Source organism: Peromyscus leucopus, chromosome 16_21 (assembly GCF_004664715.2).
Source record: "Peromyscus leucopus breed LL Stock chromosome 16_21, UCI_PerLeu_2.1, whole genome shotgun sequence".
In the NCBI taxonomy this organism is placed as follows: Eukaryota; Metazoa; Chordata; class Mammalia; order Rodentia; family Cricetidae; genus Peromyscus; species Peromyscus leucopus.
Genome location: NC_051084.1, coordinates 63,884,219 through 63,956,307, shown reverse-complemented (window position 1 = coordinate 63,956,307; position 72,089 = coordinate 63,884,219). Strand labels below are relative to the sequence as shown.

At 37.9% G+C, this 72,089-nt stretch overlaps 2 protein-coding genes across 2 annotated transcripts in view; one reads left to right on the top strand and one right to left on the bottom strand.

The window, feature by feature from the left end:
* Nucleotides 1–11,969, top strand: part of LOC114692392 (cysteine-rich secretory protein 1-like) — a 20,582-nt gene extending 8,613 nt beyond the window's left edge. The window contains exons 4-7 of the mRNA XM_037200011.1: nucleotides 3,107–3,252; nucleotides 4,813–4,907; nucleotides 7,736–7,824; nucleotides 11,264–11,969. Coding sequence (XP_037055906.1) covers nucleotides 3,107–3,252; nucleotides 4,813–4,907; nucleotides 7,736–7,824; nucleotides 11,264–11,391 — 458 coding nt within the window. The 3' untranslated portion in view covers nucleotides 11,392–11,969. The remainder of the gene's footprint in view (nucleotides 1–3,106; nucleotides 3,253–4,812; nucleotides 4,908–7,735; nucleotides 7,825–11,263) is intronic.
* A 30,035-nt stretch (nucleotides 11,970–42,004) lies between these two features.
* On the bottom strand, nucleotides 42,005–71,754 carry Crisp1 (cysteine rich secretory protein 1). Its single transcript, XM_028868122.2, has 8 exons — nucleotides 71,653–71,754; nucleotides 63,225–63,316; nucleotides 59,610–59,744; nucleotides 56,702–56,792; nucleotides 54,769–54,917; nucleotides 50,047–50,144; nucleotides 48,148–48,236; nucleotides 42,005–42,958 (listed from the first exon to the last, which is right to left on the bottom strand). The coding sequence occupies exons 2-8, from the start codon at nucleotides 63,312–63,314 to the stop codon at nucleotides 42,831–42,833; spliced, it is 780 nt and encodes a 259-aa protein (XP_028723955.1). The 5' UTR covers nucleotides 63,315–63,316; nucleotides 71,653–71,754; the 3' UTR covers nucleotides 42,005–42,830.
* Nucleotides 71,755–72,089: the final 335 nt, after the last annotated feature.

Here is a 72,089-nt window from a genome sequence, read left to right as displayed (position 1 = left end):
AAAATGTACCACTGTGATGTTGGGAAGCTGAAGTGGGCGGAGCCAGCAGCCACAGTGCAGTTTCAGTCTTAGAAGGCTGCAGTTTAAAGCAATAGACTCAAGGTAATATAAAAAATAAGCCACGTAAAGATGGCTACCACACAGAGAATCTAGATTATGTTCTCTTTGATATTCTTAACTGAAGAAAAACATTTGATTGCAAAAGCTGGTGAGTTATGCCAAAATGTATATTTTAAAGGTACCTTGACTTCAAAATTTGGATTTAAGGATATGTTGCTTTGGAAAGGAGGCTCTGCTTTTGTTTCCACAGAAAGCCAGAGGCTATGAATTTGTTCCAGATTAAGATACATCAGGTTTGACTAGCCAAGACCCCCTGAAAGGTGTCCTATGACACCAAGACCAGATGATCCAATATCCAGAACCATTCCAAGGCAACTGGCTCAGATTATACACCCTCATGGACTACTCCATGATCCTAAAATTTTCTTTGTGTCCCATAAGATACAGCACCCCCCTCCAGCAGGAAGTAGTAAGAGAAGCTATGCCCAAATTCCCAAATATAACAAGCTGACTTTGGAGATGTGTAAAAGTTAAAACCTTCCTTTAAAAAAAAAATGAAAAGAAAGAAAAGGGGAAGTGCTGTGGGATGGTCTCTATGTGTTCTGATTGGTCAATAAATAAAATAATTATTGGCCAGTGGCCAGGCAGGAAGCATAGTTGGGACTAACAGAGAGAAGAATTGAGAGAACAGGAAGGAGGGGGGAGACACTGCCAGCTGCCGCCAGGACAAGCAGTGGGTGAAGATGCTGGTAAGCCACAAGCCACATGGCAAGGTATAGATTTATAGAAATGGATTAATTTAAGATATAAGAACAGTTAGCAAGAAGTCTGCCATGGCCATACAGTTTGTAAGCAATATAAGTCTCTGTGTTTACGTGGTTGGGTCTAAGTGGCTGTGTGACTGGTGGGTGACAGAGATTTGTCCTGACTGTGGGCCAGGCAGGGAAACTCTAGCTACAGCCCATTTTCTCATATTATGTTAACAAAACATACATAAATAAACACGTATTCTGCTGGTACCTTTTTTAAAAGTTAAATATCTCTGGAGCAGAGATGATGCTGTCTGAAAGGCTCCACTTTGTGCTTATTGGATGGTTTATATTTTATACAAACTGTCTTTCCTGATGCCAGCTTTGTGCCTTGAAACCAGATTACAATTGAAGCAAGGTATAAATCATTTTTTGCTCTGCTTTTAAGATGAGAAACTAATGTCTTGATAAAAATAATTACTAATTTAGGCCTTATAAAGGAAATTTGAAATTAAAATCTCCTTTTTATTTGATCCTATCATGGTTTAATTTGTGTGTATGTGTGTTTCTTTGTATTTATGCACATGTGCATGTATATAAAAATGCTTCTACATGCCAGAAGAAGGCACTAGACACTCTGGACATCACAGGATACATGTGGTTGTCACAGTGCTGTTGTCACAGGTAGTGGTATGCTACACTGTATGGATGTTAGGAGTTGGACTCAAGTCTGATGAAATAGCAAGATATACTCTTACATGCTCAGTCATTTCTCCAGCACTCTGAAATTAGAATTTCTATCTTTAACCTAGTATCTTAATGATGTGGCTTATTGTATTTACAATCTATCTCTTTTATTTTAAAAATATGTTTAATTTGATCAACTAATTCCTCATTTTTCTCAAGAAATGTCAAATATCTTGGCATTTACATTTACTACTTCTTTTATTATTTTTGTTGGGGAGGAGATAGGTCTCAATGTATAGTCCAGGTTATCTTTAAATTTCTCAACTTCCAACCTCAGCTTTGTAAGTACTGGGATTTTGTGTGTAAGCTATCAACATGTGTGCACCCAGCTCTTCCTTCATTTTTTGTGAGATCAACTTTTGTACACTCTGAGTGCCTAAAAGGCATATTGTGTTAAATTAAAAATAAACTATGAAACATAATCTTTACATAAGGAAGTGTAAAAATGATAACAAAATAAATAAATGTCCCATGGGATAAAATATTTTGTGAAACATTAAGAATGATCACATTTGACCCAATTTGAACCTAATAAATTAATCACCTCTTTTCAAGGTTTTACTCCTTAGACATTTCTAATTTAATAACATAATGACTAAAAATTAATTTATAAGGCAACAATATCCAGTTAAAGTTTAAAGTAATTTTTTATTTACAGAACTTGATAAAAAAAAAATACCAAGCTATGTGGGAACATTAAAAGATGCCAGTTCCTCATTCTTTGAAGAAAATCTGGCCCATGAAATTTTAAATTTCTAATTAAGACATGACTTATAAACTTTGAAAATATAATTCCTTCTGTTTATGTTGTGTTATACTTGTAATTTTTTTTTTTTTTTTTTTTTTTTTTTTTTTTTTTTTTTTTTGGTTTTTCGAGACAGGGTTTCTCTGTGTAGCTTTGCACCTTTCCTGGAACTCACTTGGTAGGCCAGGCTGGCCTCAAACTCTCAGAGATCTACCTGGCTCTGCCTACCAAGTGCTGGGATTAAAGGCATGTGCCACCACTGCCCTGCTATACTTGTAATTTTTAAAGAATGACTGTAAAGAAGACTCATAAAGAGCAATGTAAATATGTAAAAGTATTATACAAATATCTCTAGCTACTCAGGAGAGAAATAAAAGGAATCAGTCTTGGTCTTTTTTAAGACTGCAAGTCCACATTTGCTACACATGAGGCACAGGTATGCACACACATGCACACACACATACAAATGTGCACACAGATGTGGAGAATTTAATGTGTGGAAGAATGAGGTCGAGGAGAGAAGCTACTGAAGAAAAGAATTCTCTATCAACTTAGTGCTCATTGTTTTTAGGGCACACATATTGAATACCTATGGCTACTGTGCAGCTAAAGGTTCATCAGGTCTGAATTATGCTTCTTAAGCAATATTCAAAAGGAACTATGAGCAATGACTTTAAAAAGCAGGGATTCTGAGCACACACACAAACATGAGTGTGTGTGTGTGTGTGTGTGTGTGTGTGTGTATGTGTGTTCCTCTTTTTTTTCTTTATTGTTCTCTTTATGAATGGTCTGTCTTTTTCCTTAGATATAAGATGTGGTGAGAATATCTTCAGAGCAAATTACCCAGCTTCATGGTCTCATGTAATCCAAACCTGGTATGATGAAGTCAATGATTTCAAGTTGGGCTCAGACCCAAATCCAATTGATGCATCAGTTGGACATTATACTCAGGTAAGAAAAAGTACTCTCTCTGTAAATGCTAAGCAAGAAAATATTTTTAATTACTTGACTGATTTCAAAGCAGAATGTTGGTGCAAAGATTTTTTATTTTCTTTTTGAGACTGGATCTCATTATGTAGCTAAGATTGGCTTTGAACTTCCTATCTTTCTATCACAATCTCCCAATTTCAGGGAGTATAGAGAGAGTGCACATTAACCATACACAGGGGGAGATCTTGAGTGGTTGGTTGTACAATGGTCTTGTCAATCATTGGCTATTTGAGCTTTCATCTTTCAATGGTTTATCTAATCTTTGTAAGGGAACATACTTGATTTTCTTCTAACCCTAATTTCTTGACTCAAGTCACTAAACAAGGTTAATGGCCTATATTGTAAGGCACCTCCACAGATTTTTTTAGCAGGGCTGCATATCAGGTCTGTATGGCTCCTAAATGAAAAGCTAAATGGCACTTCCTGGACTTTTATTATTAGAAACCTTGACATCTATCTTCCTGCTGGATCTAAAGGCCAGTCCCTGGGCCCTTTCCTATCCAATAAAAATTACTCTTTTAGCAAGAAGTATAATATTGCAATTCTGCCCTGTCCACTGTCAAAGAGGGCCTACAAAACCTAGGAAGAAGGTGATGTGAAGATCCTGTTTGTTTGGTTAGGGAGAAGATCCAGATGTGGTACAGGCATGTAGTAACTCCAAATCCCTGGCCTGATCAGACCCTGCAGGCTGAAAGACATGAGCTGAAACACAGTTTCAGGTGGGAACCAGGAAATCCAAGGCCACAGCTCCATACAGAATCTCCTACCACATATAACATCTAGGAAACATGCTGAGTGGCAGCCTTCCACTCGGCTGGAGTAGCAAGGCTTTGCAAGTCATCCATGATCTCTGCCCACCCAGGAAGGAAGATATTCATTTTCACAGCTTAGCATCAAACTAAACAGTCTCTTCTATGATGCTGGAAGGAAGTTCTGGTTCATCTTCCAAGGCCAGGGCTATATGAACACAGGACACTTATTTTTGCAAAGCATTTCAATGTACCTACCTGCAGAGTAGTCAACAGCAACATCTTGGTCAGTTTGATATCTGACCAGGAATTGAACTGATATTCAGGTTACTCTCTAGCTGTTTATAGTCACATGCCTGTAGAGTTGGAAGCAGTGTCAGAGAAGTTCTACATCACACGAGGGTCCTCCTGGTGTCCATAGATTCTTTGATGCCTTTCATTTTGACACAAAGCTCCTTGGCCTCAGCCAAGCCTTCTGTATCCTCATCATCTTGGAAACTGCCAAAGATGACAAAGAAGAAGAAAGCTTCTCTGAGATGGGGCTGAAGCCACTGCCATGTTTCATAAACTCCACTGGGTACTTCCTGAAAGTTTTGCCAAACTAGCTGACCAACAGCAGCTCCTTAGGGAGCTTCCCACATATGTAATTTGAATCAATCACTTAAATATGCCTATAAGGCATATAGAAACAAAGTATACCAGCAGTGTTTAAAATTTTTTTGTGTGTGTTTTCTGCTCTGACCTGTGCCCTTCTTCATCTCTGGGTGTATAGATTGTTTGGAATTCATCTTACCAAGTTGCATGCGGAGTTGCTGAGTGCCCTGACCAATCATTGAAATTCTTGTATGTTTGCCACTATTGTCCTCTGTAAGTATCTACTTCAAAGTTCATTTTCAACAATGTCAAATGCAATTTGACATTTTAAAATTATCATAGTATAAAAACAAATTAAAGATATATTTTATACCTGGAGAGGGGAATAAAAACTTCTAAATATTCCCTACAGTTGAAACTTATTTAATTAAATCTTTGAAATGTTCATCTCATCACTTCCATGAATCACACTTGGAAGCATTTTTCCTTATCTATAAAATGATTTCTCTTCCCTCCTCCATTGCTGTTTTCTGGACTAATAGTAACATCATGAGGACCCAAGTGTAAGGATTGTGAATTCCTATTGTCAATTCATGCTATGTTTGTAGGCTACAAAGCAAACTTTTAATAGCAGACCAGGAGTGAACATAAGTAAATGACACAGGTTAGGATTGTGTGGCTTCTATTTAAATTGATCCTATCCCTGGTTATATATGTTGTTGAATCTCCTTTTTAAAATTTAATTGTTTAGGGGAGTATTGGCTCATACCTTTAATCCCAGCACTTAGGAGGCAGAGATAGGCATTTCTCTGTGAGTTTGGGGCTAGCCAGGGCAACACAGAGAACCCTTGTCTCAAAAATCCAAAAAAAAAAAGAGTAATTGTTTTATTTTTTGTGAATTTCACATAGGAGTACCGTATTTCCATCATTTCCAGACTTCCCTCTCCTCCTCCAAATCTTCCTACCCCAAATTATCTCTCAGATTCATGATCTCAGCTTTGTTTTTATACACACACATAGTAACACATGGACAAACATAGACACAGATGTAATTAAAATATTTCTAAAGGAAAATTAGGTTTACAGATTATGAATATACATTCATTTTTCATGGGAATTTTTTTTAAGAGCTCAAACAAAACATAGAAGGGAAATGGGTTTCTGGCTTTAAATCAAGATCTAGTGAATGGGTTTTTCATATTTTTGGGGGGGAATTCTGAAGAAAAGGGCTAGTATTATAGCTTTCTTAGCTATTTAAAATATATTAAGGACCTCTCAAAGAGCCTTTGAAGTTTAAGACTTAATAAATTCTTATAGGTTTAAGGTAGCAAGAGAGGGCTGTAAAGCTGACTCAGTGGTTAAGAATTTTTGCTGTTCTTGTTGATGAACCAAATTTATTCCCAACAACCACGTCAAGTAGGTTATAATTATTTTTAACTTTAGGACTAAGGACCTTTTCTAGCCTTTGTGGGTGTATGAGTGTTTACATGCATAAATAAAGCAACAAAAATTAGGTTTAGAAAATTAGCAAGCAGGCTAGTCATTGTTATGGTTTTGGAGAAAGATGACTATTGGTTATTTTCTCCCTTGGCAGCTTACATAGCATCTTCTAATACTATGAAAGCTAATCTGCAGGAAGGAGGCTTCTATGTCAATTCTATCTCAATTCCTCTAACTTCTGTGTCTGAAGTTGGTGATTTTTAAATAATAGGCTCTTATCGTCAAGTTCAGGGAGACAACCAAGGGTGATTTAAAAAAAAGCCTATATTGCCCTGGATAAGGAACTATGGGTAATTAATGGGTGTTGAAAAGGAATCAGTTTTCTTCTGGGAGGAAACTCTTGATAGGATATCAAGTCCCAGGTTGTCAACCCTAAACACTTGTGGAGACCAAAGTCATCAAATCCCCCGGAACTGGAGTTACAGACAGTTGCAAGCCACTTGAAGTGGATGCTAGAAACCAAACCCAAGTCTTCTAAAAGAAGAATATGTGCCCTTAACTGCTGAGACATCTCTCCACCTCTTTATCCTTTTAATACAAGAAACTTATACAAGAGGCTGAGGGTCCTCAAATCAAGCCTTTTAAATGATTAATTTCTAATATGTGTATGGGTTGAATAGAAGGATCTTCAGAGAATTTTCAAGCATGTTTCTGTTGGCATTAGTAACATAGAGAAAAAAGCCATTGAACTCCACCCAGCTGCCTAGTCAAGTAAGCATCTAGAGCCTGGTACCTAGAAGTGTCAGAGGAGTAATGAAGAGGAGCAAGTGACAGATCTTGTACACTGCTTTATGACTTCTTCATTCTTAACATTGCTCGTACACCTAGAGCTGTGTTCTGCATATAGAGGAGAGGTTCTGCTACAAGCCCTTGGGCATTGCACACACACCCCTGCCACCCTTAGTGCAATGGAGAATCTGACTTTTCTAATTTCCTGTGATGATCAGGATGATCAGGAAAGTGATGCTCCTACTGAGGTGTAGGTTGGGCACTTTCAGAATACTGAACACTTCAGATTTTTCATAAAGTGTTTTTCTCATTACTATTCTAATTTTTGATAAGCATAGGAGTCACAAACCCACATACTACCTTCAGAAAACCCCAAACATTCCTAATCATGAGGTCTTTCGCAATTATACACTTAAATACCTGAAACTCACTACATCTTCAATGGGACCTCCTCCACACTATAGGAATCACTGCATATACCTGTATCTAATTCTCTCTATAGGAAGTATCTTTTATACCTAAGTAGCATTCATGACTAAAGTATTTTCCAGGTTTATCAGGAATTAAAGAGAGTGTTTCAATATTAAAATATTTCTAAACCTTTAGATTCTTATTTACTCTATTTCAGTTGCTCAGGTTCTGAGATGATAGTTGAGGGAATGAGTGAATGGATTAATTATCCCATTATTTCACGTCTATATCTGAGTACTCTTTGGAAATGTTGTTTTATATGGCATAGCTAAAGCTTTTAATAGGAACCATGTATATATGTATGTATATAGATAGATAGATAGATAGATGTAAATATAAGCAAACATTAGAGTGTACAGAGAAAAATTAAAAGTATTTGATGTTTTCCATTTCAATTTCAGTGGTAATACTGTAAGAAGGCAATACATCCCTTACTCAATAGGACAACCGTGTGGACTTTGTCCTGATCACTGTGAAGATGGACTATGCAGTAAGTTTATTAACATACAAATATAATAATATAAAATGTCGATTTGTTTTAAGATTTAATAGCATGGCCTTATTTTCAAGAGACAAAAATGTACTTAACATCATTTTTGGAATTACAACTTTTCCTTTGATTAGGATGTATGTACTTTTGACATTGAAAAACATGATACTTCTTGTTGTCTATGGTAACATCTAAAATCAGTGCATGCTTGTAACTATATTGGTATTATTGCTATTGGAGTCTACAGAAATATTCCTGTGGCTATAATTCATTAAAATTTAAAGTGAATTTTCTTATCCTCAATGACAGTAGGATCTTAAGGTTGGATTTTAAGAAGAGAACGCAATACAAATCTAAGTGGTTGAGATAATAGTACACAGGTCAGCCCAGAAGGAAGAAATATACTACAATTCTTTGCCCACCATGGAGCTTGGCATGATAAATTCTCAAGCTCCTCCAGAGTATCATTTGAATTTTGTGTTACATTTATATTTATTTGTGAATGGGTATTTGTGTCTCTCTGTATATGTACCAACACATGCATGTGTGCCATGGTTTCTGTGTGTACTTGTATGTTGACACTAGAGAACACCTTGTTAAATTGGTTCTCTCCTTCCATGATAAAGGTGTGAGAGTTTGACCTCCAGTGGCTGAGTGGCAAGTATCATTACTTTGATCCATCTCAATGACACTAGGTTGTTATTTGAATGTCCTTCCATTTAGTCATCAGTTACATGATTTTATTTTTGCTTTTTAGCAATTTTCTATGTCTTTTTAGAATCTAATCAAATATATACATATTATGAGTTCATTAAAAATGCTAGTGTTTCATCACAGAAAGAGACTGAAATGAATGTCATAGTATCTCATTTTTAGTATTATTATGACTATAAGTACAAAGAACAAATGTAATCCCGACATTCTGGGTCCCAAGGAAGGAGCATCAGGGGTTCAAACACAGGTAGGAAAATTGATCAAACTCCAGGTTAACCCAGGCTATATAAAGGAACTGTAACAGCAATGAGGTATTTATAAAAATGGAAAATAATATCAAAATTAATGTGAAAAATTCTGGTGGCCATTCGCTGGAAATTTTGTGCATTCTCCACTGAATTGCAGAATTCTTTGTTGTATATTTGTTTAGATAAAGTTCAAAGTACTAATGATATTAAGCTCATAAACAAAAAAGGGAAAGCCAAATATTCACAGCTCTGCTAAATGTGTCTTTAAAGGAGTAAGTCCTAGCATTAACAAGCAGCCAACTGAAAGACTTTAAACAGAAATAGAAAGGAAAAGATCTTCATTTTTATTTAGTAGTTTTTAAATTTACTTATTTGTGGTTTGGGTTGTTGTTAGTTTTGAAATAAGGTCTCACTACATAACCAAAGCTCACCTAGAACTCATTATGTAGTCTAGTCTGAACGCAATCCCCTGGACCTTCATGTATCCATCTCCCAGGTATAATGGAAATTATATCCTCCAAAGAGCTCTTAGAAAAAGCAGGATGAAAGAGCCATGCAGGATATATAGATTCAGAACTAGTCATTTTGAGTTATTAATGCAAAAGTTATGAAAATGGGTTGCAGAGAGAGGAGGCAGAACAATACTATTTTGTTAACTGTACTTGTTCAGTGATGATGAATATATACAAGTATATGGAGAGGTGTAAAGGGCAAAAAGGCCCTGTGCACACAGATAAGCACCAGGGAAGTCAGGAAAGTTAAACATATATCTTATCTCTTCAGTGGAGTGAGATGCATATCTGCTCTTTCTGGAATGTCAGGAAATACAAGGTTTTACACCCTGGTGATCCTCTGTTGTCTGATGAGACAGGCTCCACCATATCTCCCAGAATTTGTCTCACTTATCCTAAACCCTTTATCTGTAAATCTTCAGCAGTGATGTTAGGTCATAAAACCCATTTTTATGAGTGATGTCACTTGTGCTTTTCAGCAGACTAAGTGACTTCTGTGTTATCTTAGGGCCTGGCCAATCCTGACACCCGCAGGGGTCATGTTTACTTAGTCATCTTCCTAGACCCTTAATCCTGGACACTATCTTTGAGTCAACAGTATCCATTCTTATGAAAGAAGCCAGATGTACTTTGTAAAGAATCTCAATGTAAACATGTTTTCAATTGCTGTGTACTTGGGACTGAGTTAATTGCTATCAGGAAACGTTTTTGTTTTGTTTTGTTTTGTTTTTTACAAAATTGTGCTGGACTTAAACATGGCTAATATAAAATGGTCTGGACCAGACTCTAGAAGTCCTGGCCCACTACTGTTACCATAAAATCAGGCTGACTTTCATTCTTATCTCTTCATGGATCATGTTTTTTTTTTCCTCCTGCTGGCTGTAAAGCCTGCAGAGAACCACCACACAAAGTGAAAGAGGACTAGCCATGTGCCTGTAGTGGTGCTTCTCTGGAGGTGGAATTAGCAGAGGTCTGTAATTGCATGGGCTAGATTCTAGACTGGGCAACAAATAAGACTCTGTCTCAATAAACAGTACCAAAAGTACAGAGGAATAAACAAGTTATTTTGAACGATTTTGTAATTATGAGTTTCCAATTCTCTGGGACTGCGTTCATGAGCTGTCGATATACATCAAAGACATGACAAAGATTGTAGGGTCATGAATTTCAAGTGACTTTTATCGGGTTTGTGGTCACTGCTGGACATTTGAATATAAATATCTAGTCATCAGAACAAAATTCTCTACTACTTACCTTTCCAAGTCTCTATTTTCAAAAATTAGCTCCTCTGGTATAAAAAACAGAATCAAAGTCTAGGGCAATCATGGTCAACAGAACATTCTGGAATGATGTAATGGTCAGTAGTTTTACATAAGAAAGCTGGCTGCTAGGCACAGTACCTATAGAACATGTTAATGAAACTTGATTTGTTGAGAATATAGATTTTAAATATTAACCATATTCAAGTTTAGAAAGTACTTGCATAATGACTGACATTTTAAATGGTGAGATTCTTTTTTAGTATTTATGTTTATTTTATGTTTATAAATGTTGGTGTACATGTATGTATTTATGCACACCATATTTGAACACAGTGACCATGGAGGACAGGAGAGAGCATTGGTTCCTATGGAACTGAAGTTACAGGTGGTCTTAAGCCATGATGTAGATTCGGAAAATCAAAACCAGGTTCTCTCCAAGAAGAGCAAAGACTCTTAATCAAGGAGCCATCTTTCTAGTCTCTAGATAGTTTAGTTCCTCAAAGAATCACCAAGTTAATTTTCTCAAGCCTTTTGTGAGTGAAGAAATTCATTAATTCATCTCAATAACATCCCATAAAGCTCTAATTTAAAGGACATTCATTCATTTGCTCAATCCCTTTCTCCCAATTTATGTGTTTTATTTTGTCACTGTTAATAGAGGAAATTAATAAACAAATAATGAATATCTTTGTTCTTTTTTCAGCAAATGGTTGTGAACATGAAGACAGATTTTCTAACTGTGCAGAAGTGAAGGCATCAGTAATGTGTGAAGACCCAATTGTTTTAGAAAACTGCAAAGCTACATATTATTGTGAAGGCAAAATTCATTAAATTTCCGAAACAAATGAAGAGGGCCATGTGAAGAAAGAGCACCTCCTCTACTTAGGCTTGTCACATTCCATCAGGAATTTAGAAGTATAGGTACATTCAAATGATTCCAAACAGTAAACATTCCTTTCTTCTGTATTATCTCACTTAGCAGAATTAATTTACATCCAAAGATTTTAAAATACCATAATGAATAATACCTTTGGACCTTGACTTATGAATTGTGTGACACATTTATGGAGTTGAGTCAAGACCAAGGTTATACAGTATCTGTATGACTAAGGTCACTGAAACTCCGTCCTGAAAATAAGAATCAGGTTCCCAGAGCACAATGGAGTAAAGGAACAGCATATACTTCCACTGTAACTGTCAGTCATCTTTCCTAGCTCTACTTAGCTAACTATATCTGAAACCAAATCCCCATTAGCTTTCTTTGATTTCTTCCCACCATTTGCTCTTCTTCACGTGTGCTGGAATTAGTGGTTCAAATTTTAAACTTCAATTTAGATTTTAGTTGTTGAGTTTTTCAAGCACCATAATAAAGTGAAACTTAATGAACATAATTTGTATGTCCAAGTGAGTGTACTGACATTGATTGTTTCAAAAAAGTTAAATAAATCTTACTATTTGGATATTAATTTTCCCTTAGTATTTGTTTGAACTGGTGATTTGGGGTTTGGTTATTACATGTGGTATTACAATATTTATGATACTATTTACTTAATTTTTATTTACATTAAGGTTCATAGCCTTCACAAGAGTTTGTACTAATCAGTATACACTTCAATTAATAAGTAATAGTGTAATCCAGTTTGATAAATATTCCTGACCCTACCCTGGCATATCCCACCTCCAGGCCTAGCTCAGATCATATATTCACTATGCTCACTTAGACTGGTGAGTCCAATAGACCCTAAATCACCTGTATAATCCCAAATGTAAGATATCCTGTGTGCTGGTATAACTCTGAGACACCCTAGAATCTAACATCAGATATACAACCAATGAAAGAATTCCACATATCCTGGTCTTATTGCTAAAACACAGTATGTACAGCCCCAGTGGTGTGACCCCATCCCACCAAATCCACTACAGTTACAGAAATGTTTTACAATGAGAATGAACCTCAGGACACAAAATCTTTAAAAAATTGTAAAATTTTATCACGGAAATTGAAGATTTAAGGAAGACATGAACAAGCATCTCAACTTAAAATAGTGCCTAATAAAATAGTGCCTAAGTGATATCTAGTGCAATATATATATATATTGCCAAATGAAATGGTGAAGACAATCCAGAATTTGAAATCCATATTTAGGAAGAGAAAGAAATATTAAAGGGAACTCTAGTTGAAACGAAGATGGAATTGAAAAGTCACCAAAGCTCAGGGGAAGGAATGGATGGAATAGATGATAGAATATCAGGACTTAAAGAAAAGTCAAAACAACTGAGCCATTCAAGCAAAGAATATAAAACATTAAACAGTCACTTACAGGAAAGAAACATGTTAAAGTGTGGTGTGCCATGAAAACACCACATCTTTTACTTTTGGCATAGAAGAAGGAGAATATTTTTTTCTTCCTCAGCTATTCAGATAGTTTTGCTGGGATTGATAGTCTAGGTTGACGTTCATGGTCTTTTCGAATGTGAACTGCCTTGCTCCAGGATCTTACAGGTTTTTACAGTTTCCACTGAGAAAACAGCTGTCAATCTGGTGGGCTTTCTTTTATGTTTACCTGTGGTTTTTGTCTTGTCGCTCTCAGGATGCTCACTTTGTTCTGTTTATTTGGTGTTTTAAATATAATATTTTGTGAGTGTCTTTTTTCTAGTCTTGTCTCTTTGGAGTTCTGTGTGCTTCTTCTGTCTATTGAGTACATCTGTCCTCAATCTGGGGAAATTTTTCTACGATCTTGTTGGAAATACAGTCTATGACATTGAGTATAATTCTTCCTTCCCTTATGCCCTCTACCCCACCGACCAAGTCCCTCCTATGTGCTATCGACTTGCTTGCTTTCAACAAAAATAAATAAAATCCCTTCAGAATAGGTTCTTTTTTATATAGATTACCTTATACTTAAGACTTAGGAAACTTTATACTGAATGTATGTAGCTGGAAGTTTTCTCCAGTCCTGCCTGGCCCTGCAGTCAGGACAAATCTCTCCCACCTGCGTCTCTCAGCCACCTGGTCCCAAGTAAACACACAGAGGCTTATATTATTTACAAATTGTATAGCCTAATGGCTCAGGCTTCTCACTATCTAGCTCTTCAAACTTAACCAATTTCTATTAATCTATGCATTGCCACATGGCTTCATGTCTTCCCAGTATTTTCACATTTTGCTTCTCCTGGCAGCGGCTTGCAATGGCTCCCCTACTCTCCTTTCTTCTCCTCTTTCTCCAGCTTGAATGTACTGCCTCACCATTGGCAAAGCAGCTTTATTTGTCAACAAATCAGAGCAACACATATTCACAGCATACAGAAAGACATTCCATAGCAAATGTATGGTTAGGTCACCCTGATAAAGACCTAAATCCTCTGTTTTTGTGAAACTTGAGTCAGTGTTTTGTAAGTGCTTTCTACTAGAAAAATGATCAAATGTTGCATCTATATTTTTAAATATGTCTTCTATTAAAGCATCAACAATAACAGTTGGTTAATAATAATGATAATAAAAAGTTATATAAAATTATTTTAAAATGTGCTACTGGAAATAAAGACACAGATTAACACTAAACCAATAATGAGAGGTGATGTCAATATGCCACTTTCTCCAATAGAAAATTCATGTAGAAAAAAGGTAGAAACATCAGAATTAAATGACATCAATATCAAGTAGAACAAATGTATTTCTATACAATATTTATTTTCTCCATCTATGGTGATTAACAGCTTTGCTGGATATAGTAGTCAGTACTGACATCTGTGGTCTGTCCAGGACCATCTAGCTTTCAGAGTTTCCATTGAGAAGTCAGGTGTAATTCTGACAGGTCTGCCTTTATATGTTATTTGGCCTTTTTCCTTTGCAGCTCTTAATATTCTTTCTTTATTTTGTATATTTAATGTTTTGATTATTAAATAGTGAGGAGACATTTTTTTTTGGTCTAGTTTATTTGGTTTCTGTAAGCTTCTTGTACTTTTATAGGCATGAACTTCTTTAGGTTGGGAAAGTTTTCTTCTATGATTTTGTTGAATATATTTTTTGTGCCTTTGAGCTAGAATTCCTCTTGTTTTCTATCTCTATTATTCTTAGTTTTGATCTTTTCATGGTGTCCCAGATTTACTGGATGTTTTGTGGTAAGAATTTGCAGGATTTAACCTTTTGTTTGATGGATGAATCCATTTCCTCTATCATATCTTCAATGCCTGAGATTTTCTCTTCCATCTCCTTCATTCTATTGGTTATGCTTGCATCTGTAATTTTTGTTTGTTTACTCAGATTTTTCTCTTCTAGAGTTCCCTCAATTCATGTTTTCTTTATTGCCTCTATTTCAATCTTCAAGTCTTGAACTGTTTCCTTCACCTGTTTTATAGTTTTTTTTTCCCTTGAGTTTCTTGGCTTTTTTTTAAATGAGGGATTTATTGATTTCTTCCAATTTTTTTTGTTTGTCTTTTCCTCTATTTCTTTAAGTGAAACTTTCATTTTTTCTTTAAGGGCCTCTATCGTTTTCATAGAGTTACTTTTGAGGTGGTTTTCTTCTGCTTTATTTATGTTAGAATGTTCAGGTCTTGCTGTTGTAGAACCACTAGTTTCTGGTGGTGTCATATTGCTCCTTATGCTGTTGAATATATTCTTATACTGCCATCTATCCATTTCTTCCTCTAATCCATACAGGTGGAGCCTGTGCCTCCTGGAGTTCCTCTTCCTTTAATTGGTGCAGGTGGGGCCTGTGGCTCCAGGGTTGCTCTTCTTCCAATTGGTTCAGGTGGGGCCTGTGGCTCTGGTGGTTGCTGGTGCCACAGGTGATGGGTGGCAAGGGGGCAGGGGAGGATGCTGCTACCTGGTCTCTGGGGCTGCAATGGATAAGGAAGGGTGAATGCTCAGAGCTTGCTTTTAAAGGGAGCTTAGTGCATGCATATAGAGACTACACAGCCACATAACACATTCACAAAGATTACATAGTGATGTATGGCCATAGGACCCTGGGCTGGCTAGGCATCTGCCTGAATGCTGACAATGTGTGTACACAGGAAGTGCTCTTAGTGGTTACATGTTGCTGTGGATATTTCTCTGTATGCTGTGAATGTGCTGCTCTGATTGGTTAATAAATAAAGTGCTGATTGGCCAGTAGCCACGCAGGAAGTATATGCAGGACAAAGAGAAAGGAGAATTCTGGGAACAGGGAGGCTGAGTGAGAGGAGTCACCAGCCAGGCACAGAGGAAGCAAGATGTGAAGGCAGAACCGAAAAAAGGTACCAAGCCATGTAGCTAAACATAAATAAGAATTATGGGTTAGTTTAAATGTAAGAGCTAGTCAGTGGTAGGCCTGAGCTAATGGCTGAACAGTTTTAATTAATCTAAGCTTCTGATGATTATTTTATAAGCATCTGTGGGGTCCTTGGTACCAGGCGAGCAAAGGAAAAACTTCAGCTATATTAGGTGATGTCTGAAATGCTAACATTCCTTTTTTTGTTTGTTTCTTATAAAAAAGTGAGTTAGAGGTAGCAAGTAGGGTGGGAAATAAGGGTGCTTGATTCTTGAGACTGCCTCCTGCTGACTTGAGGAACATTGGTCATCTTTGGGGGACTTGAGAAAGCTGGGGTCCTGATCAAGTCCTGGGGTAGCTGGTTGCTTTACTTCTGTCCAGCCTCTGTGGAACTGTCTGGTGCCATTTGGGCCTGGCAAGATGCTGACAGGGCAGAAGATAAAGTTAAGTTTAGGGGAATTTTTTTTTCCTTAGGTACAGGTAATTGAGGGAGGGAGAGTCTCAAGACCATGGAAAGATGGGATAGTACTTATGTGGAGTGAATCTGACCTGTTCATTTATATCCCAGTCAACTCCTTGGAGCTTACAAGAATTTTTAAGTTTACAAAGAGAGATACATTTTAGACACATTAAAAAACAACCAAAGGGAATTTAAAATCCTGAGCCTGTGACTGTAATATAGTGTTATAGTATAATGGGCAGTATAGCCAGATAAATCTTTTCTACCTACAGGTACACAAGTAACCAGTCAGAAGTTTAATATTAATTACAAAATGTTTGCACTATGGCTCAGGCTTCTTGTTAGCTAGCTTTTTCATCTTAAATTAACCTATGTTATTTCTATTAATATTTCTATTAATCTATGTATTGCTGTTTGGCCATGGTGTTATCAGTCTGCTGGCATGCTGCTCTTTCGGCAGTGGGCTGGTGTCTCCATGACTTCACCTTTCTTCTCCCTATATCTTTGCTTGGATTTCCCACCTGGCTATACACTGTCTTGCCATAGACCAGAGCAGCTTCTTTATTAACAAGTGGTGGCAACATAAATTCACAACATAGAAGAGCATCCCACAGCAGGGTAGTACTCTGCCAGAGCTAGATTAACAGCTTATCAGAATTCTATCAGTTAATGTCAAAACTATGGACAGTAACACAGCAAGAAAAAGGAATCTGAAGCATGTTTCATTCTTTTATACATCTCAAAACACTTTCTCCTTATCATCAATTAAGCTTTCCTATTTTCACATAAACAAACCTTAAAGCACCATGGCATCACCTTGACACCCAGAAGACACAGGTGGCCAATTGCTGAGGACCATTAATAGTAAAAAGTTACATTGAAATCTGTTCTGTGAGTCTCCTTTTTGAGTCTGGGGTTGTGGATATCTCTGGGGTGTTGTTGTTTCTTAACACCTGGGCCGCTTTGATAGTCTTTATGCTTCCAGTTTTGTGGCTAATGGTTGGTGATCCTCTAACAACAGCTAATTAGTTGTTTAATTAGAGTTTTTGAATATATCATTGGAGATACATAGAGAGGAAAGTGATAAAGCAGGGTGTGATTGTAGAGACAGGAGAACATAAAGGGGGATCAGGGAGGAAGGCATCCACTTCCATATGGGGTTCCCATTCCAGTTGAGTTAAGTACAATTGTGGGGTGAAGCCTCATTCTTCTAGAATTGATGAAAGGCAGTTGATCTCTTTCAGTGTCCTCTGAAACTTAAGGGAGCAGGGCCATGTTGAAGTTCCTGTGTATGAAGAAAATTTTTCTTAAGGTGGGTGGACTATGGGTTTGAGGTAGGATAAGTAAATCCAATGAGGGGGGCCCTTAAGCTTGGTCACTGTTGGAGTTAATATAATTACCTTGAAGGGGCCCTGCCATTTATGGGGGGAGGCATGAGTATTGGACCTGATCCACGATGTTGATTGGGGGTGGACAGGGGTTGGTACATGGTCAGGGTAGGGTGTGGTCAGTAAAGTTCCATAGGAGAGTATGGAGATAGAGTAAGGGGGTGAGTAAGTGATCAGGGAGAGGTAAGGGTTTGGATGGGAGGCTGGAGGTTAGAACTGGCCTCCCACACATGAGTTCAAATGGCACAATTGAAAGGTGTCACTTGGGGAGAGCCCAGAGCCTGAAAAGGGCCAGAGGTAAGAGCTTTACCCAGTGAAGGTGAAGTTCCTATGACATTTCAACAAGTGCTTTTTAAGGAGCAGTTAATTCATTCTATTTTTCCTGAGGACTGGGGGTGATATGGAATATGAACATACCAAGGGATGTTGAGAGCTTGAGATAAGATTTGGGAAATCTGGGAGCGGAATTTAGGACCATTGTCTGACTGTAGGGAGGCAGGGATTCCAAATTAGGAATAATCTCCTAGAGAACAATGTCAGAGACTTTCCTAGCCCTTTTGTTAGTGATTGGGAATGCTTCTTCCCAGCCTGGGGATGTGTCCACTAGAACCAGGAGATATTTAACTCATCCTCATCTGACTATGGGCATGTGGTAAAGTCAACTTGCCAGTCAGTCTCCAGGAGGGAACCTCTGGCTTGGTGGGTAGGAAAAGGGGCAGCTGCTGTATCTGCAGTTACGGTATGACATTTGACAGATATGACAAGAGGTAGTAGTAGTTCTTAAGAAATGCAAGTCCTCAGGGGTGGGCTGTAGGTGGGTCTTGACACAATGAGACAGAGACTGACTATTAGGATGAAAGAGTTGGTATAGACAGGACAGAATTTGTCAAGTGTCAGGGGGTGATGGTGCTGATGTGGATTTTAGTGTATGGATTCCCTGCAGTGCATGAGGTGAACCTGGGCCCTGGAGGACTGCTGCTTTATCAGCTCAATTATTTCCCTTAGATATGATGGAATTGTTGATCTGATAAGACTGGCAGTGAATGATATCTATAGCTCTGGGGATATGGGAGGCTTTTATCATGGCCATAAGTTGACCTGAGTTAATTATGGATCATCCTTTTGTTGTAAGTAGCTACATCCTTTCCAGATGGCAGTGTGGGACAGGAGGACATAAAAGTATATTTGGAGTTTGTGTAAACATTTAGGGATTTTTCTTGTGCCAATTGGAAATAATGGGCGAGAGCTATTAGTTCAGCCTGCTGATCAGTAGTGTGGGTGGGGAGTACCTGTGTTTCAACCACCCCAGTATCTGACACTATGGCATAGCCTGCTTTATGGGTCCACTCATGTAAAAAGGAGCTGCCATCTGTGTACCAGGTGTAAGTGACCTGAGACAAAATGCCCCCTGTATGTGTAAGGGATGGGGCAGTAGCTCCTTTAAAGTTTCCATGCCAGAATGAGATGGGGAGTGGTCAGTGTTGGGTCAAGGAAGAAGATTTGAGATAATGAAGGGTGGGCAAGATTAGAAAGTAAGTATGACATCTTCTACTAGTTATACCCGGAGAGAAAGAATCTGGGAAGGAGGTATAGTATTTAAGCCTTTATAAGTTAAGAGCTGGGACAGGTTGTGGGAGAAGAAGATAGTGGTGGGTGAACCAAAGGTTAGTCTCTTTGATTCACGAATGAGGAGCTCAGCAGCTGCTACAGCACTTACTCAAGGTGCCCATCCCTAGGTAATAAGGTCTAGTTTCTTGATAGGTATGCTACAGGTTCAAAGGAAGGTCCCAGCTAGTGGTATAGGACTCCAAGAGCATATTCCTCTTTTTATGTTACATAGAGGGAGAAGTTAGGTCTGGGAGATGAAGGGCTGGCACCTGGAGGAGGGCCTGCTGGTGCTTCTGAAAGGGCATAGTAGTGAGATTGATAAGGGGTTCATGTGGGGAGCCAAGGGCTGCCTCATATAAGGGCAAACAAGGAGGGGAAAAAGAGGGTATCCAGGAATGTAATAAGCTACCTATTTCTAGAAATGATAAAATATCCTCTTTATTAGAGGGTAATAATCCAGCAAGGGACTGGATTAAGTGTTTTCTATCTTAAGTAACGGCTTTGTGGATTGGGGTAATGGTTAGTCCCAAGTAGGCGACCTGAGGAGTAGACAGTTGGACCTTTGAGGGTGAGACTCTATAGCCCCAGCTGGACAAGAAATTTCAAAGAGCAGAGCTGTTAGTTTGGATAGTTTGTAGGGATGGGCTACAAAGGAGAATGTTATCCACATACTGTATGAGTTTAGATTTGAGGAAGTACAAAGAGAGTAGGTCAGAAGCTAGGGCCTGGCCAAATAGGTGTGGCACTGTCCCAGTACAGCTGGGGTAGGACAGTCCAAGTGAGCTGTGTGGAGAGGTGGGTGTTATGGTCAGTCCAGGTGAAAACAAAGAAGTTTTGAGAATGAGTGCTGAGAGAGATAGAGAAGAAAGCCTCCTTGAGATCCATAACTGAGAAGTGGGAGGTTCCTAAGGGGACAGTGGAGAGGAGTGTGTAAGGGTTAGGCACACAGAATAGAGAGGGATCACTGCAAAATTAATAGGCCAGAGGTCTTGAACAAGACAGTAGGTCCCATTAAGTTTTTAAACTGCAAATGTAAGGATGTTAAAAGGAGAAGATGTAGGATGAAGTAGTTTTTTTTTTTTTCTTAGAAGGTCAGAGATGATAGGTTTAAGTCTCCTAAGGCTCTGGAGTGAGAGTTGGCACTGGGCTTTGGTAATGTACTGAGTAGGGTCCTGTAATTAGATGATAATGGGAGAAAGGTGTCTAGCAATAGTGGGGCTTGGGGTACCCCAGACTTGGGGGTCCACCTAGGAGGTTGGCAGAGGAAATGACATGTCGGAACTAGTAAGGTGGGTGGCTAGGAGGAGGAGTAGAAGGTTGATGGTGAGTCTGGGGTCAGGCAAATGGAGAGAGCAACAGAAACAGAATCTTCTACTTTGGCTAAAAGATTCCTTCCCAGTAAGGGTACAGGACAGGTTGGCACAACCAGAAATGAATGGGTGAGAGAAACACTCCTGAAAATTCAACTGAGTGGTGGGGTCTGATGAGGTAGATAAGGATGTCCCCCTACCCTGACAATAGGGACATGAGGAGAGGTAGGTCCCCAAAACTCCCTCAGGACTGAGTAAGTGATCCCAGTGTCCAAGATGAAGGAGATGGACCACACTGATACCATGATGACCACCTGGGACTGAGATGACAGTGCTCAGGTCAAGAGAGCCCAGGTCCCCTCAGTTGTCCATGGCACGGCCTAAAAGGTTGGCTGGAGGCTGGTCTGCTTTTGATATCTGCATGCCACCAGGTATGCAGGAACAGTCAACAGACCAATGTCCCTCTTGGTGGCATTTGGACATGGCCTGAGTGGCCTGAGTGGATTATGACAAGTCCAGACCCAATGACCCTCCTGACCACATTTGAAGCAGGGATCTGGTGGTCCTCAAGCCCCAGGGGGCAAGGGAGCCCAGATAGTCCCTAAGGTTGGTCAGATGTACTTGGCAAACATTTGGTATTATTACTTATGGTCTTTCTCATCTCTCCCATGGTATACCTTAAAGGACAGTACTAAGACTTCTGTTTGTGGGGTTAGGAGCCTTCTCTCCAGATGCTTAAGTTTGGCCTTAATGTTGGGAAAGCTTTGGAAAAAGAAATAGGTCATAAGGAATTGTCTGCCCTCTGGGTTTTAGGTATCTAGATTAGTATACTATAAAATGGCCTTTGTGAAGCATTCTAGGAACTGAGATGGATTTTTCTATTTGTCCTACATGATTTCTTGGAGTTTCTCATGGTTAACTGGTTGTAGGGAAGCCTTATGGAGACCCACCAGGAGGCAGGTTTTAAACAGAGTTCTAGTTAGAATGCCCCCTGGGGTATTATAGTCGCATTGGGGATCCTGATCAGGGACTGCCTCGGCCCTGGCTGGGTGTGCTCCAATAGTTTGATGTATTTCACCTGCCTGTACTCTGGCCTGTTGCCATACTCATCTACATTCCTCAGGAAGTAGGTTTTTAGCTAGAATTATATATATAGAAATATATATATATATATATATATATATATATATATATATATATATAATGGAATGTAAGGCTATATGATTGAGTTATATACTGGGATTCTTTAATGAAAGAGGTAGAGTTAGAGGTTTAGTGTGGGCCCCGGCCCCCGACTGTGAGTGGCTGCCGCCTTGCTTGCTGACCTTGACCAGATAGATGTCCTCCCTATTCAGATTCCCTGCCAGTTTCCTTCTCACCAAACAATCACCAGAGAGATCACCGGAGGTTCTTTGTACCTATATCCTGCATTTGGTGTAAACAATTTAGATGCAAGAATGTAGAACATTCAGTAGCAGGTATCGAACTTCTGCCCTCCAGGGATCATCTATTGTGCTGTAAGACTGTATTTTAGGTTTCCTCCCTCTTTCAATAAACGGCATTTGGCATTTGGCATTTCAGCCATGGTGAATGACTTGCTGTCTCTTGTCTCTATTTTTTAATCCGCAGCCCCTCTCTCAGACATGGTGAATGGGTATTGGTAACACGGGCTACATTACCGCTACAGTTTAGGACCCCAATTTTTTTCTTTATTTGAGAAAGTTCAGCTAATATGAAGGGGGCATGTACCTTAAATAGTCCATCCACTCCAGCAACCTCTCAAAAAGGGAGGATGATCTCTGAGTTGGGTTGGGTGGGGGGATGTGTGGGGTCCCCTAGCTGCACGAGAATGAGTAATTGGAGGGGTAAAATTAGGTGTGAGAGTCAGATGGTTGGAACTACTGGAGATGAGGAAGGGGCAAGAGGAGCTAAAGGAACAGTTGTAGGTTGAGGTCAGAATATTGGGGTATTTGTTAGCAGGGTCCAGAGTAGTGGGAAGGTCCCTCTAACTCAGATTGCATAGCTAAGAGGACATGAATGAGTGAACAGAAAGTTCAGAGAGAGAGTTTGGAGCTGAGGTAAGAGAAAGCTTGGAAATAGGGCACCTCCTTCCATCTACCTGTCCACTGGCAGAAGAAGTTGGAAAGGGCCCGTTAAATATTGTAGTCCAAATTACTATTAGGCAGCCATTTTGACTGCTTATCTAATGGGTATTTGGGCCATGTCTTGTGGAACCAAAATAAGACCAAAATGCTCTCACCCCAAAACTAAAGGCCTAAGACTGCTCCTTTTAGTTACAGGCCATAAGTTACTGGAACAGGCCAGAAGTTACTGAGACCAGTCAGTTCAGATTCCAGAAACCAGGAAGTGTAAAAGTACAGAGTCACAAGGTAGTCAGGAGGTAATGCCTGCCAGACTATGGAATGTCCTCTCCCTGGTTTCCAGGGTAACTGACCACAGAAATGCCCCCACCTGAGGGCAGCCAATGAGAAATGGTGGCGGGCAACCACTCCCTTAGAAGTAATTTCTAGAAGTTCATAGAAGCGAGCCAATCAGAATTGTATCCATACTAGCACCCCTAAATGATGTAACCTTGTGACTTTTCCCTTTAAAAACTGAGCTTGCAGACAGGTGGGTGCTTCCTCCAGCCTCCACTGCGTTGGATGTATTGGACGAAGTCCCTGCCTAGGCTTGTATTGCTTTTGGATATCCAGAATTAAACCTTGCTTTTGCATTCCGGCATGCTCGTCTTTGGTGGTCTCTCTGGGGGTCACGATCTGGGCACAACAGTCTGAGTACAAAGGTAAATGAGTTTAGAAGCCCTTAAATCGGGCCAATAAGCATAGAGGTTTGAGGTTTTCTAAGATGCTGTAGATATCACTCTATATAAATAAAACACTTATGGCCAGTGACCAGGCAGGAAGTATAGGTGGGACAAGGAGAGAGGAGAATTGGGAAAACAGGAAGAAGTGGGGAGAGACACTGCAGCCAGGGCCAGGACAAGCAGCATGTAAAGACACCGGTAAGCCACCAGCCACGTGGCAAGATATAGATTTATAAAAATGGGTTAATTTAAGATAAAAGAACAGTTAACAAAAAGCCTGCCACAGCCATCCAGTTTATAAGTAATATAAGATCTGAGTTATTATTTTATATGTGGATTGTGGGACTGTGGGGTTTGGTGGAAGCTGGAGAGAAGCCCTCCAGCAACAAATGGCGCCCAACGGCTCGAGTTTCCACCTTAAACCTGAGAATATTTAATAACCAATTCTAAACAGAGCCAAAACCAGGTTCCTGCTTCATGTCTCATATGGGTAGCTAGACACCACAAAATGCCGTTTTGAACACCGGCGGGTTCCTGGCAGGTGCATTTGACCGGCAGAATGGCAGTAATGAGGTATCTGCCAGAGGCACATTACGCTGTGTGGTAGATTTAGTCTTTACTAGTATTAAAAAAAAAAAAGTGTCTGGGCTACATGCTGCTTTGATAAAAGCTTAGACCCACTATTTCTGAGACTTGATGACTCACAGAACTGGTGGAAAACACCATGTTGGTAAGCTGAAATGGGTGGAGCCAGCAGCCACAGCTCTGTTTCAGTCTTAGAATACTGCAGTTTAAAGCAATAGATTCACAATAAGGAGGCTTGAAAGAGACAAAAAAAGATAAATTAATATAAAAAAGTCACGTAAAGATGAATATTACACAGACAATCTGGATTTTGTTATTTTTGGGATTTTTAACTGCAAAAAAACATTTGATCAAAAAAGATATTGAATTAAACCAATATGTATATTTTAAAGGTACCTTGACTTCAAAATTTGGATTTAAGGATATGTTGCTTTGTAAAAGAGGTTCTGCTTTTGTTTCCACAGAAAGCCAGAGGCTATGGATTTGTTCCAGATTAAGATACATCAGGTTTGACCAGCCAAGACCCCCTGAAAGGTCTCCAATGACACCATGGCCCATATGATCCAACATCTGGAACGGTTTCAGGCAACTAGCTCAGACGATACACCCTCATGGACTACTCCATAATCCTAAAATTTTCATTGTGTCCCCATAAGATACAGGGCCCCCCTCCAGCAGGAAGTAGTAAGAGAAGCTATGCCCAAATTCCCAAATATACCAAGCTGTCTTTAGAGATGAAATTGGCTCACTCCCCCTCTAAACCCAGACATATTGCTTTAAAAAAATGGTTAAGAGATTCTTATGTCCCAAATCAGAAGAGCCCTCTGGTGTGGAACAGAATAAAACCAATATTTTTATTTACAACAGGTTAATTATAAATATAATCTCTTTCTAAAGAAGAAAATGGGATATGATATAGATATATAGGAGGATATAGAGATGATAAGATAAAAGGGTAGATTAATGAACCTACTTTTAAAGAACAACTTGTTTAAAATGTTTTACATTGGTATAGATTTTAGTTTATGTTTAAAATGTTTTACATTGGTATAAATTTTAGTTTATTGATACAAACTTGAAGTTAATTTTGTTATACTGTATATATATATATATATATATATATATATATATATATATATATGTTCTTGTTTGAGGTGTTATGTTTATGTAGCTCATTTAAAATTGTAATGGATAATTAAAAAATAGATTAATAATTAGTCATCTATGATAATCATATTTGTAGCCATGTTAGTTAAGTCTTCTATGTATACATTGATATATTTCAGATAGGTAATCTTCAAACACTTCATAGACCTAGAGAATATGGCATTTAAATAACTTAGAATTCTGTTGACGTGAGACACAATTGCTCCTGGCTGCACCAATTTGATCCTGAGAGAATGTTGGGCTTCTAAGACATTTCCATTTGGAAGTTTGTCTTCTTGGCACAAAATGGCCTACTGGGCAAAGAACTGCCCTTGCCTTGACGGCTGACAGTATGAATACAATGCTGTCCTTTCTGGACAAGCGGGACACAAGGAAAGCAACTACTGTACTCTGCCAAGACAGGGTAAGATGGTCTTTCAGAATTCCTGCTTATGAAAATGGTCTGTCATATACTTTAGGCCTGTAACCAATTTGAATGCACCAACAATGGTGAGAAACTGGTGACTGTCCAGGCTGCCAGCTCTCTTGGTCTACTCTTGCAAGATTCCCGAATGTTGCTTGCATCCATCTACCATTTCTCAGGTACCATTATGTTCCTTCTCAGGTCTTTGATGTGGTTAAAGACTAGATAGTTGAAATTTCCTCAGTTATGATAAATGAAAAGTTAGATATAAAACCTTAAACTCACAAATATAAGATAGATAGGACATCTTCTTTAATATTGTAACTGTAATTCTTGCTCGATAATTGTTTTGTTATATGTAATTTTACTATGTTAAAGTTAAAACCTTCCTTTTTAAAAAAAGAAGAAAAGGGGAAGTGCTGTGGATATCACTCTATATAAATAAAACACTGATGGCCAGTGACCAGGCAGGAAGTATAGGCGAGACAAGGAGAGAGGAGAATTGGGGAAACAGGAAGAAGGGGGAGAGACACTGCAGCCAGGGCCAGGACAAGCAGCATGTAAAGACACCGGTAAGCCACCAGCCATGTGGCAAGATATAGATTTATAAAAATGGGTTAATTTAAGATAAAAGAACAGTTAACAAAAAGCCTGCCACAGCCATCCAGTTTATAAGTAATATAAACGTCTGAGTGATTATTTTATACATGGATTGTGGGACTGCGGGGGCTTGGTGGAAGCTGGAGAGAAGCCCTCCAGCAACACTAAGATATCCCAGAGGAGATGTTGGGCTTTTGTTGCTAGACACATTCCCCTTGAATGAAGCAGAAAAAAAAAATGAGATCCAAGGCCTGGAATTTTTTAGCATCCCAAAAATTTCAGGGAGGATCAGTTGAGAAGGCACAGAGCAGGGGCACGGGCTCTGAGCCCAAGAGACACTTGGGTCTGGTTCTAGAGAGAGCTTGTGGGTAGGATAAAGAGGTAAGAAACCATTGTCAAGAGATGAGGCCTCACTCATAGGGAATGGCCGGAGGTGGCTGTTGTTGAAGGGGGACAGCTGTAGACTTGAAGACAGTGGTTGGTGGTTTCCCTGCCTCCAAGGACACCAGTGGGGTGCCTAAGGATCATTGATCACTCCCACAGATCCAGGAAAGCATTTAAACTGACCAGGAGAAGGGAAAATCACCAATTTTAGCAGGTGTTGTATGGAGGGCCCAGAGGTCAAGTAGTTGAAAAGTGGGCTATCATAAGTGGACCAGTTCCAGTGTCCCTGCATGCCTCAGGGCACCAGGAGGGCCTGCTGAGTTTCACAGCACTGAATGTCATAGTTTAGAGGCAGCAAGAACAAATCACACTATATAATAAACCCACACTGGAGGTTTATTAAAAGGGTGGGGGGGAGAAGGGACGTGGAGACAGGCCTCTGAAGGAGAAGTGACAGGAAATGGGAAGGGGAAATGGGCAGAGATCAGTTTTAAAGGAGGCTTACCACATGCATATAGAGACTATGCATGTGCATAGATTACTTAGTGATGCACAGTTGTAGGACCCTGGGCTGGCTAGGCATCTGCCTGAATGTTGACAATGCATGAGTGAAGGAGGTGCTCTTAGTAGTTATGACTGAAGTCCCTGGGAGTAGGCCAGATGATTCCTGAAATGCTAACACACAGTGTGTACACCTGGGGCCTATAGCCAGGAGCTCAGAGACTTGCCTCTTCTTCCAGTTGGTACAGGTGGGATCTGTGGCTCTGGTGGTTGCTCGTGCCATGGGTGGTGGTTGGTGAAGGACCAACCACTGTCAATTTTCATTGGCGTATAAGGATCTTGTCTGGTGGACCTGGGATCTGAGGACCTGAAAGAATGGGGCGGACTATGGTCTATTACTATAGACAACATTACTTGAGTTTCAGTGTACTTTTATACATGAATGTGGCCTTCTGCCTTCCTTTCTTGCTTTCTTGGATATAATCTATAGTACATGCTAGATAATTGTGTTTGGGGGGCAGGAGGCAAAACAGCTTGATTACACAGCTGCCATGACAGGCTTAGAGGCTGAGGCACAGCTTCTGGCAGGTAACACCTAGACCCAGGAAGAGCCATAAGCTGACCCCACTCAGTGCGGTCTGCATCTCAGAGGAAATACCTGACATTCCCTATACCCCTACACAAATGTCAGCCAATTGGAGTCCTGAACCCTGGAAATCCCCTCACCCCAGCCTCTGCTATGATAAAAACCCCACCTTGCCTGGGCTCAGGGCTCTCTCCTCTCACTGCTGTGTCAGACAGATAGAGATACCAAGCCCCAGAGCTTGAAGATAATAAAGACTCTTTGCTTTTGCATACAGGATTCGCTCTCTGTGGTGGTCTTTTGGGGGTCGCTGTGATCTGGGCATAACATGTTTAACTTAGTCTGTCCTGAGAAAGTTCTGGAAAAGAGCTACCCTGTTAATATTTAGTATGTTCTCTCTGACCTGTATTTATGTTTTTCTCAACCCAAAACCTTTCTTTGGATCATTGTTTTCTTAGTTACATTAATGTATAAAAGTACACTAAAACTCAAGCAGTGTTGTCTACAGTATTAGACCATAGTCCACCCCATTCTTTCAGCCCCTCAGACCCCAGGTTGGGTTCTATAGCTATGTTCTGACATCCAACAAAAATAAATGTTTCTTATAAATTGAAATGTAAATGTTTGTCACAAGAGGCACTAAATCATGTCATGTGGGTCTCCTTTTCCTAGGGGGTCATTGGCTACCAGCCCATGAAGGCAAAGGGAGCAGGATTCAGACAGCTGTGATCATGATGGAAAGAATTTTCTGGAGTCAGCTTCAGAGAGATAGCTCATTTTATTTTTCCAGGGGTAAGATGTAATAAGGGTTCATAGGGTTGTGAGTGGGAAAGGCTTAATTGGTCATGACACAGCACCTATCATATGGGCAGGAGGAAAGAGGAGGACTTACAAGGTGAGTTATACAGAGTTTGCAAGGAGCTCTGTGCAGGGTCATCCTCCAAATAAGGTCAGGTACCTGAGCTTAGGAAAACTCTCCAAATAAGGGTAGTCAGAGAAGAGGAGGCCCCACTGAGAAAAAGGAGTCCTCCATTTTGTCCTGAGCTCAGAGAGCTATTTGGACATGGTGAATTGCAACCTTAATAGCAGGGTTCTCCAACAATGTCCAAGAGCAATCCAGGAGGAAAATGAACTTGAGGCAAAAATGCCCTCTACCTTTTTGCCTGTGAGCCTTTCTCACAGTGCCCCAAGGCACTGTTCATCATGGACCATTCTTTTGACTGTGTTCTGACAGTAACTGTGGCCTCATCAGATGAACTGACCAATGTTCCTTCTATTTCTATTTTGTGTAATAATTTGAGGATTACTGGTATTAACTCTTTTTTGAAAGTCTGGTAGTATTCTGTGCTAAAATCACCTGGCCCTTGCCTTCTTTTTTGGTGGGAGACTTAATTAATGCTTCTAATTCACTAAAGGTCATATCTATGTTTACATTACTTATCTCATCTTGATTTAACTTTGTAAGTGGTATCTATTGAGGAAATGTTCCATTTATTTTATATTTTTCAGTTTGGTGCTGTACAGGTTTTTTGTGTATATCTTTATGATTTTCTGGATTTCCTATGTGTCTGTTGTTATGTCTTCCTTCTCATTTTTTATTGTGTTAATTTGGATATTTTCTGTGCCTTTTACTTATTTTGGATAATGGTTTGTGGATCTCATGAATTTTCTCAAAGACCCAACTCTTGCTTCATTGATTCTTTGTCTAGTCTCCCTTCTTCTTGTTTTATTGATTTCAGCATTTAACTTGACTATTTCTTCCCATTTACTCTTTTAGGTATGATTTCTTCTTTTTTTTTCTAGAATTTTCAGATATGCTATTAAGTAGCTAATATCTCTCCTGTTTTTTTTTTTTTTTTACTTAGTCACTTACTGCTATGAAATTTTGTTTTAGCACCAATTTGATTGTGTCCCATAATTTTGAGTATGATGTATATTCATTTTCACTCAATTCTAGGAAGTCTTTCATTTCTTTCTTTGTTTCTGTATTGCCCATTTTTCAGGCAACAAAGAGTTGTTCAGCTTCCATGAGTTTGTAAGATTTCTGTTGTTGAAATCCAGCTTTAATCTGTGATGGTCTGATAGGACATAGGGAGCTATTTCACTTTTCTTGTATCTGTTGAGACTCACTTTGTGACAGAGTATGTGGTCAGTTTTGGAAAAAGTCCTATGAGGTGCAGTGAAGAATGTGTCTGATTTTGTGTTTGGGTGAAATGTACTATAGATATTTCTTATGTCTACTTATTTTGTAATATCTGTCTACTAGCTTTGGTACTTCCCTGTTTAATTTCTGTCTGGATGACCTGTTTATTGGTCATGGTGGGGTGTCAAAGTCTCCCACTATCAGTTTGTAAGGGTCAACATATGATTTAACTGTAGGAGTGTTTCTTTTACAAATATGGGTGCCCTTGTGTTTGGGACATAGGTGTTAAGAATTGAAATGCCATCTTGGTGGATTTTTCCTATGATGAGTATGTGGTGTCCTTCTGCATTTCTTATGATTACTTTTAGTTTGATGTCTATTTTTTTAGATATTAAAATGGTTATATCAGCTTATTTCTTAGATCCATTTGCTTGGAATACTTTTTATCCGATCCTTTACCCTGAGTTAATCCCTATATTTTGTAATTCAACTTTTCTGTCAGACTTCCTCTTTGGGACCACTAGCTTGAAAATAATGATGTAGAGATATATTATTAAGTATGAAAGCTTAGGCCTAGCTTAGATCAGTTTCCACCTAGCTCTTATAACTTAAATTAACCTGCTCCTATTAATTTATATTCTGCCATGTAGTTCTTTACCTCTCGTCTATTCTATATGTCCATTTCCTTCTGTGTCTTGCTGGCATCTCCTTCTCAGATTTTCACTCTCTCCCCAGAAGTCGCACCTATTTTCTCCTGCCTAACTATTTGGTTTTTATTAAACCAATCACAACAACATATCTTCAAACAGTGTGAACAAATATCCTACAACATTTTCCCCTGTGGTCCCTAAATAAAAAGGAAAGGTCCTAACTCTGACACAGTATATATATATATATATATATATATATATATATATATGTGTGTGTGTGTGTGTGTGTGTGTGTGTGTAATTATTGGGTAAAAATTACATTAGCAATGTCTAGTCCATTAGTATTTGGCAAATTCAGAGAAATTACTCTATCGTCTATCCTATCTTGATGAGTCCAAAGTTTTAGACCTAAACCACTTTCTATCATAACTTGTATTACCAACCTAAAAATATCATTTTAGGCCTTAAAATATTTTCTTAGATAAACAACTTTTAAGCTTTTTTATTTCTCAACCTTATAAACTTTACATCTCCTTTTGTAAGTTTCTTTTCTGAATTTGGTAACAAGGAAAATTGTATAACTGTATCTATTCGTCAACCTTATCAGAGACCCGAGAAGTATGTAATATTACCTGAGTAAATGGGAAGTTCAGAGCAAGCAATTTACAAAGCTATAAAAGTGACGGAAATAACCAGTTGCCTGGAAAGGCACCTTAGGTTCTTCTACAATGTTGAGGCATCCATCCTTAGCCTACAGGCCTACAATATCTGACAGACTTTTCTGTGAAGCAGGAATTTTGAAGGACTGTTCTACCAGGTCTTGGCAAAGTTTTGGTAGCGTGTCCTTTGTGTATCCTGATTGTTCAATTTGGACAGCATACTATCAGCAGTTGAGGCAAGGGCAGTTAGTTGCCCAGTGGTTAACATTGCCACAATGAAAGAAAACTTTACATGAAGGTTCTTCAATGCCTATCATCCTTTTTTGAATTGGTGCTGCCAGAGGGAGATGTGTCTCACTGTCATGAAAAGCCTTATGTTATAGAAACATCTTAAATGCCATATTCTGTTGGTCACTGAAGATTGTCTATCTATCCAAAATATATCTCTGTTTGACCTTGAAAACATACCTAAAATGCCACAAATTTGTTTCAGATGACTAGCCTGTATTTCTTAATTATCCTAAATAGTTTATAATAATAATTTTCAAGGACTGGAACTTTATATTACATTGTTAAATGAGCTGCATAGGTGCAATACCTTAAGCAAGAGTAGAAACATATGTACAGTGTAACAAAAATAACCTTAAATTTGTATCAATTTTACAAAAAAAATACCTTGAATAAGAGTAGAACCATATATACTGTATGTTGTAACGAAAATTCCCTTAAATTTGTTTCAATATACAAAAATTCATACCAACATAAAATATCTGAAATTAATAGTGCTTTTTAGTTTAAAAGTAGATTCAGTAATCTACCCTTTCATCCTATCATTCCTATATCCTCTCTATTTTTCTTTCAGAAAAAGATCCCTGAATCTAACCTCCTATAGGTAGTTTTTTCCATGACCATTACCAGTAACAACTTGCAACCAACCACCCTAAATAATAACAAACACCATAATCCACCAAATAACCAAAAATGACCCACCCCACCTCTTGGGAATGGGAACATTGTATCCTTAAAATTACTTGGTGTTGTCTGGGAACAATGGCATCTTTAAGCTACCCTGAGAAAATTGAGATAATTACCAAGTCCTGGGAGAGCTAGCTGTTGTCCAGTCTCAGTGTGATGGGAAAGTACAGGGCTTATCTGAAGTCCTGGCTGGAGCGATCCTGTAGACTGGACCATTTCAACTCCCAGCTTTGAAGTTGTTTTGGATGCATATTTTTGAGGAAACTGCAACAGAGGCATTCTGAGAGGCTGGATCAGCTGGGCTACTTGTCTTCATTGGTGAATAGTTCTTTCTTCTGAAAAACATACAAATTTTTATAGGTAACATACATATCTACATTAACATGGTATATGCAGTGTGAACAAATCAGCTAAAGATGTTCTCTGTTCTATGTTTGAGCCAGTAAAAGGTTTCTGCCAACCTTATATATCCCTTTGGACTGTAAAGCCAAACTATAATATAAATCTCCATCCATGCCATATGAAAGGATTGTATATAATAATAAGTCATGAGGACTCTGTAGCTAACAAGATTTATCATGTCTCATCCAGTCTCAGATCTGTTTCCATATTGAAAGTTCAGCTTGTATGTTATTTGTCTTGTAGTTTTTCTTTTTTTTTCAGAACAATTTATTTTTGTAGAATTTGGAAATGCAACAGTTTAGTTATCAACCAAAACACAATGTGCTGAACAGAGGCAGATGCACAGCTCACACAAGATACAGGGACAACTGTGACTTTATTTAGTTTGTGCACACATTATCAAGGCCCAGGTAAAAAGTGCTGTGAGGAACTTCTGCCTACTCTGAGGCTAATATCAACCTGAGAGCAGGCTTGCAATGCAGAGAAATTGAGACATAATTTCTAATACTTATTTCAGAATCAATACATAAATATGTTTAAAAACGTGTAGCAAACATGACTGGTTCTGTCTCTACTGTTTGCCAACACAGACCATGAATGTAAATGAATATAAGGGAAATATTGTAAATAAAGATAGAAATAATGTCATTTGCTTTTGTATTTATAGCACATGGTATTCAATAAGAATTCATTACATTTAATATGCTTATTACATTTTTAACAGAAAGATAGTTGTTTTATCATTAATAGCATTAGTTATAGTAGAATAAAAATCCCATGAGCATAACAAACATTCATGTTTCAAACACCAGCTATGTACTCAAGTAACTCAGTCTTTGGCACATCATAGAGAAAAAAAGCACTCTCTGCTTTTTGTATCATGATATAGTGGCTGGTTGCAAGTCCATGTGCAAGGATGGAATCACAGTTCTACAGACAGGCCAGTCCTGAATCAAATGTCCTGTTAGCCAGAATGGCTAATCTCAGGGCAGATAGTAATGTAAAAGTTTATGCTAATGCTGTCTGCCAGCCATTTCATGTTTTGATGCATTCTTCTGGACAAACCATCATTTTACAACCATGTAACTTCTCTGAGCTAGGTAAAAGAAAAAGTGAAAAGAAATGATATTCTAGTTGCTGGATCAGTACTGGTAGAAAGTGCCAGTTCTCACTAGTTACTGTGGTGATAATTCGTGGAAAAAATGTCTAAGATTATCTACAAATCATTCTATTTTGTGTAGTAGAAATGTAAAGGAATATTTTTTTCCTTTCAGCCACAGTAGAGGTACCAGTAGGAAAATATTAACAGTGAAGACAGCAAGTATGACCCCCGCCCCATTCAAAAATGAGTCCTAAACCACCTACCAAAAACATTGAGGAAATGAGTTTCAATTTGATTTTCAACACTAAAGGAGCACATGCAAAAGAGTAGAGAAGTGGATGGCATGTAGTTTTTCTTGTTTTCTTCCTTCATGACTGTAGCCAAGGTTTTTAGGAGGTCTCCCCCAATCAAATCTTTATTAATTTTGAAGAAATTCATAGCTTTCTGTTTCCTGTAAAAACAAAGGCATAACCTCTCCCACAATATAACACATTTTCTGACTTCCATTTTCAAGTTAATACATTGTTAAAATATATAGGCTGGTCTAATTGGGTGTTTTTCCCCAAAAACTAATATCTTTCAGCAGTTGCCATGTTTTGTTCACTAGCATTTAAAATTTTTTAAATTAACAAAGCACTATATAGGATCTAGATGCCTTGTGTATTTCTCAATCTTCTGTAGCTTATTCTTTTTATATTACTTTACTCTTTCTTTAAAGACTTTATTATTTGATTTTGGCATCTTGGGATTATTTCTTCCCTATATTTACATGTTTGTAGTTAACCTTTTCAGTTTTTCTTCTAGCACCTTCCCTAGGCTGGATTTGTAGATAGTTATTGCTTAAATTTGGTTTTGCCATGAAATTGCTCATTTTCTCCATCTATCATGATTGAAAGTTTTCCTGGGTATAGTATTGTATACCACAGGCTGGCATCTATGGTCTCATAATCTGTAGCATACTTTTCCAGGTCCTTCTGGTTTTTAGAATTTCCATTGAGAAGTCAGGTATAATTCTATTAGATCTTCCTTTATATGTTACTTGTCCTTTTTTCCTTACAGCATTTAATTTTTTTTTTCTGTTCCATAATTTAGTGTTTTGATTACTATGTACCATGGGGACTTATTTTCTGGCACAATATATTTGTTGTTCTGTATGTTTCTTATACATTCTTTAGGTTAGGAACAAGATCTTCTATGATCTTGTTGAAAATATATTTTCTACCTAGGAGCTAGGGTTCTTCTCCTTCCTCTATTCCTGTTATTCATAGATTTAACATTTTCATACTGTTGCAGATATCCTGGATGGTTTGTATGAGGAAATTTCTCATTTAAAATTTTCTTGGAGAGATGTATCCATGTTTTCTATCCTATCTTCAGTGTTTGAGATTATTTCTTCCATGTCCTGTATTCAGTTGGTGAAGCGTGCCTCTGTAGTTCTCGTTCAAATTCCTCAATTTTTCATATCTAGCATTCCATTAATTTGAGTTTTCTTCATAGATTCTACTTCTGTCTTCAATCTTGAGCAGTTTTATTCATTTCTTTTTACTGTTTACTTGTGTTTTCCTGGATTTCTTTAAGGGATTTATTCATTTCCCTTTTAAGGACCTCTAGTATCTTCATATAGGCTGTCTTTTAGGTCTTTAGCTATGGTGGGATGGTGGGATATTCAGGGCCTGCTATTAGTAGAGTTCCTGGGCTCCATTTGTGACATATTGTCTTGGCTGTTATTGATAGTTTTTTGTTTGTTTGTTTGTTTGTTTGTTTTTGCTGATGACTAGGCATCGGGAATTGGTGAGATAATAGGTCTATGTGATTATATCTGGTTTTGTCTCTGTTAGGTGAGTGTTTTTGCTTCTTCCATGAACTTTAGGAGTGTGTGGTGGCTGTGTTACCTGGCAGCTATTTACTGTGGACCTACTTCCCTGGCCTGTTCAGTTGATGTGTTCACCAGTGAATGCCTGCTGGTGCTGGAGGCTGGGATAATGGGATAAGTGGGGGAAAGGTGGAAAGAGAAGATCTTTGTGATCTATTGTGGGTAGGTGTAGCCATAAGTTTCTCTGGTCCCACCCAGCCCTGCTGTCCCACATTCCTCCAGTTCTGCCCACCCCCTCAGCCACTTATAAAATAATCATTCAGAGGCTTAATATTAATTAGCAATTGCATGGCTTATGACAGGCTTCTTGCTAGTTAGCTCTTATAGTTTAACTCAGTCCATAGCTGTTAATCTATATATTGCCACATGTTCCATGGCTTTACCCACATCCTATTACATGTTGTTCCTAGGGTCGTAATCTGGCATCTCCCCCACTCTGCCTTTCTCTTTCCTGTCTCTCTTTTTGGATTTCCCACCTGCCACTAAGCTGCCTTGCCATAGGCCAGAGAAGCTTTATTATTGACCAATGGGAACAACATATATTCACAACTTACAGAAGGATATCCCAGGTAGGTTCAGAGATTTAAAAAAAAAAAAAAAAAAAAAAAAAAAAAAAAGAAAAGAAAAAGGTGTTCTGCTGCAGAGCAGGGATGAGAGTGGGGGAGGAGTTGGATCTGGAGGAGCGGAAGGAGGAGGATCCACCCTCTGTCAGCCGCCTTGTTGACTGAAGGAGAGGTTCTTGGGTTCACAGGGAATACCTGCTGGGGTTGGGGGCTGGGGCAAAGTAAGGAGTGTGGGGAGTGAGGTTAGAAGGAGAAGATCTGTGGGATCCACATGAATAGGGTAGGAGGGTGGAATGGGGTGGGGACAGGGAAGGCTGCCTCATGTGCTATGCTGCAGATCTGGGGATGAGAGTGAGTGATTGGATCTGGGTGAACAGAGGAAGAAGAGTGAATTTCTTATTTTTTTAGTTGAAAAAAGAAACTTAATACTGCCTGCAGGGATGTATTATATAAGCAGAAAGAATAATCACACATTTGAAATTAAAAGGATGAAGAGAATTCCAAGAAATGGAACTGTCTACACTTCATTTAAATATCAAGATATCACTAGGTTGTAAGGTTTATGTGTATACCTACGTTCATACCCACTTATCCCTACATTCTCATGAAAATATGTAGAGGGCACACATACAGAAAGCACTGGAAAAACCAGAAGTGTTAGACATGTGGGTTTTTTCTTCAAGGGAAGGAAATGGCTGACACTTGTTGACCTGGAAGGCTGGACTCGATGTTGTCTAACAATCTGGTGATCTTTTGCTATTCTATGGGGCCAGCCTTCAGCTGATTTCCCCAGAACCTGAGCATTGTTCACACCCTTCTCCTGAGCTCTGTCTCTCAGTGAATAGAATCCCCACGTACTTTTCATCCTGTTTGTTTGTTTTTTGAGACAGGGTTTCTCTCTATAGCCCTGGTTGTAATGGAAGTCAGTCTATAGACAAGGCTGGCCTCAGACTCAGAGATTTGCCTGCCTCTACCTCCTGAGTGCTGAAGCTAAAGGCCTGAGCCACCACTGCCCCAGCATACTTTGCATTCTTAATCAATAGATCCTAATCTTATGTTTATTACAAATACCACCTCTAGGCTCTTATCTACATGCTGTTTCTCTGCCAACAATAGCCTGCTCTTAAAGGTCACAGGTGCTTCACTGAAGAGAAATATTTTGCAGAGGGATTTCTGTACAGCCATGTCTAATGCTTTGTTGTAATGAAAGGGAAAAATCAGTAGCCATCTTGAGAGACGCTCCCCACTCCCTTCCTCCAAAGGTATTTGCTGACCAGCAGTTTTAGAAGTGATCAGAAGTTGAACTTAAGGCTGGGACAATAAATCTATGTATCCTGGACTTGGCAAAATAAGATATGTGGAGTAATGGACTCAACTGACCAGAAATTGAACTCATGGGAAAAGAGGACTGAAACAATAAATCTGAATGTATATATCTTGGGTTCAGGACATAGTGAGTAAAAAAAAAATATGTCTCTGTAGATACCCTGAATCCTGTTAGTCATCAGTAACCTCATGCTTATAGTTCAACCAGTAACTTCAAAGAACTACTTCATCCCTAGCCCCCTCATCCAATCCCAAACTGCATGTGAACTTTTCCTATATAAACCCCTTAAAGTGAGTGCTTGGGGCCATTCTTCTCCACCCGCTGTGTTGGATGCTGGATGCTGGATGTTGGATGTTGGACCAAGCTTGCTTGTCTTGTTAATAAAAACCTCTGTTTGCTTGCATCAGATAATGGCTCTGTGGTGGTCTTGCTTGGGGGTCTTTCGACCTGGGCACAACATTAATAATTGTCGGGTGGAATTCTTTTTCTAAAGTTTTTCTGTGTTTAAATGTGTAAGGAAAACAAATTGTTTGGTCAGACTCCAGAAGTTTCAACCCAGCTAAAGTTGTGCTGACCTAAGTTTCTTTCTTAATTCCATGTGGGTCTTTTCCATGCAGGCAGTGATGCTTACAGGTGTCGTGGCATTGAAAACCAGGAGCTAAACACTTAGATATTGGAGGGTAAAATTTGTTCAAGGCCGGGCCTGACTTACTGTCCCCTCCTCGCGACCCTAAGTCGCCCTAAGTAAGTGGCCCTAAGATACAACAGAGAGAATCTTGTATAGGTCTTTCATGACCTTAGCAAGCAAGCGAAGCTCAAACAAAAGCAGAACTTTTGCTCTTAGCATTTAGCACAAACACATTGTCAAAGTCTTTGATGTCATGGTGATTGGCCAGTTTCAGAAAGCCTTGTCAAATTGATCTGCTGTTATAATTCATAGCCACTTCCTAGCTGCATGATTGCTTATGCGCTGTCGAGCAGTCAGGCAAAATGCGTAGTCAGCCCAGGGCCTTACGTCCTCAGTAATCTATGTACCTAGTGGTCACATAATCTAGGCACATGCATGGCATAGCTACGTAAGCCCATGTGCGCATGCTCAATGTGACCTATAAAAGTATCATCATCCCATTCCCTGATCTTTCTCCTATACTATTTCTGGTAGGCCCATTCACCTTCTTATACTTTCCCCTCCCTAATAAAACTCTTATAGTGGGTTCCATTGTACCTTGTGTTTCTTTCTCGCCTTGTAAAGAGCACCACAAATAAATAACTGGTGCTGTGACAGAGCAGACTCTCCCAGTGCCCTGAACAAGGATTCTGGACCCAGGTTGGTTCATCTACAAATGCTCACTTTCCATCTGCCCCGCTGCCAACTTGCTTTGCACAACACCGGCTGCTTTGGTTGGTTAGTTTTCCCTTTACCAGCTAGTGTAAACAGTTCTCTAGACCTGTGGGAACGACTGTCGATCATCTTTGTGGCTTGTTGATTTGAAAAAACAGTCTACATAATAGGAACATAATTCTTATTTCAACTAAGAGATACAAGAAGTACAAACATCAAGATTCTGGGAACAGGTCTGGGAGTTGAATAATAAGAGGAATGCAGCTTTTTTTTTCTTTTTGTCAAATGAAGTAAATTATTTAACCCATACTGAAATTAATAGTGGAAGCAGAAGTATGGAGTCAGCCTCTAATAGAAGGGACCCCACACCTCAAAAAACACATCCATACACATATGTGAAACACACACACACACACACACACACACACACACACACACTCACATTGGGAGGTGCAGGTGTCCTATTTAGGGTTACTATTACTGTGATAAAACACTATGATCGAAGCAACTTGGGGAAAAAGGATTTGTTTGGCTTACACTTCCACATCATTGTTCATCACTTAAGGAGGTCAGGACAGGAACTTAAATATGGCAGGAAGCCTAAGGAGAGAGCTGATGTAGAGGCCATGGAGGGGTGCGGCTTACTGGCTTGCTCCTCTGGCTTGTTCAGCCTGCTTTCTTGTAGAAGCCAGGATCACCAGCCCCGGGATGGCACCACCCTTCAATCAACAAATTAAGAAAATCCCCTGCAAATTTGCCTATAGCCTGAAATTATGGAGACATTTTTTGAAACTGAGGTTCTCTCCTCTCAGATGACTTTAGTTTGTGTTAAGTTCACATGAAACTATCCAGCACAGTATGTAAAGGGAGAATTAAGAAAATTATACAAGGCTATACGCTCCAAAGCATTACAAATTAAATGAAAATGCAGTTCTTTAAAATATTCTAATGACTCAGAGGAAGTTAAGGAATGAGAACAGAGGAAGGAAACACAGGCTCTCTCTCTCTCTCTCTCTCTTTCTTCATCTCACACACACACATATGCATACACCATACACACATAGACACCAATTAATATAATAATGGACTTAAAACAGCAGTAATGTTTTGAGGTAAAACAGGGACAGTGAATCTCTGGGAAGTAGTGACCTAGTTTAGCCAAGGACTGCATTTGAAACTTGGCTACAGTGTAAGCTTTGCTAAGATAACACCACCTAATTCATTACATTTAAACCTGTACTAGAGAAGTCTCAAAAAAAAAAAAAAAATTCTGACCGATGAATTTGGCGTGATAGCAAGGTACTTGACCAGCAGGCTCTGACCCTGACAGAGAAGCTTCCAGTGAGGGCAGGCCAAAGTTTCAGATACTCTTTCAAAACCACAGGCAGTGCATTCGCAGCTCAATGTGTTTCTCAAAGAGAAAAAGTCCACAATAGTCCTGTCTATATAAGGTTAAAAAAGAAATGAAAATAAAAATAAGTCTGGGACCCAAAGTTCAGGCTCCTGCTTTTTAAAAAAAACAAAAACAAACAAACAAAAAAACAAAACAAAACAACAACAAAAAAAAACTGCTTAAGAAACGCGACAGAGCCCTCTACTGGTGCATTACATCAATGCTTCTAAATTTCCAAAGTGGGTGGTTTTGCTTTAAGGTTCATTCTGGTGTTGACTCGAAGAAGCCCTTTAAAATCCTTGTGTCTTTGCCTTCATAGTGGAGATAAACCTCATCTCCAATCTTTTGTATACTAGAAATAACGTGTCGCCTAAAATACGCCAAGTATCTTGTAAGGAATCAAATGCTTCTATGAAAGAAATCAAATCCTACTACGGAAGAGTGAGTCTCAGATGAATGATATCAAGCTTGGAATGCCAATGCAATTGACTTTTGAATCAAAATAACTTCTGTGCCCATTTCACACTTTGCTCAGCTTTATTTATTTGTAGAATAAATAAATAAATAAACAAACTGCTTTGAGATATTTTCTATTAAATAATTTCTCAAGTTTTTTTTACATAAATTCATTTTATCTGTTTGAAGAAACTCTGATATTTGCAAAGCCTTATGAAAAAATAAGAGGCTTTTAGATACATGAACTACCAAAACCACCATCAGATAGCACACAAAATAAGTGAAATCTAGACAGATGAAGCCCTTTGGAAGGATTCCTGAATGCACTGTATATAGTCTGCCATCTAGTGGTCCTGTGCATTAACTGGCCTGGAAGATTGCTGTGGTTTAAGAGGTTGGAACCCTTCCCTTTATGAGGCTACTGGCTTCACAGTAATAAACTTCCCATGCTGTTTTCTCCTCCCCTCTCCCATAAAAATATGCAAACACTAAAGGTTCATTTAAGAGTTGGAGTTGTGCTACCTCCGCATTATAATAGTGGCTTCGGATGAATGATCTCAGAATTATACGAGATCTTAGAAATGGTCCCTTTGCAGGGATGTAGTTGTGTCCTTCTATGTTTAAAAAAAATAAATAAATAAAACAAAATGTGAACTTATAGAATTAATTAACATCACTGTGAATCAGTATTCCCTCCAGACATATAAAAATTCCCATTGTTCTTGCCTCCACATAAAGTGTGGAGAGTGTGCTACTGAACTGTAGTAAATAAAGTAAGTGACACAGGACATTCTTTGGCTCTTGTCTGTAATTTCTGTCTTCTGCATCCTCTCCTCTCCCCCGCTGCTGCCTCCCTCTTCTTTGCTGTGATGAAACACACTCCCTACTGGGTCTTTATCCTGAATGTTATTGTTTCCATATTGCTTTATATTTCTCCTGACTTTCATTAATATACATACATGTGTTCATAAACACCCACAAGTATCGGATGCTGGAAACACAGGATGATAGTCTTCTCCTGAAGCACCCCATAGCATTTATCGGTGTAAATGCTCTAGTATACTGCCGAGGACATCAGAGCCCTGCATGGACTGTGACCCTAGAAGTATGTAGAAAAGTACTCTACTGATTACCTCACATTTTTGTGGGAATATTTAGCCAATAAAGCACATTTGGGATTACATAAAACTCCCATCTTTGAAGCTAAACATGGTTTCTATTCACTTCCACTTACAAAGTGTTTGGGAAAAAAGCAGGGCTTGAGGAACTTTGATTTAGAAACATTTTCAGAAGGAAAAAGTAAATTTTTGAAAGAAAAAAATATCCTTCCAAAACTAAAATTACCAAGTATGCAGCTGTGCTACGTGTGGTGTTTCTTTGATATCCAGACTCACAAATTTTTATATCCCATTTGAAAATAGCAAGGTATGTGACTTCTAAATAAATAAATATAAGAAAAACATATTGCAACATCAGTATTTATTGTGTTCCATTTTCAGTTTTCCTTGTTTAAAACTGTTTGTGTAAAGTACAAAATATAGGATACAGTTCTTTTTTTCTAGTGAAGTAGTATAATAAGGTCAAATAAAAGAATTAGGTATTTCAAAATACTTTGACAGAGTGGTGTCGTATCCATTCAGTTATGGTGTAAGAAACACAAAAATCTGGGAATGGGATGTTCAGGCTGAGGGGAGGAAATAGGAGAACATTGGAGAAGTAGCAGTGAAGGGAGAGGTACCCAAAGGTAGACCAGCTCTCATTTTCCCCACTTCACAACATGCTTGCAGAGACAGGAATGAGTCAGAAAAACATTTAAAGCATTCATAGTTGAGTAATATCTACATTTCAAGTCGAGGCCTGAGTCTCGTTTGGTCGGTGAATATTTTTAATGCTTGATTTAAAACAGAATAGAAAAGCAGGAAAATTATTAAGGTTGTGGGGGAAATGGGAGAGTTAGAAAAAGGGGTTGTGTGGAAAAGGCCCAATTTTACAAGTTACAGATGAAGAACTCATTTAAGTTATTAACTGTATTATGTTGATCTACACACCAAAAATCATATGCATTAAATTTGGGGCAAGTATTTGACTTGTCCTTTCATTAATACAGCAAGGAAGTTTAAAACTGTTACTACAGGATGGGTCAGGAAAGGAGGGCCCGATCTTGATGAATATAGATTGATGTCTATACATGATGATTAAAAATTAACTTCTTGAGCATAATAAAAAACAAATGAAATACATTAGCAGATCTTATCAAAGTGAAATAAGTGATCCTGAAAACATCCTTTGTCTTCACAGCAGAATAGTAAGTAGTAAAAGATTATTTTATTTCGGTTTTACACAGACAAGAAGCCTTGCAGAATTGTTGAACTGATGGATGTGTGCATCCCGTACGTTTCACTTGTTTATCACAGTTGTTGTATTCATCATAGTAAAGGCAGGGGTTAGCTGGAAAAAAATAGACTAGTAAATGACATTGTGCTTAAAACAGTTGCAACCATCAAGGAAAGACATCTTCCTAACAGGCAAAGACAAAAGTCCTATATAACAGAGGATTAATTTGGTTAAGTGTGGGGGCTCAAATTATTTAAGGTCAGAGAATCTGATCTTGCTTTATCCAGCAGGGCTGCATAATGGGATGATTATTGGCCATGGGCATATTTACCAGGTGTTTTGAAGGGTCTACACTTGGCTGTACGGTGTGCTTTGATCTTGAAAGGGGGAGGTTTTTTGCCTCACTCCTTGTCATTGTACAAAAAGCCGTTTGGAATAAACCTTGAGGCGACTGGGTATTGACTCTGAGCTGTCCCAAAGCTACCCTGTGTTTCTGTCTTTCTTATTGTCTCCTTCTATCTTTCTATGTAATATTTCTTCATTCCTCTCTCCTCCACCCCAAGAACCCTTCAATAGATGGGAGTAGGTCGGGGCTCAACTCTGACAGACTCCCACAGTTAAGGTGAGCTGATTAGGTATGTATGCAAAACAATTGATGAGTTGAATCAGATTCTTTCAAATAGTGGAAAAAAATTTTGTCATGATAAAAAGCACTTTCATTTAATCTCAATTTTTTAGTTGGTGACACTACACCTCAACAGACTGGAGATGAATAATCTTTTCAATTACTTAGTCATTTTGAGAATAATAATTCCATTATAATAACAATAAAACAACAAAGTTTCAGTCATTTAAAATTATTTGAAGTTTATCTTTGAAGGATATAGGTCATCTTAAGAGGAAGCAAAAAAGGCCTTCCAGCCAAGTCAGTTCCAGTGGCTAATCAGGCATGAAACTGTCCTCACAAAAAAATTCATCGGTTGAGAGATCTTAGTACCTGGTTTATTGATTAATAGGAAAAGAATATCAAATTAATGAAAGAACTGCCATCATAACTCCTTGCTCAGCATGAAGAAATACAGCATAGGTTATCTTCTACGGCCAGTGACCAAAATCCATGGGTGATTTTTACTTTACAGTATCATGCATGAATTTCCTCCTATTGGGAGGGGATTTAGTTCAACTAGTTAGCTGTTAGCTTCCCCCAACACTTGGAGATACCTTGTCATACTGGTCTTTGTTGAAGTTTGCAGGCTTTACAGCATCTTGGGGGGACAATTGATTTCTTTTTTTTTTTTTTTTTTGGCAGTTTGCATATCACCCTTACACGCTAGGAGAGGCAAGCTCCCAGCTCAATTCAAACTCAATTCCTCCAAGTCCTATGTCCAAAGACTGTAGTATCTTCACCAATAGGGTCTTGACTTCAGTTTCTTGCTGGCAACCAAGGGCAATGACAACAGCCTATATTATTAAAGAGTGTCTTAGACTCCCCAGACCAACAATTGGAAGGGGAGTTTCTCATGCCAGTATTGAGGATTTTGTTAGATAGTCTATGACTTTAGAAGGAACATTTTTGAGGGAAGTATTAAACATTGTTACTCCAAGTGGTAGTTTAAACTTCATTATATATATATATATATATATATATATATATATATATAATTACATATGATTTTTAAAATAAACATAAAATAATATCTTTCCTTATGGTGTTTTCAGACATCCTTAGTGTTCTATATCCCTCGTTCCTCCTTCTCCTTATGCATTTCTTTTCCTCCTCTATCTCCAGTTATAGTTTCCTTTCTGTTTTTCCCATTTTCCCTTTCAGAGCACCTGTGTCCTACCATTCCCTTTTCTAGAGCCCACCCCTACGCCATGGTCCCTTTTTATTTTCCTGCCTTCTGCAGGTTACTCTAAGTTATATACTTACATCCAAAGATTTGGAGCTAAGACCCACAAATAGAAAAGAACATGGGGCATTTGTTTTCTGGGCCTGGGCTACCTCAGTCAATATAATATTTTCCAGTTTTATCAATTTCTCTGAAAATATCTTAATTTCATGTTTTCCCCATTTAAACAGAATTGCATTGTGTATACATGTACCATGTTTTCATTTTCCATTAATCTGCTGAAGAACATTTATGTTGTTTTCATTTCCTACTTATTGTGAATAGAGTAGAAATGACTGTTGCTGAGTAGGTATATGTGGAGAAGGATGTCAACGCCTCTAGGCATATGCTATTGAGTATAAGAGCTGGATAGCAAGGTAGATCTGCTTTAATTTTTTTTTTTTTGAGAATTCTCCACATCGATCTCCATAATGACTATAACAGTTTCCACTTCCACTAAAAAGATAAATGGGGATTCTCATTGCCCCTCACCTTTATCAACATTTTTATCACTTTTTTCTTGATCTTACCACTCTGACTGTGGTAAGATGAGATCTTGTTATACCTCTTGTTTGCATTTCATTAATTTCTAGTGGTTTTGAACCTTTCAAAAGCGATCTCTTGCCCTTCTTTATTTCTTCTTTTGGCAATTCTCTTTTCAGCTCCATAGACTATTTTTTTAAAGTCTCTTTCTCATTTATTTTTTTCCTTTTATTTTATTTTACAATACCATTCAGTTCTACATATCAGCCACATATTCACTTGTTCTCCCCCCCCTCCTGCGCCCCTCCCCTTCCCCCCAGCCCACCCCCCATTCCCACCTCCTCCAGGGCAAAGCCTCCCCCTAGGACTGAGATCAACCTGGTAGACTCAGTCCAGGCAGGTCCAGTCCCCTCTTCCCAGACTGAGCCAAGCATCCCTGCATAAGCCCCGGGTTTCAAACAGCCAACTCATGCAATGAGCACAGGACCTGGTACCACTGCCTAGATGCCTCCCAAACAGATCAAGCCAATCAACTGTCTCACCTATTCAGAGGGCCTGATCCAGTTGGGGGCCCCTCAGCCTTTGGTTCATAGTTCATTTGTTTCCATTCGTTTGGCTGTTTGTCCCTGTGCTTTATTCAATCTTGGTTTCAACAATTCTCACTCATATAAGCTCTCCTCTTTCTCACTAATTAGACTCCCAGAGCTCCACCCGGGGCCTAGCCATAGCCTGTTTGTAATTGAGCCATTTGTTTTCTTGACTCTTGATTTTTGTTTTGTTTTTTTTTTTGTTGTTGTTGTTTTCTTTCTTTCTTTCTTTCTTTCTTTCTTTCTTTCTTTCTTTCTTTCTTTCTTTCTTTCTTTCTTTCTTTCTTCCTTTTTTTGCATTCTTTGTATAGTCTGGGTAGTCAAGCTCTATCCGATGTACAGATGACAAAGATTCTCTCTTACTTTGTGAGTTTCCTGTTCGTTGGGTTGATTCTGTGAGGTGGCTGTGGTGACAACTCCATGATGTAGACCACTCTATTGTAGCCTTTGCTGTACAGAAACTACTCAGTTCTCTCAACATTTGTCAATTGTTGACCTTATTTCATGAGTGAAGAGTCTTAGTCACAGTCTTTTCTCACACCTACATCTTGGAGGGTATTGTCTACCCTCCAAGTGTTTTAGATCTCACCTTGATATATTTGATCCATTTGGAGTTGTTTTTTTGTGTAGGGTGATAGATGTGAATCTAATTTCATTATTTTACATGTGAGCATCCAATTTTCCCAGCACTGTTTGTTGGAAATGCTGTCTTTTCTCTATGTATTTTTGGAATCTATGCCCAATCTTCTTTCATGAGTGAAACACTGAGTGAATAATATATAGAAAGAAATAATCTCTTTCTCTAATAAAGCCACTTACAATGAGCTGGTAGCTAACATCATGGTGAATATCAAAGCGGAGTTATTTCTCTCTAAGATGTGGAAGAACATAAGGATGCTCTCTGTTGTGACTTTTTATCGAACACAGTGGCATAAAACCTAGCTGAAGCTGTGAAGCAACATAATCAATGAATGGCTTTTCTAAACTGGAAAAATAGGTAGCCAAATTGCCATGGTTAGAAGATGACATTGTCTCATACGTAGAAAAGGACAGGGAGACTGCCAAAATTAAGAAAAAATAAATTAGCTCAAATTGGTTGCAGTACATCAAAGCAACATTTAAAATATGGAGCATTGGTGTATGCAATAGCAGTATGTGAAATAGAAATTAAGAATACACATAAAATTACACAGCAATTAATTAATTCAAAGTAGTGGCATCTCTAATATGAAAATTATAAGTCATTGTAGATGGTGCACCAATACAGGAACATAATCCATGCCATTGTACTGGAAGAATCAGTATTTATAAAATGTCGTTCTTAGGGTCCCACTACTAGACAAAGAACTATAGACAGCTAAGGACTGCTCAGAAAGGGGGAATTAGCCTCTCCCAGGGATGAGATGTTTTACTGAGTGTTCAGTGAAGAGTGGTCAGCCTTGAAAACACACAAACTACAAAAATAGACTTGAAGTTGTATTTTTATATTTGTGGACGTATTTAGCAATAATAGCCCAAGAAAAGAGGTTATCACCTTGAGAGTGGAGAGATATGCTGATCAGTGGCTGCAAAGTGGCAACTAGATAGAATTGAGAGTAGCAAGTGTGTTATTAGTGTTTACACATAATAATAATGTACTGCATACTTTTAAAAAGTGGAATTTTGAACACTACTCCAAAATTACAAATGTTTGAAAAAAACAGATATGATTAGGCTGATCTCAGAACTATATAATATTCACCTGTCAGAATATAACCTTAACTTTCACATGTACAACTTTTATCTGTTAATTGGAAAAAAATCAGAATTTACTTAAGTATGGAAGGACACATTTTAATGGAACCCTGTATCAGATAGCTCCTGAGCTAGTGAAGAAGAATAAAGATCAGACTAGAAAAAAATTCCACACTGATATGTGTTCAGCCAAGTTGAGGGCAGCAAGCATTTTGTAGAGACTAGTAACCTGAAAGCAATATGCTTAATTTGCGGTCAACAATAAGGTATCCCAGGAATTGTCTAGTGACAGCAGTCAAACTTACATTAATATTTTACCTATACTGACTCTAATTCATAATTTTAAACCTTTGGATGGGAACCTGAGTTTCATACCTAAATATTCTCATTTCACCTTCCAGTAGTGAAGTCAAAGGGTCGTGCTTACCCTGGGTATGAAGGGAAGGGAAACAGAGCTAATGTAGATATATCATGTGGTACTATTGAGATGAAAACTATAGAAATATAGAACATGGATTAATGCTTATCCTAAAGGATATGTGGTCTTCATATCAATATGATTAATATGCCAACTTTAAGCAACACAAATTAAACAACAAAAACAACTCACTGCATAGTCCGTCTTCACAGTTATGTGGACAGTCTGCACATGGTAAGCCCTGCTTATAAGGCTTATTGAGTGAGTCAGGATTATTTCCCCTTTAAAAAAGAAAAAAAAGTGGAGGTATAATGAAAACTGTCACTGGAAAATATTTATAAACTTATCTTCACTGTTAACAGCTAATTCAAAAGATAAATTCTTTAAGCATGTTTGTAAACAAACAGTATTTACAATAGATACGTGATCTAGATTCATGGATGAGTATTGTCTTGGCACTCAACCTCCAACAATTCCGTTTTCGTCTACTTCTAGTCATTGTTGCCTGTCTCTGAACAGCCATGTGCTAAGAGGACTCTGGACATATCCACAATCAAGTCCTGAAAGGGGGGCCTTGGGGCGCCTTTTCTTTTTCTTTTTTTATAATCTTCACAAGAACATAGGAAAGTGTTATGGAAAATGTAAGTTCTTAATAGTGCTAAGGAAAAAAAATCCACAAATCATTTGCATTGGATCTTTTTTTTTTAAATCTCATTTTATACCAATAATGAAAAGCATGATACTTGTTATTGTGTCTTGTAGATGCACTATCGATATAAATCACAAAAGCACTAAGCACAGATGAAACCAAAGGAGGGTTTGCATGTGGGAAAGAGTATAGAAGAAAATCCATAGTTGTGGAATATTTGAAATTCCAGAAACTGCAAAAACTTCTTGCTTATCAATATCTAAATGTTGTTTAGATAATATGTAGTTCTTAATTAGTACCACTTTTTAAGTTATATCAAAATGCGATGACAACAGGTGTTCACTTAAGCAAGTGTTGTAGAAGTACTTTATAATCTATGAATATACCATGGTACAGTAAGCCCTATTTAAAATGTACATATGGTCCACTTTTTAAGACTCATGCTCAAGAACATACTAGGTATCCTACTGTTCTGTCCACATACACACTCTGCTTAGATACCACAGTGTTAACCTAGATAATACATACAGATAAAAGAAACATGAGGAGCTGTCATCAATTGTTATCAGTAAAGGTAATTTCAAACTAGTAATCAAAGTCAAATATCCTAGGTGACTGCCCATACTTGAAGAACCTCCTTCTCCTATTTTTCTTCCCTAAAGTCACAGAAGTAGACCTTCATAGTCATTTTTACCTTATTGGACCATTCTGCAATTGATAACTGCATTTGATAAAACAAGGTTGTACATCTGCTCCTCACTGAAGTAACGGGGTTGTATGTTCTAGAACTTGTGACTAGTACCTGTGATGGCAGCATTTAGAATATGTAAATTTAACTTATTTTAAAAGATGATTTATTTTAGTTTTGTGTTTGTATGTGCATATATGTGTGTGTATAATGTTTGTGGGTACATGATGTATGCATGCAATGTTTTTTGTTTGTTTGTCTGTATGTACAGATGTATGTAGTTGTCAGTGGAGGCCTGAAGAGGCACAGCCTGCCCTGAAGCTACAGTTAGGGGCAGTCCTAAGACTTCGGTTCTTGGGTGCTGCATGAGTAACAAGTTCTCTTCATCCCTGAGCCATTTCTCCAGCGCCATGTAAATTTCATTTCTAAGGGAAATACATAGGTCAACATTGGGACCAGAAAGTGGAGCACAGGAATCTAGACACCTCTAAATATCCTTTCTTTGCTAAGACAGTTCAAATTCACTCCCTGTGGCATAACTCTCCAGTGAATACTGATAAATTGCCTGAATGTTTATATCTCTTAATAAACTTATTTAGTAAAAACATGATGAAAAACGAATGATTGTGGGTATATTTTGCTAACAACCTAACGGGAAAAAACCCAGAATATTTATTTATAATGTTTGAAACATTAGACGAGATTTTTAGGAAGTTAATATATTTAGAAAGAATAATGAACTGGTATTACATACTCATGACAATAGTGACACACATAGAGATATATAGCTGCCTTGTGTCTGCGACATGATGCAACATCACAGCCAATGAGGTAAGAAACAGCCCAGACCATCTGCAAAGATAAGAGATGACTTTATGCTTGGTGGTGGTGGTGCATGTCTTTATTCCCAGCCCTCGGGAGTCAGGAGTAGGTAGATCTCTGTGAGTTTGAGGCCATCTTGGTCTATAGAGCTAGTTCCAGGACAGCTAGGGCTGTTACACAGAGAAACCATGTCTCAAAAATCCAACCAACCAACCAACCAAACAAACAAACACACACACACACACACACACACAAAACCCAGATGACTTTATTCTGGATTGCATGCTCACAAAATGACTACAATATCAACACTATAATCGTGATTGAATGTAAGCATGCAGAGGGTAGAGCAATAGCTCAGTGCTCATAAGAACTTGCTGCTTTTCTGAAAGATTTAGTTTTGATTCTTGCATCCACCTGGACTGCCCACAGCCACCTCTAAAGCCAGATCCAGAATATCCAAGGCCCTCTTCTTAACTCTGTGGGCACACTTGACTGCATGTGTGCACAAATACACACACCCATACACAAACATAAAAATAAAAAAAAATATTAAAGAAGTAATTATGTCTTCAGTTTGTATTCAGCATGGCCTGCTCAGAAGGCCCACAGATGAAAAACTCATGTGTTTAGCTCATCTTAATGGAATGAGAAACCTGTTATATTAATCCCACCAAAACCACAGAGTAACCTGATCCATTCTGCTTATTCTCACCATGTCAAACCTATGTGGTGAATAAGCTGGTACGATAAAAATAGTTTGTATGAGACTCAAACCAAGGAAGATGTTTCCTTACTTGTCAAACATAGGGTAATACTTCAGTGGCTTTCAGTGCAAGTGAGCTAAGTTTAAATTCCATCTCTGTACTTCTAAATTTGGTAAAGTTTTGTTGTTTGGTTGTTTTGCTGTTTCTTGGTTAGAGTTTCATTTTCTCATCTGTAAGATGGATATAATAATGCCAGCTTCTACATGCATGTGTATGGTGAGGGTTAAATAATAAAATGTTTAAGAGGCTGGAGGAGGAAGTGAAGGTGTGTGTAATGGAGCCCATTGTCTTTGTGACCTCTGCAGGAACCTGGCTAGAGTTTCCCTCAGCCTGCACTGGACTCTTTGCTACTGTTTTATTATTATTATTTATTTTAATCATAGTAGTTCTCTCTGACTGATTTTGTGAAGTATTACTTCCTCTTCACAGATGGAAGCTCTCCTGGGTGTTAGTCTCCCTCCACATCAATTTAAGTATCTCTGATGTGTAAGGATATGCTTTCAATAAATCCGGGGCTCCATCTATTATGCAAACATCAGATGATGCCCCTTGATGTTTGCAAGTTTCTCCTCTCATTGTTTTTCACAAATGTGCATTTGCCTTATGAAATTTTGTTGAACTCAGAATGTTATAGAATTTATACTTGGAAAATTGTAATGAAAATACATTAGAATATCTGTTTTGTCATTTTCCATTATATATTGATTACTAGTAAAGTAGTGGTTGTAATTCTTCCATTTATTCATTTTATACATATCCAAGAAAAAGCACAAATAATGTGAAAGAAATAAATTTATTTATTAAATAGTTCTATGACCACACTAATGCATTCACATGGTTCTACAGATAATAATAGTATTTTCACCCTAAAATTTAAGAAAATAAAGACCAATTTTTTGGTTTTTAAAATCATTTACTTTTTGAGATTATAACTGCACCATTTCCCTCTTTCTCTTTCTTTTTCCAAACCTTCTTAGGTAGCCATCCTTCTTCTTTTCGGATTCATGACCTCTCTTTTCATTAATTGCTATTCTTACGTATGTATGACTTTTTTCTACATTTCCTAGAAACTTGGCAAATTGGAGAAGTAATTCTTATGAATTCATTTGGCATGCTATTGAATTCTTTTGACAAATGAAAAAAGGATTATTGAAGTTGACAGAATAAGTTGCTGCACAAGACTGACAGAGCTGAACATTTATGATAGAAGAAAAGGATTGAGTTGGCTTTTGTGTGAATGGATTATAAGGCTGGGGTTGACGCTATGATGTTTTCAACTGGTTTTCTTTCTTAGGTTCCTATTCTGTTGATGTCATCTAATTCTTTGGCATCATAAATCACACGATTCAGTTGTTAAATATGAAGGCATCTTGGATTCTTGACACACATCATTAGTGTTCAACAGTATTGAATTTGAAAGAAAATATTATTTGCTGATGTTTGTTTAATAATTCTGCATAGACATCAATGACTGCTTATTTTGTGTTTTATTTTGGGGAACTTTAAATATCAATCTTAATCAGGATTTAGTTTATGTAACTTATGAGACTTACCAATGGATACTCCTGAGTCTTCTTCTTTGTGGACAATAACTATTTTCTGTTTTTGTTTTTTTTTTTTTTTTTTGATTTTTCGAGACAGGGTTTCTCTGTGTAGCTTTGCGCCTTTCCTGGAACTCACTTGGTAGCCCAGGCTGGCCTCGAACTCACAGAGATCCGCCTGCCTCTGCCTCCCGAGTGCTGGGATTAAAGGCGTGCGCCACCACCGCCCGGCCAATAACTATTTTCTAATGTTTTCCATTTCAAATTTTTAAATATTCTATCTTCTAATGTACAATCCTTTACTTTACATTTAGAGATTCAAGTTTGTTCCTCAAAAATTAACTTAGTCTTTCCATGGCAGACAAATTATTATTTAAATTTTTTAATTTAATAAAGTCAATCCTTGTCTACTGTCCTTTACTGATTCCTCTCTGCATTTAAAATAAATGTAGATTTTATAATAGTTAAAAGTCTTTACTCATATGTTATCACTTTGTTTCTGTTCTGAATATCTCCCATATTCCTATTAATCACTCTCTAGTTTTCTGTAAGACTAAGAATGAATGAGTAAGAAAAAAATCAAATTAAGAAAATTATTCTGTTTAGAAGATATAATGATAATAATTATAATAATAATAAACTACCTAGATTCTTCAGGAAAGAGCATTAAATATTTTAAGGTGAGATTTGCAGCACATTATTAAAAAATTTAGAGAGGATCTGATGTCGTTTAAAAATGGATATTGTTCCCCACAGTGTCAGGTGTTAAACATTTTGACCATTGGATAGCTGTACTTGGGAAGAAGTATGAATGTAGATCTATGAAAAAATGTTCAACATATTTAGCTGTTAGAGAAATTCAATCGACATTTTAATAAGATGCCACATCACTGTGACTGCTGTCAGAATAACTGACCTTCAGGAAAATTAACAAGACAAAAGTTGATGGTGTGGGAAGAGAAGACTCTTACATGGTGCTGGTGGAAACATAAACTGGTCCTCCTCTGTGGAAATCAGTATGTAGTTACCTAAAGTATTAGAAGTAGAACTTCCATAGGACCCTGTTCTATCTTTTCTGGGTGTATATATGAAGAAATCAAGGTTAGCATGAAATAGTCATGTGTATACTTGGCTTTACTGTGGTACCCTTTGCCATGGCCCAGTCAGCACAGGTACCTGTTGATAGATGAATGTGTTAGATAGATATAAAAGAGTTTTGTTCAGCCATAAAGAACAATAAAGTATGCCATTTTTAGGAAAATAGAGAGAGCTATGGATCTTGATATTGAATGAACCAAGACAGTCTCATGAAGTCAAGTATATGAAGTTCATAGGTTAAAAAAGACTGAACAATAAAGGGACTGTTAGGATGATAAAAGCAAGAAAGGAGGAGGAAAAAAATGGTAAATATAGGGAGGGAGTACGGTCAGAGCATATATTGCATGTATGCAAATGGCAACATAAAATTTATTTTGTATAATTAGTATACACTAATAAAATGACTAAGTGGGAAGCCAGGTGGTGGTGGTGCACACCCTTAATCCCAGCACTTGGGAGGCAGAGGCAGGTGGATCTTGCTGAGTTCAAGACTAGCCTGGTCTGCAGAGTTACTTCCAGGACAGCACAAAGAAAACCTGTCTCCAAAGACCAAACCAAACCAATCCAAATAACAACAAAGAAAACAAACAAACAAAAGAGCTAAGCTAAGTGGGCTAGGAAATGGCTCAGTTGACAAAACATTTGCCCTGAACAAGATCAGAGTTCCTGTCTCCAGAACCCATCTAGACTTCAGTAGGTGTGTCATCCATTTGTAATTCTAAACATTTTTATGTAACAAAAAAAAAAAAAAACAAAAACAAAGAGAAAACCTGTTTGCTGAAAATACTGTATATGAGCTCCATATCCATATAAATTCTAACCCCACTTCAAATCCCTCCATGAATCCCTCATTCCTTCTCTGATGATAATGATTGTTACACATTCTCTGATAGTCATTATCATTACATATATATCTAGATTTGTACACATTGATTTGTACACATTGTATATTCAACCTACTGAGTTCATTTAGCTTCACTCATATATAAATGTGTTCAGGGCTGACACTGTCTTTTTCTCAGTAGCCAGTGACCACCTGCTCCTCTCATTTAAGAAATAGGGCCACATGGAATTTTCCCTATCTGAATTAGCACATGAAGTGGTGTTATCATTGTCCTGGTTACATTCAGGCAACTGTATTGTTGGGACTTCACGGGTCATTTTCCTTAGCCTATGAGGAGAACCAGTAATTATCTTTGACTCATACATAAATCCAGTCATGTGTGTACCTGGAAGGATATAGATTACCTGAGTGTAATGATCTGTTTCATACTCATCATCTGAGGATGGCCATTCTCCATATGTGAAGTGTTTGGATTCATTGTACCATACTTCAATTACCTTTGACCAGGAGTAGGGGTAATGTTCCAAATGGATATTTTCTCCACAAAATGTATCTGAAAACAAAGGAAAATTACTGTATAGTATTCTTTTTCTTCTTCTTTTTTTTTTTTTTTTTTTTGGAAGATGGGGTTTCTCTGTGTAGCTCTGGTTGTCCCAGAGTGCACTCACAGAGATCCATCTGCCTCTGTCTCCTGAGTGCTGAGATTAAGGCATACACCACCACACCCGGCTAATAATATTATTTAAAAAATAAAATACAGATGTTTTCCTCATTTTCTTTCACAAATGCTTTAATGATCATCTAGGCATCAATTTATAATAGGTAATATAGTTGTTTCTCTGCTGAAAAATCTTCCTTCTTGCTGAATGAGCATGTGGTGCTCAGGAGAAATTGGCAATGACAGATGATGAGATAGCTTTGAAATGATCTCTCTCTCTCTCTCTCTCTCTCTCTCTCTCTCTCTCTCTCTCTCTCTCTCCTGTCTCTGTTCTCTCTCTTGGTTTGTCTGAGATGGGGATTCTCTTTGTAGCAATCCTGACTGTCATTGAACTCTTTTGTGGACCAGAATGGCCTCAAACTCACAGAGTTCATATTGCCTTTGCCTCCCAAGTGCTGGGATTAAAGGCATGTACTACCAGCACCTGGGGACTACAGATACCTCAATCTCTGTCTCTTGTCAGGTAAAGGAGGGTGACAAAAATCTGCAAGAGCACTTAGAAGCTGTAACTGAATTCTGGAATTGAAAGCAGTTACAAAGAGGGCACACATTCTCAAAAGATGCTGGATCAATTTCTCATGCATTCTCTAGGTGGGTTACAGTACTGAGAAATAATCTGCCTTTCTCTAGAATATAAAGATCCCCCATTGCTAATACACTGCTCAACATCTCAATAATCTATAGACATAAAGTTGTATTTGTAATTTTTAAAATTAGTTTGGAAGAAATCATTGCTTAAAGTATTACCTAATTCCATAGGATGCACTAAAAATTGTATAGTAATTATTTAAATTATTTCACAAAACCAAGCTCACTTTTGAGCATCCAAAAATTGTTCATCTGGGTGGTTCTATAATTGCTTATAACCCAGTTCTTAGCTGTGGCAGTGTCCTGAGGCTGAGGAAATCCCTACTCTGATGTTGTGGACAACTGAGATAACTTTGAATGGAAACCTCCTAGGTACATAGATGCACTCAGTCCTTTAATAATGCTGGTCACGATTACTTACTCCTCTTGAACAGAACATAGACTCCCAAACCAAGAATCCCCAAATTTTAAAAATTAAAAACAACGCTACAGTATATCAGGCTATAGTCTGTTACCAAGTATAGATGTCAGTATAGACTGAGTCTGTTAACTTACTATTGTCAAGTTGCTTGCATCTATGAATTTTTGAGATGTATTTATTCATTTAAATTTTTGTTTGTTTGCTTAAAGGTAGTTTGTATCTGACATGTACCACAAAATTGTGTATTGAAGACTGGCACCCTGGATGATTATAGTTCTGTGAGTTTACAGAAGCTTTGAGAAATGGAGCCTACCTGGCAGAGTTGGGTCTTTGAAGGCACTCATGTCAAGAGTATACTTCCTACTTAAATTCTTTCTCTCTCTATCATGCTTTTTTTCTAACTGAGGTGAGCAGCTTCCTCTACTATAACATCCATCATGTTATTTGGCCTCAGTACAGTCCCAAATTGTTCTAACTAAAAACCGTGTGCTGAACCTTTGGAAGTCATGAAATAAAAACAAACCTCCTCACTGTATGTATTTTCTTCAGGTGTTTCCTAGTGTTGGAAAGGCTGTTTAAGACAAGTCATGCCAAATAGACACATACATACTGCTAAGTCTCCTTTCAAGTGGGTCACTGTGTGACGTGTCACAGTATCTTGCCTGGATTCTAGCATTTCCTGCAGCAGCTGAACTCCAGCTCTATGAAGTAAGAAAGAAAATAAGTCCAGAAACAAAATGAAGTTAGCATTCACAAACTAAGATTCTTGCTGCTTGTAAAAATACATGATTTGTGACATCTTTTCTTGGGGAAACTGAACTTTTACAAATTCCATTTTTCTTAAACATCCTAGTAGGAACAAAAAGGAGATAAATGTGCAATTCCTTTTAGATTCCTGGGAAATTACAAATTCACAATCAAGTCATAATCAGACCATGGCTTATTTCTTGGAATGTAACTAAATAATTTCAAGAAAGCCGGTAAACCTTAGAAAGCTATCCCAATAATTTGTCAGCTGCGTTGCCATTATCTAGTTAGTTTGTGTCAAGATGAGTCACCTGTCAAGAGGAAATCTTACCTGAGGAATTGTCTCCATCATATTGGCCTGTGAGCATGTCACTGGGGAACATTTCTTGATTAATGACTGATGACCCTTAATACACGGCCCTGGTTGGCATGAGAAAGCAGGCTGGGTAGGCCAGTAAGAGGCATTCTTCCATGGCCTCTGTCTCAGTCCCTGCCCTGATTTTCCTCAATGAAGTATTGTGATCCGGAGTTGTAGGCCAGATAAACCCTTTCCTCCACAAGTTCCTTTTGGTCAGTGTTTATCACAGCACAGAGAAGCAAATAAGAACAACCCTAGGCATGTCGTTTTTGCTTATTGAGTCTCCGTTGTTGTGTTAATGATGTCTAAATGATGCCAAAAGCTTTATTCAACAGACTTCGTGAGATGATGTTTGCAACAAACGTGTGATATTGTGAGTCTCACAGTATGTGCTTGGGAAGCAAATGATTTCTGTGAATATATGTAGTCACAAATCTCTACCTCAAATTATGATGAAAGTGAAGGATCAGTTGATACCCCTAAACTTGTCACCAATTGCATTCTTCCTACTCTTCCTCACAGCAATTGGAAGGGGGCAGTAATATTTTCTCTGCATGTGAGATAAGAGGGAGTAGAGGGCTTTAAAAGCTTTTAAGGATCACACAATAGAGAACTTGAACCTATTTATCCAGTGTTCTCTGAACTCTTCGTGTGGGTGGAGTAAGGGTAGTATGTGCTGAGTTGAAGCATTTTATTATATACAGCATGGAAACAGCTAGGTTGGAGTAGCTGTGACATCCTGAAAATCCCCCAACCAGTGTCTTCACAGTCTGCTCAAACCACATGTGACACACTGTCAACTACAATTACGGTGTGTATTCGTTTTAATCACAGACTTTTGGATAGCTTATCTAAAAATGTAATGGCATTTTCTTCTACTTCTGTGTTTTGGGTTTGTTGTGATGGGCAAATTTTTAGAATACACAAAGTCCATGGGACTTAATAACAAGGTAGGGAGCAACATTAGCATTATTGCCATCGCTCTTTTGAATGGAAGTCAATCTGTGTCAAGGTAGGAAAAAATAATTACAGTGTGTATATACTGCCATCTAGTGGTTTTTCCAGAGAATTACGCTCTGGGTTGACTAAAGCTTCAAAGCATGATTATGGTTTTGCATACTTCAAGTAAGAAAGATAATTTTTATATCAGTGTATTACTAAGGAACTTGAGAAGAACAAAAATAACTTTCTGTCTGCAGTAAGACTTCTCAATCCAGAGGCCGCCTTAGCTGTAGTTATTTGCTCATCTGTTAGAAAGGAGTTTGTATAATATAACTTAAGATAATTAAGATCAGGGTCCTTGCGGATGTCCCTCTTGCATTAAGGAATTGGAATAAAAGAGATTACATTATTGAGGCTCTTTAAAATGTAGACAATTGTACTATGGAATTAAATATGTTAAATTGATTTGGGGAATTATAAGAATCACTTTTCTGGGACACACTATGTATCCTAGGTTCAGTTTGAACTCACAGTGATCTTCTTGCCTTTTCCTGGGATTCTACTCAAATGCTGCGAGTCCCGGTATAAACCATCATGATTGGCTGAAGAACATTTGTTAACAGTAACACCGATGTGGATACCTGTGACAACTGATGCTTTTTACGTTCTGTTTCTCAAATAAAATTGTTAATTTTTAGAGGTGGTCCAGAAATGAATTTTCAAAAACCACATTTCCCTTTTTCTCTTATTGCTTCCTTTCATCATTTACAAGAGGATACTGTCAATTAGGAGCATCTTCTAGGGCAGTGATTCTCACCCTTCCTAATGCTGTGACCCTTTAATACTGTTCTTCGTGTTGTGGTGACCCCCAGCATAAAATTATTTTGTTACTACTGCATTTTTGCTACTGTGATGAATCATTATGTAAATATCTGATATGGATGATATCTGATGTACTTCCCACAGGTTGAGAACTGATTTTCCAGGGCCTTCACTATATCTGAACTTCATTACTCTTGACTATCCTGGACCCATGGATGGTGGCTAAGGTCCCTAAATTAGTCTTGTGATAAAACCCACCAGATTTGCATTGAAAAGGCCAGGTCCCTAAATTTCCATGGAACTCAGTGAAATTCACTACTAGAATTTTTTTCAATATTTGTTTATCTCGGGGTGGGGGTTTCCTCAACTAGCTTTGAATTTGGACATCCTGATTCTCAAATAAATGTCACATGTCAGAAGGCACCTGAGAGTGCAGCTGGGCTGAGTCAGAACTGTGGCTTTTTCATGTATGAAGCATGACTCCGGGAAAATTATTTACATCCGCTTGGATTCAGTTTCTTCTTCAGTTAAATCATAGATTTGTTGTGATGAGTAAACACCCAGCATAATCATGTTTCACAGGACTAAACAAGGTGGGGAGCACCATCCATGTCCCTGCCATGGAGGTGCTGATGTTCTTTGGACTTACCATCTTCAGCATGTTCTTGGCTGGTGGAGACACTTTTCTCCTGAAAGCATTGTGTGCATTGACAATTTCTTCTTGTGGGTCGGTTTGTGATTCTGTGACCAGCTTATTATAGAGGGCTCTGTGTCGTTTGGCGTGCTATCAGAAAATTATTAATTAATATTATGTCTTCAAAGTGGCACTTTTCTCACATGAAGTATATTACATATAGAGCTATAGGTAATGTGAAATTAGAACTTACAATGAATATTCAGGAACTATTAATATTTTTAAGGATTTCTAAGTTTCTAGTCTTGAAAACAGTACATCAATTATGTTGTTTTTAGAGAGTTTCAAATGTATGATCCACACTTAGAGTGAAGTAGAAGTTCTTGTTATGAGTCGTGGTTTGACATCATCTGTCCACTTACTGCCTTTTTCTGCCTTAGTTCGTTCTCCATACAGCAACTGAAAGCAGTACCTATACTTCTCAGATAAACCATGTGCACTTCAGTCCTTGTCAAAGTGTGCATGTGTGCAAGAATCCAAATTAAGAGTGTGTTTTGAGAGTGTGACTAAGTGTTCTTTTCAACTTCCAGCTCTCTGTCTTTTTTGTTTATATGTAAAATCACCAATGTCTGCAAGTACATGATGTAACATGCATTGAAAAGCATAAGTGGAATTCAAACTTAGCTTGCAGCTTATAATACAATACTCTTTTTTTAAAAATGAAATTGTACCTTTTTATTTTGTAACTAATTAAGAAAGAAAAATATTTTCCAAAATAGTCTATATCACGATTTGTTTTCATAAAGGGTATCTTTTTACATGTGTGGTTTATAATACACATACTTCAAAAGTTGTTTTAATCAGTTATCAAAAATAACATTGTATAATTTGAATGGTGTATGTTTCTTTCTGGGCTACCACAGGAATTTTGGGATAAATTTAGGAGTGGTCAGAATCCAGAATGTGCCTTGGCCAAACAGATGTCATTTGGGTCAAGAGAAGGCATTTCTGTGCAATCCAGATCTATACAGACACTGCCTCCTTTCTCAGGAGCATGCTCAGAGGATGTGTTCTTCTATCATTGCAGTCAGCTCTGGTCTGCACCAAAGAAAAGTTAGGAGACTCCCAGGAATCCACAGACTCCTTTCAAGGACTCCTTATTCCCTTGATCATTTTATTTTAGTGAAACATATAACATTTGCCTCTTTTAGTTCATCTCCAGACATTTCCAACTTCTATAAGAAAAACAACAAAGCATGGTTGCTTTCTCCTGATATTTTGTTTTACTTACTTCTATGAAAATTGATCCTCTATGGTATTTTAAATGTAATTGGCCTCCCTAAGTCCACAGCTAGTGGCACTATTAGGAGTTGTGGTGTGGCTTTGTTGGAGTAGGTATGGTATTGTTGGAGGAAGTGAGCCACTGTAGGAGTGGGCTTTGAGGTCTCCTATGCTCAAGTTATGCCCAGTGACACAGTTCACTTATTGTTGCCTGAAGATCAAGATGTGGAACTCTCCAGCACCATGTCTTCCTGCAAGTCACCATGTCCCACCAGGATGATAACAGACTAAACCTCTGAAACTGTAAAGCCACCTCAGTCAAATGTTTTCCTTCATAAGAGTTGCTGTGGGATGATCTGTATGCTGTGAATGTGTTGCTCTGATTGGTTGATAAATTAAATGCTGATTGGCCAGTAGCCAGGCAGGAAGTATAGGCGGGATACACAAACAAGGAGAATTCTGGAGAGAGGAAGGCTGAGTCAGGAGATGCCAGCCCGCCGTCCAGGGAGCAGCATGTAATGGCACACAGCTAAAGCCATGGAACATGTGGTGACATACAGACTAACATAAATGGGTTAGTTTAAGTGTATGAGCTAGTCAGTGACAGGCCTGAGCTAATGCCCAAGCAGTTTTACTTAATATAAGCCTCTGTGGTGATTATTTTATAAAAAGCTGTAGGACTGTGGGTGAGACATTTGTCCTGACCACAGGCCAGGCAGGACACAGAAAAACTTCAACTATACTGTGGTTATGGTGTCTCTTCACAGCAATAGAAACCCTAACTAAGATAGCCTCCTGAAACAAATTTATCCTGTTTCCTCAGATTTCTTTAATTAATTCAGTGGTCTATATTACCCATGTATCTTCCTGAAAACCTCTAAAGTCTTAGGTGCTTGAGAATTGTGCTCTGGATCTTATCAGGTCATATAGATACTTTCTTGCCATTGTGTTCCAAATCCAGGTGATGTAGCCTACACTGCTAGATCACAAAAGCAAACATGGTTTTCTGACTATGCATCTTTCTTTGCTTCTTTGTAACATAGACTTTGCTTTTGTGCTACCTCTGATTTAGATGGTGAGATATCCTTCCACAGAGGGAGAGGGAAATGTGCAGAGAATGAGAGAGAAGGAGAAAGAAGCCTTTGAAGCTCAGCATTCAGTTTTGTAGAGGGTCATTGGGTCGTGGACATCATGTAGGAAGTGACATCATACTAATACCATTCCACCACTCCCGTAGCTGAAGATGATATTCTTTCAACAATAATACTAAGTGATTTTTTTCACTTTTGACATCTCCCTGTGTCTTGTGTGTGTGTGTGTGTGTGTGTGTGTGTGTGTGTGTGTGTGTGTGTGTCTGCCTGTGCGCGCGCGTGTGCGCGCGCGCGCCCACATGCGCGCTCACGAGCGCACATTCTAGTTCTAAAATAAAAACTACTGATTTCAACTCATCATAATTAGATAAAGTAAATAAAGGTAAATATTGTTTTTCTTGTGTTATTTTGATTGCTAAAGATGACTTATATATCATTTACTGATTACAATCTGTTAGACTGCTCCACTTCTTATACCACTGAGGATTTTGTTTTTGTTCTGTGGTTATTGAAGTAACCATTAATTTATATCATTTTTCATTACCGTCATTGTCATCCTTTTGTGGTTCTGTGGATTAAATTCTGGACTTCAGAAATACAAGCAAGTGTTCTATCACTGAGCTATATTACCAGTCCAAAGGTTTTATTTTTATAAACAATCAGATCCAGGAATCATATTCTGTTGATGAGTCTCTTACATATCTTTGTAGTTGTACCTTTCAATTTCACATTTAATTTTGATGTGTAACATTCTCAGAATTACAAATAAAATATCTCCATGGAAGACATGGTGACTTGGGAGAAAGCATGACAATAACAGTGTTTCTTGGTTTATCTTCTTCCATTTAGTCATGAAAACATGGGTAAATTGTAAAATAATTCTTGTCTATGCTTCCAATATTTTCCTCCCTCCATTGCTCCTTTTCTTTTTCTCTTTCTTTGTTGCCTGCCTGTCTTCATTCTTTTTTTTTTCTTTTTATTATTTAGAAAAAGAATGTAGACTTGGGCCCAAGGAGTTAAGGTTAAAGTCCAGCTTTAATCCCCCATTATCTAACTTTGACATTTCACCTGGTTCTTCTATTTTTTGGTTCCATCCTTGCTCTATTAAGAACAGGACTTATTTTTTAGCTGCATTATTATATGAAGTAGGTGAGCAACTGATGCAACCTTCTCATAAGCACACATGACACTATTACATCAAAGGCTTGTTTGGTATCCTTATCTAAAACATAGTTCTGTAGCACACAATCTCACATACTCTGATAGCCAGAACAGGAACAAAGACAGTGGCGGCGGCGGCGGCGGCGGCAGCAACAACAGCAATTAACAAGAAGTATTTCACCGCCATTCCTGGAAAGACAAGTAACAGAATTTTAGATGATTCTTAAGGTATAGAACAGTATTTTCTAAGAAACCTTGATCCACTCTTACATTGCTTTCTTTTTCTTTTTTCTTTTTTTTTCTTTTTTTTTTTTTTTTTTTTTTTTTTTGTAAAGTGAGACCTGAGAATAAAGCTTAATATCATATCTTAGCAAAAGGGACTCAGAAAATAATTCAATTGGTTCAAATGATATGCACTCAAAAATTGTAAACTTCTTGACTCCCAGAGTCTGAATATGCCCAAGTGTATGTTCATAGGAAATTATGGTTGTAGATGGAATTTAGGTTGCTAACCAATAGACTGAAGCTAAAGGAGATCATCACATGTTACCTTCATTGGATTAAATTAATCTGATTATATTGGATTAATTATATATATATATATATATATATATATAATTATAAAAGAAAACAAGTCAAGAGACAACTTCAGTCACATAGCACAAGATGAGTCCATCAGCCATACCTTGTTTGGAAGACTACACAGAAGGGAGGTGAAATAGTGATATTTTATTTGTACTGAAATGTGATTTGTATGCTAATAAATAAAGTTGCCCAGGGGTCAGAGCTATTAGCAAGCCCTAGTGAAAGCTGGACAGCGGTGGTGGTGGTGGTGGTGGTGGTACATGCCTTTAATCCCAGCATTTGGTAGGCAGAGCTAGGTAGATCTCTGTGTGTTCAAGGATACAGCCAGCATTGGAGACACACACCTTTAATCTCAATACCAACCATAGAAGACCTGGAGGTCTGTACAGACAGGCAGTGACAAGGAGGTCATGTGGTTGGGTTTAAAATCAATGAGAAGGCAGAACAGAAACTCTATAAAAAAAGACACAGGAAGTAGCTCTCGGAGAAGTACAAGCGACAGTAAAGGGTAAGGTTTTTAGCTCTTAGCTATTGCTCTGACCTCTTGGCTTTCATCTCTGTATTGGCTCTGTGTTTCTTATTTAATAAGATGGTTACATCTACAAGGTGATCCTGCTCCTATTAATGTATGTGTGTAATTTAAAGATATTCTGAATAGTTCTGTTGCCTTTCTAAGGATAATTGTCTTTGTGTCTTAAATCAGTACTAATGGATATCTACTCTTATTTGATACAGTTAGTTAATTATAAGATATTAATGAATATATGCTTTAAAGTGTGGTGGCCCTTATTTTTAACAACCTATTAAGTATATTTATGAAAATATACTAGTTATCTTTTACAGAGATTTCTATTTTTGAAAACTTAATCACTCTTTGAAGAATTAAAGGGTAAAGAGAATCATCTCTTGCTTACTTCCACAGCCCTGTGGCTGTTGAGTCATTGTTCTCAGATGTCCCATGTCCACTGAAAGCATGTCTAACATGAGGGAACCTTGTTCTGCCTTTTTCATCAACTCCACTCCCTTCATTTCCATTTTCTCCAGTGTTTAACACATCCTCACAATCAACCACATACAATAGTTATCACACATAAAAAAAGCTGGGGGTCCACAAGAAGATAGGAGGGCCAGTAGCAGTCAGCTCAGAGGATAGATCAGACCAGGTCAGTAACAGAGCTTGTAAGAAGAGGAACAAGGTCCAGGCCAGTCATTTTATTATCTTATAGTCCCACCTAGCTCTGCCCCAAACAGCTATTTCTTATCTCTATAGTACCGTTGGTCAACGAAGCATGGCAATACTGTCTCGAACTGTTTACATCTTTACTGTTTCATTCTCACTCTAGCTCTGGTTCTTTCTCCTTTTCTCTTTCTTTCTTTCTTTCTTTCTTTCTTTCTTTCTTTCTTTCTTTCTTTCTTTCTTTCTTTCTTTCTTTCTTTCTTTTTTGTTTCTCCTTTCCCATGCCCAGTCCTGTTACTGTTACATCCCCAAAACCCTAAAAACAGACTTGGTTTCTGATATCAAATACCTATCTTTCTCTCTTCCTTTTAGTTTGTTATTAACCCAACCCCCATTTTTTGCTTTCCTTTTATTATTCTTATTCCCATGCATGGCCCGTTGCTTTGCTTCCCGTCTGACAATGTGACACTAATGACTAGTCTCACCATGACTGCTCACCTATTCTTCTTTGCTTTTCTACTCATGCCTACAATAACTAACCTGATAGTATACACAAGGGCCCTTTATTCCTTAAATCAATCAATACTTAACAAGTATCTGTTTCATAGTTATCTGCTAGTCTATTATCAGAAGATACTAATATCTAGCTAATAACTGTTGCTGTGCTCAGCCAACAGAGACAGACTGGAGATAGAACCTGGTGTCTAGAATACTAGTTGAAGAGATAAATAAAAAAACAACACGACAACTTTTCAACAACCAAGGTCTACTGAAAACTGCAAACACATCCACTCAGCTAAGAGGAGCAGCCTGAATCAAAAGAAACAACCAAAATCCTTAACTGACATCTAACCCAGATGGGCATATTCTAACACAGAATGCTACAATCTGCTAACTTGTCATTTAACCCAAATGTGAAGGCATATCATATTCTATAAATTGTCTTTAATTAATAATGAGATGGTGTTGGAAAACATATATTTTCAGATAAAGATTAACTGAAACATGCATGTTTAGATACAAAGATAGCAATCACAAATGAATGAAAAAATCATTGTTTTAGGCAACACACATAAGGGATTGAACCCTATGGGATAAGCCTGTGTTTAGTATTTGTGAAAAAACAGACATAAACCACAAAAACACTTATCCTGAACTTTGGAAAGTGACCATGGGACAACCGGTTTCTGATAGGATTATGGTTACTTTACAACATTTGGATCATACCAAAAACTTTGATTTAGCAAGAATTAGGGTAACTGGAAAGAAGGAAGGAAATTTGCTAAGAAAGAAATCTTAAAATCTCAAAACCTGCTTTAGCTTTGGGGGCTGCAGACAGATAGAATATGTCCATTCATACTAATGTTCCTTAGAAAATGGAAAGTACGCCGGGCGGTGGTGGCGCACGCCTTTAATCCCAGCACTCCGGAGGCAGAGGCAGGCGGATCTCTGTGAGTTTGAAGACAGCCTGGGCTACCAAGTGAGTTCCAGGAAAGGCGCAAAGCTACACAGAGAAACCCTGTCTCGAAAAACCAAAAAGAAAGAAAGAAAATGGAAAGTACAAAGAAAGTATTGGATCACCTTAGATTGCTTAAAGCTCATATAGCACTTGGAAAGACCAAGTTCAAACAGGAAGATACTGTTTATTATGCAAACATGAGGAATGAATTGAGGATTTTAGGATGAAAATGAAATTCATGCAATCATGAGACAATTGCTGTTAGTCTAGGTATGAGTATATGGGATTACAGTCTGTGATCTCTTGAGTTGTGTTTGTAGACACAACTCAAAATTAGGAGCCCACGGATAGAGTGAAGGAATGGAAAGAAGCAGACAAAAGCTTGAGGTTTCTGCAGGAAGCAAAGCCTGGCATTAGCAAGAATGCTGGCCTAAAGAAATTAGAGAGCATGACTCAGAAGCTGAATGAGGCTTCGAGCAGGAAATGTTTCCAGATTAGAGGCCTTTGTGCCTCCAGTCTGAGCCTTGTTCCCTGGATCATTGGGATACAATGCATTACAGGGACCAGCCATGGCTGAGCATCCAGGGTATGTTGCATGATTTTCCATTGACCACAGGCTGAAAATCTCAAAATAAAGTTGACCTTTTATCTTCGATTCCAACTAGTTGTCTGGACTCAGTTAAAACAGAGACAAAGGAGAACAAACTCATCATTTCCTTTTGAACACAATTATTTTGCCCAAAACATGCAATTTTCAGTCGATACTTTTAAAAAGAATAGATAATAATGCTCCAAACTTGAGAAACTGACTGTATAACTTATTATCCTAACTTTAAACTTGGAAAGAAGGGCCATAAACAAAAAGTTAATATCTAGTGGGAGGAAAGATCAAGGATGTGGGAAAAGGTTGATAAGGATCAAGCAGTTCCTTGTGGCAAGGCTTTGGGGAACACTTTCTCAGCCAGGAATTGTTAGACCACAGCTTCTCATAATCAACTTAAATGAAGAACAGGCTCTTCCTTGCCTTGACTCAACCAGTAAGAACGGACTGTACCAGAAGCCTACTTTTCACATTTGATCTTCTTTGCCTGGGCAAATATGTTAACCCCTACATTCAGCAGACTACAGGAAAACAGTCAAATCTAAGGAGCCCAGCTTGATCACTTTGTACATATGTGTACACCCGTATTACCTCTACAACAATCAATACACACACCGAGCCTTTCTCATACCCATGTAGGTTCCTCCTCATGCCCCATTATGTCTACAGTCCCCAAAGAAAACAGCATCTTGATTTTCATGGCTGTGAGTTGTGTTCATCAATACCTAACCTTCCTACAATTGGCATACGTAATTTCAGTGCTACCTTCTCTGCTAACTACTATGCCTAGATGAATCATTCATGGTGTATATGAGGAAGTTTATGTTTGTTAATAGTTATGTAGCAGTTTATAATGTATCTATCATATAATGTATCCATTTTATCATTCATAGATACTTTGATTTTTTGTTAGAATTTTAGAAATAGTTTTTATGAACATTTTATATCCATATATCTTTTGGTGTAAACTATATATTCCCCTTTTTGGGGGGGTGTACTGTATACCCTACAGTGGAAATATTGGGGTTTATAAATATTTTGTTTTCCTCTAGTAGATTTTAACAAATGATTTTCCAGAGTTCTTCTTCTTCTTCTTCTTCTTCTTCTTCTTCTTCTTCTTCTTCTTCTTCTTCTTCTTCTTCTTCTTCTTCTTCCTCTTCTTCTTCCTCTTCTTCCTCTTCTTCCTCTTCTTCTTCCTCTTCTTCTTCTTCTCCTCTTCCTCCTCCTCCTTCTTCTTTTTAGTAAACACATGCTTTTTAAAAGGCAATTTATGTCTTTGTCCTCACCCACTATTTGTTCTTGCTTCTTTAAAACTTTCATTGTTATCTTTTATGTTTGTACATAATGTTGTATCGTTACAATTTTAACTTATATTTGTCCCACCACTAATAATACTAAATACATTTTAATGTTTTTATCAGACACCAGGTACCATCTTTGGTACAGTCTTTGCTCAATGTTTTGTCTGTTGTTATAATTACTTGAATATACTTTTCTTAGTGTTTTGTGTGAATTATCTATAGTTTTAATAAGTTTGCAAAAATAGATCAGAGAGTTTTTTTTTAGTAATTTGTGGTTTATTCTTGTTCTCCTTTTTCTAATTTTATTAGTTCTCTGAGGATTTCATACAAGATATTTCAATCATATTTACCTCCTTCCTCAACTTCCCAGATTCACCCATTCTCTTCCCTAACTACCCAACTCTGTGCCCTGTTTTTTTGTTTGTTTGTTTTTGTTTGTTTGTTTATTTGGTTTTTGTCTATTTGTATTCTAATCTCATAAAGTACGATTTGTGTTGCCATATCCTCTTGGATATGGGGTCTTCCACTAAGGTGTATCAACCCACCAGGGATCACATCCTTAAGGAAAAATGACTCTCCTTTTTCCAGCAGCAGTCATTTGCCAAGAGCTCAACAATGGCCTGGACTATGTGCTCACTTTCCTTCTCCATGATGGGATTTTGTCTGGCTTGATTTGCTGCTAGTACCTAGGTCTTATGCACTGTAGGGGTGCACAGAGACCCCAGTTTGTGGCATGTTTTCATCTTGACTCAAGGTTAAAGAGTCTAAGCCTGTTTTCCCTGCAAGGCTGCACAATAGGATTTTTTGGTTAAAGGTGAGGTTACTAGGTATCTTACACCTCAAGGCCTCATTACAGGATGTTTTGCCATAAGGCATGGTTACCAGATGTCTTGAGTACTAAGGAGGTGTTTACACTTGCCTATATTTTGTACCTTGAATTGTGATGTTCTTGAAAGGGGGAGGTCTTTTAGACCTCCTTGCTTTGGGTACATGAAAACTGTGAGTAATGAACTCAGGTGTCTGTGGTATTGACCCAGAGACCTCCCAAAGCTGTTCCGTGTCTCTGTCTTTTTTATTTTTTCATCTATGTTTATATTTCATAGCTATCATTTCTAAATTCCACACTTCCCACTTCAGAACCATTCGACAGGTCAAGCAGGACTCAACAGTGGATTCTGTCACAATCATTGTAAGTTCATATCTATAATTACCCTGCAGTATCCAGAAAACAATATTCTTGTAGTCACCTAATACCCTTAGTTCTTATGATTATGTCACCCTCTTCTTCAGTGATCTCTAAATCTTAGGAGGGCATGCCACATAAATTCCACATTTTAAGTTGTATAGTTTATTTAACAAAAGTTTTAAAAACAGATGTCTGGTTCTATTTTCACTTACTATAGCTAATGCTGTGCTTGTGTGTCTCTGTGTACATGCATGTTTGATAATTGCTGTTTATCCGAATAGACAAATCATGAAAATATTTTTCTTCTGGAGATTGAGCCAAACTTGATAAAATATTGAAGAAGAGCAAATCTTGAAAATTAGTACTTCTAGTTATTAAATTTATTAAAATACTGAGGTTTGAGAGGATTGGTGACATGAGTTTAGAAAGAAATGATCAAGGGAATATTAGAGGATACAAAAATAAATTTACAGATATTATCATCTGATTTATAACAAGGCTCAAAATTAAATTGAATAAGGAAAAACATCACTGGAGTATATAATACAGAATAAGGAATTTAAATTCCATCTCATGTGTTAAGCAAAAATTATGTTTTATGTGCCATATATTTAAAAGCGAATACTGCATGACTTATTATAGATTACTTTTGTTTGACATCAATCCAAACTTATTTTGGTATATGAGTATCTAGTCATAACTTTTAAAATAAATTATTGTCTTGTTGCTTTTCCTTTTTTAATCTTTGCATTAGATAGATTTCATTACATTCTGTACTAAAGATCACTGAAAAAATGTACTTGCACTCACATACACTGGGATATATACTGAAGGCAATACTTTACAAAAGTAGAGCACAGGAGAATGGCCCACAGAACAGGAAGCATAAGTAGAACAGAGAGGAAAATCGTGAGGGGACTGAGGAAAGAGGAAGGGCAGCTGAGGAAGGGCGGAGGCAAGTGCACCATACAGTGGTGTGATTTCATAGAATACCAGATCCCACATGAAGACTTGAAGAAAGTTCAGACACTGGCAACCAAAAGAGCCGCCGAGAGGAGTGTGCACAGTGAAAAACAGCTCTCCTCCCCGAGCCCACAATTCTGTAGGTCGCTTTATCATCCACACAATGCCTAGGGAGTTCCCAAGGTAAACTGCAGATGGAAAAGAAATGCTGGACTATCGGTTGGAGTGTTATTCTCTTCTGCTTGCTGGTTGTTTTGACAGCATCTTCAAACAGGTTCAGATGAAGTAAAAGGTGTCTAGACTCCACTAATCCATAGTTGGATGCTTTACACTGCTGGTGGGAATGCAAACTAGTCCAGTCTCTGTGGAACTCAGTTGAAAGAGGTCTCAAAAATCTAACAAGAGTTTTACCATATGGCACAACTATACCACTTCTAAGTATTTACCCCCCAAACTCCAAGTTAACACATCACAGAGATACATGCAAAACAGTGTTTATTGCAGCATTATTCACAATAGCTGTATTATGGAATCAACTTTAATGTCTAATAAAAGAATAATATTTAAAAATGTGATGGGTCTTCTATTTGCACACATACAGAAAGAAAAGTTTATAATAAAATCTTTTTCATTCACGAAGATGAACTTAGTCATTTCTTTCACATGGATTCAATGGATTTCAATAGATTCAATAGATAATCATTTTAAGTGAGTTAAGACAATCTCATAAGGACAAATGTCACATATTTTCTCTCACTTGTGATGCCTTGATTTAATATAAACATAAAATCATATAGGGATATATGACACTCAGGTAGGAATAAAATGCCTATTGTGACAAAAGAGACTAATTGAAGGAGAAAAGAGAGAGAAGGGGAAGGGAATGGAGGTGTGAAGGAAATATATTCAACATACAATATATACATGTGCAAAACTTAAAACTAAAGTAAAGATGTCCAAATTGGCACTATCCGATTTTAATAACTTGCAGTAATTGGTCCCATCTGACAAGTCATTCTTCTAATCTCTTCCTCCAATAGTTCATAAGTATGAACTCAACAAGTAATATTATCTTGTAAAGAATGTATTGATCATAAATACTCTTAAAATTGTGGAAATGGTGGACCTTGCTTTTAGATCACGTCAGCCTTAGTAGACTTTGCATGTGGTCTATTTTATAACAGTGTTGTTGAATTGTTATATATGCATTTCCTTTACAATTAAATGAACTAAAAATATGGCGTATAACTTACCCACATCCACAAGGCTCTTAAAACTGTGTGCTGCTCAGAACCAAGTCTCTGTCTGGATTGTATACAAAGGCTTGAGCTGATACTTCACAAAGATCTGATCAATGAGGCAGTCAGTAAGAGCGGAAGGACTTCTGCAGATCAAGGAACAGCAAGCACAAGTACTTTATGAATACAGCATGTTCAGAGCAAATTAGATTAAATCTGTAGATTTACAAATCATGATTATGGTTATGTTTCTATAATATGCAGTGACCTAGATAACATTACCAAGCTATTTTACCAGTGTTAAGTTCTTATACTGAGAACAATTTGTAAAACTTAGCTGCAGGATTTGGTAGAATCAAAGATGAATAGCAAAATTCCTGAACTGTTCAGTAGTGGTAATGAAAATGAAAGTACTTGGTCAGTTTTATTTAATTCTCTAACTCAAAATTATT

Bases quoted from the DNA above. Each gene is read 5' to 3' on its own strand.
- Crisp1 (XM_028868122.2), bottom strand. From the start codon at position 63,314: ATGGCGGTGAAATACTTCTTGTTAATTGCTGTTGTTGCTGCCGCCGCC. The intron at 54,918-56,701 runs GTATGTATGTGT...CTTTGTTTTCAG, and splicing joins ACTTGAAAGGAGACTTAGCA to ATACATTTTGTGGAGAAAAT. The intron at 50,145-54,768 runs GTAATCTATATC...TTATCTTTGCAG, and splicing joins AAACAGATCATTACACTCAG to ATGGTCTGGGCTGTTTCTTA.